The sequence below is a fragment of the Haliotis asinina genome, chromosome 11 (genome assembly GCF_037392515.1).
Source record: "Haliotis asinina isolate JCU_RB_2024 chromosome 11, JCU_Hal_asi_v2, whole genome shotgun sequence".
NCBI classification, from domain to species: Eukaryota; Metazoa; Mollusca; class Gastropoda; order Lepetellida; family Haliotidae; genus Haliotis; species Haliotis asinina.
Window position 1 is genome coordinate 43,296,774 of NC_090290.1, and position 60,948 is coordinate 43,357,721.

Here is a 60,948-nt window from a genome sequence, read left to right on the forward strand (position 1 = left end):
CAAACACAGGTATTCAAAGAGACAATCAAATGCTTCAAACACAAGACTTTCCTACTGCCCCAGATCCAAATGAAGAACAGCAGCAGATAGATGATGAGATAATTCCACTTTTTCCTCTAGGCCTGATACATTGCAAAGATTTACACTTAGACGATATTGAGGACTTGCACAACCTTTTCAGCAGCAATATGTTTAAGCCTGGGTCTAGATTTTCGAAGTTCTCTTAGCGCTAATTTAGCTGTCAGTTACTGTTAATGTATGGCACTTACAACAATCTTAGCACTAGGAGAGCTTTGAAAATCTAGGCCCAAGTCCTTTTTAAATAATAATGGTAGCCAGGCGTAGATACATTAAACATGGTCATTACTGAGAAATCTGTGTTGTGTATTGTCGGGTGACGATTTGTATGACGTAACACTACATCATCTGTGACATTCTGTGTTGTGTAGAGTGATGATTTGTATGACGTAACACTACATCATCTGTGACATTCTGTGTTGTGTAGAGTGACGATTTGTATGACGTAACACTACATCATCTGTGACATTCTGTGTTGTGTAGAGTGATGATTTGTATGACGTAACACTACATCATCTGTGACATTCTGTGTTGTGTAGAGTGACGATTTGTATGACGTAACACTACATCATCTGTGACATTCTGTGTTGTGTAGAGTGATGATTTGTATGATGTAATACTCTGTCATCCGTCACAGAGACAGGAAACAGAATCATGTTGACAAAAATGGATCATGGATCAAAATTGAAAATGAAATCATTCTAGACAGCTGATATCTGTTTGGGGAATATCCCAATGCATCCTGTAGTGCAACTGGACTGATTTGACTTACCCAGATATGACCTCCAAAGGATCACATCTTGAACATGCTGATAGAGGGATGTGTCAAATGTCAGTGAGTGAGATGGGTTTAACACTATTTCTGTATTAATGAGTGAGTCAGTTTAGTTTTATGCCCCTTTCAGCAATATCTTACAGCAGGTGACGCATGAAGTGGGCTTCAAGCATTAGGGAATACAACTATAATCACATGACATTTGGCAACACCTGCTGCTAGTGTACCAGTCACGTCCAGTACATCCCTGCTTTAACCACAAGACAACAACTTCTCACCTATTTCAGCACAATTAAGCATTAAGCTGAAAGTGCAATGAAAACCAACAGCTGAGCAGGTCTCAGAGGTTTACATGCAAGCACATACTGCTGTCAAACACAGAAACATGATCAGTAAAACTTAGCATGGAGCCTACATTCATAGGTACCTGGAGTGCCTAAGGGAGGTAAATAAATATGATTGTAATGAGATTGCATTAAGATGTTTTGACATGAATCACTCTTATAAAAAAACATAGATCATCCAGGGTTGACAACTGGATGAGACAATAATTGTTCAGGGATTCATCCGCTCAACATGAACAGCATACAAACCAACAGGCATGCCCAAGGGAATAACTGTGCTGACTAGCAAGTCTTATATACAGTTTCTTTTCCCATATGACTATTGTACATATTCACCACATGAATGTTATTCATAATCAAGTTTTGCATATATATTCCCCAAATAAACACTGTACATATTCCCACAGGAATATTATATATAATCTGCATGTGAATATTGTAATAACATCCTTAACCAATGCTGTACATATTCCCACATGAATATCGTATATATTCCACATGTGAATATTGTAATAACTTTCCTATCAATGCTGTACATATTCCCACATGAATATTATGTATATTCTGCATGTGAATATTGTAATAACATCCTTGACCAATGTTGTACATATTACCACACATGAAAACAGAGAAGACATTACACCAGTTCTAGAGCTATAAATGCTAGTGGACAATAGTGCAGACATTTCCAAATAAACTTTTTCATATTCATAATAATAATAAGAGTTTAAAAATTACTTACAATATCAGGCAGGTCAGGATGACTTGTTTCACATACTGGCCATGTACATCTAACTGACTTTAGTAATGTAATAAACAAAATCGTAACTAATGGATTATCTACTATTCTTCTACTATAATTACTCATTGTACATTATACACTTTGTGTAAATTGTACTCCTAAAGCACTATCACATTTTGTGCACATAGAAAAAATTCATATAATCACATATACAAAATAATCACAGAAACATATTGGAAGCAATGTTGGTAATACTTGAAACACACTCGGCCGTCTTCAGAGATTTTTCGGCTCAGATCCGTAATTTGTCGGTCGCGAACACATTCAACAAGAGTGGTCAAAGATGGATAAGAATAAAAATGTAATGGTAGGAACTAAAAACAAAACTCACCGAGACATTCCGATGTGGCTGATGTGTTTCAGTTATTACCGCTAAATTGCCGATATGGCTGCAATTGTTTCGCGAGTGGGCTGTGTTTGTTTACATTTGAGATGCAATTCCTTCAAATTTGCTGTAATTCCTTCAATTACTTAGGGGGGCCTGTAAAGTATGCCACACTTCTCCACTCATCTCCAAGCATGGTTCACATTGTGAACTTTAAGGTCTGCTTGATTCACATAACTCCTTAATACTCTGCATGATTCAAAATACATCCTAAGGATCTGCTTGATTAATGCTTCTTAATGCTCTGTATGATTCATGTGGCACCTTAATGCTCTGCATGATTCACATGGCATCTAAAGCTCTGCCTGATTCACATGGCATCTTAACGCTCTGCACGATTCACATAGCATCTTAACGCTCTGCATGACTCACATAGTAGCATAAAGATATGCACAAGTCACACAGCTTCTTATGCTCTGCATGATTCACGCTGCAACTTAATGCCCTGCATGACTCACACAGCAGCATAAAGATATGCCAAATTCACATAGCTTATGCTCTGCATGATTCACATAGATTCTCATGCTCTGCATGATCCACATAGTTGGCTCAAACAACTTAAACAACATCCAAAATTTTCACCTGACTACACTTAATCTGTCATGACACTTTTTCAGCAGCGTAAGTTAACATTTATGGCGTTGGCATAACTACCTGTTTCTAGGCGAATATTTCTTATGGTAAGTAACATATTGTTATTTATACAAAATGAATGTTGGTGATCTGTCTTGAACAGTGTGATCTTTAGCGTCTTCAGCAGCATGGTTGACTACTTCCTTTGTATCTGTAGACGCTTCACACAGAGAATCTTGATGACAAAAATAACAGATTGTAGGCCATGAAGCCCACACTGTCAGCAGTTTCACAACACTCCATCCAGCGGTCTGGTTCTGTCATGGTGGAGGCCTGGAGCACACCTACTGTATTCAGTACAACTCACAATAAGTTAATGAAAATGGTGAAGGATTGCAGTCCCATGTTGATTACTATTCAAGGTAATGTTCAAATGTCCATTTTTGAGAATCGTCTCCATTACAAGTGTTGACAATGACAGCATCGTTATTTTTAAGTTTGGCCTTGTCAAGACACATTCCTGACTTCACATGGATGATTGTCCCGTCCTTCTGAAAAAAAACAGATTGTGTGAGTGAGTAACTGGCTTTATGGAACAGTCAACAATATTTGAGTTACACAGTGGTGAATGTGACCAGAATACTAATAACCAGTATTCCAGTTGTACCATGGTGAATATGACTTGAATATCAATAACAAGCATTCAGATTGTACCATGGTTAATGCAACCAGAATATTACTTACAAGTATTCCAGTTATACCATGGTGAATGTGACTGGAATATTAATTACAGGTATTCCAGTTGAACCATTGTTAATATGAACGGAATATTATTTACAAGTATTCCAGTTACACCATGGTGAATATGACTGGAATATTAATCATGTTAATAACCAGTATTCCAGTTATATCATGGTGAATACTTCCAGAATATTAATAACAAGTATTCCAGTTATCTCATGGTGGCCTGCTATGTAGCTGAAGTATTGCAGAGTGTGTCATTTAACAACAAACATGGTGGATCTGAAAAACACTTCTCAGTGGTTGACATCTTGAGCATAGGCCAACTCAAAAGGGATAGAATGACATGCATCAAACAAAGTCTTTGTTCCAGACCACTTGATATGAAAAAATACTCCACCTTGCAACAAGCAATTTGCTGGAAACCAATATTCTCACCCAGAATACCTACAGGTTCAGTATATGTCGTGTCTGTACTCCAACATTAATTACCCTTATTACTTAGCTCCAAAGCTATTTAAGAAAAGGAGTCCCCATGTAAACTTGATCTGCCAGTCTAAGTAAACTTTGGCTCAGTGCCATTCACTACACTGCTATACTGAGTCTAACAAACCCAAGTAGAAAGTTATGTAGACAGCTTGATCTGCGTAAGTACTCCCCTCTTGTGACAAGCGTAGGCTGCTGGAGACCAACATTCTCACCCAGAATATTAGTCAGGTCTAAGACATGAAAGTAAAGAGTGAGTTTAGTTTTATGCCACACTCAACAATATTCCAGTTATATGGTGGTGGTCTTTAAAAAATTGAGTCTGGACCAGACAATCAAGTGATCAACAGCATGAGCATCAATCTGTGCAAGTGAGAACCGATGACATATGTCAACCAAGTCAGTGAACCTGACAACCCGATCCTGTTAGTTGCCTCTTATGGCAAGCTTAGTCACCTTTTATGGCAAGCATTGGTTGATGAAGGCCTATTCTAGCACAAACCTTTACGCATCCATTAAAGTAAGGCACGTCAAAGCGGGAGTGAGTTTGATTGATGCCTTGTTGAACAATATTTAAGTTGCTCTATAAACAAGGAGATATTAAAACAAAACATAGGTCTAAAGGAGGGCCAAAAAGCACAACTGCTGACAATTGTCAGGCCTGAGAGGAATGAACCACCTGTGCTGGTGATACAGGGATGTAACTCCTGAGGGGTCTTTTTAGTCACCGCAATAATGGAGTTACTTCCCTTCCACTACTGGTTTACTTTGTCACCTTATCACTAAACAAACCCTGTGCAATGGCTTCAAGGAAATAATGAACTTATAAAATAGTTACTAATTGGTGTTCCATATAGGCACTGTATTAGGCTGATGGATACAAAAAATGACAAATATTGAAAAAGGAGGAGATGAGGAAAAGATCACAGATGATAATGTCTTATGAGAAAGAACAAGCTGCTGTGTATACAGATTTCCTCAAAAGAGACACGAGAATCTAGATGGTATAACGTAATAATAGCACAAACAGTGTTTTAGTTTGGGAGTATTATTCAAAACCTTTTAAATCCTACACCACAGACAAGAATCATCCTGCTTGAGGACATGATCTATTAAAAACCAAGTCTGACATCTCGTAACATTTCTTGTAGCATTTGTACTTGGTACACTGTAACATAGGAGGTGCATATGCTACAAGAAATGTTAAAAGATCTTTGGCTTACGACGAGACGAACAAACGCTTTAACCTCTAGGCTACCCTACAACGCATTTTGTAACACAGAGTGCGACTCCAAATAGTCATGCTTGTCGTAAGAGATGACTAACAATATCAGGTGGTAAGACTAGCTGACTTGGTTGACGTCTTGTCTCCCAACTGCCTCGAGCAATGGTCTTGCTGTTGATGTCTAGTCCAGACTCAATTATTTACAGAGTGCTGCCATATAGCTGAAACAGTGCAAACCAAACGGTTATGTATGTATTTACCTTATTATGTTTCCATTTCAAGGTTTCCACGTTCCCTGCGCATCCTGTGAGTCTCACAGCCTGCCCTGCCACACCGCTGGATGACAAACAGCCCTCTTCTCTGCGGAGCTCATCAGTCATACTGAGGGAAAGGATCTGAAGCATTTGTTTGGAGGGGGAAATAGAGACTTATTTTTCTTTCAAGCGGTGGCTAATGATTTCTGAATATGACAATATTTCCTCTATGATGGAGCACCATTTTACTTCTTGTTTGCTGATTTTCAATCAGAATTTGACATTTAATCAGGGATTGTTCAGTCAATTAGTAAGCGATGAGTGACAAATGCTTATGGATGACTCTTTTTTTTTTGTAGAATACGTAGCATACATCAGGGATAGACCAACATGTATTTGTCAGTTTATTCGTGAGTTTATTCATGAGTTCATTCGTGAGTGAGTGAGTGAGAGAGTGAGTGACAGATGCTGCAGCTGTCTAAACAGAATGCAGGATGTCAGGGATTGAAAGAATGTTATGAACTTGGATAAAGATCACTGACCCATAAACACACAGAAAGCTTGCTGACCACATGATCAAAGAAAGGGAGCTCACACTTTGTCAAAAAGTTGGAAAATAGTGGACAATGGGTTGTAATGAAATTATTACACTGGCAAGTGTGTATATAGTCGTATATCATATGTACTTGATATAATGGAAAATAATATACACTGGGTGATCAAGATGACAGTATGCTTCAGGATTGACACAAGTAATCCACCTAATAAATGGCATGCACAGTAGGGGTGATTATTGAGGAGGAAACTGCAACATACTATTGCAATAGTGAGTCTACTGCAACCAACTGTTGCAACAGTATGTATTTATCCTTAAATTGTCTCTCTTGAAGCCATTTCCCAAATGAAGGTAGAGTTCATATGAAATGAAAATAAAATATAGCAGTTTCAGTCTCTTTCAATAATAAATATCAAGTAATAGTAAAAACATAAACTTATTGCTATTCACAACTTCAAACTGTGATTGCCACATGTTTGTTTAAGAGATAACAGGGATGGATAACTCTAAGGTACTTGTATCTGTATCTGTACCTGTATCTTGTGCTGCACATTTATCAACATAAATCAATTATTAACCAATCGACAGTCACATATACTACCGCTGCATCGATAGTTTTTCACGTCTACCATGGATTAATTGGATTCATTGTTTTAGGACACTCAACAACTACACTCCATTGATAGTTCGATGCATCGTTTGTGCACCATTGCACAGTTTCACCAGAATATTCACATTTACACAATGGGAAATGGTTTATTTAAAAACGTGAAAAACTCACTTGATTGGCACTGACACCATTCTGACAGGAGTATAATCCCATGTCGAAAGAGGATTTCTCATCTTTCTGTAGTGTGTCAAGGCAGATATTGCTGGACGGATTCCTCACCTGCAACAGGAAGTGAGTGTACTATAGTTTATACAATCCATGCATTACTTCACAATCCACCCGGAGATTCAAGATCAGGAGATTCAAGATCAGGAGATTCAGACACAGTGTTCAGACAAAACATGGAGTACTTAATGAACTGTGATTAGTGAATGCTATCTGGTCTTTCTCACAATGAGTCAGTGAGTGAGTGAGGAGGTAGGGACGATGTGAGCACAGTGGGGTACACCAGAAATGGGCTTCACACATTGTAACCAAGTTGGGTATCGAACACTGGCCTTTGGTGTGATGAGTAAACACTTTAACCACTAGGCTATCCTACCACACCAATGACGCAAGACCAGGATGGGTATACTGGTTTGTCACAGCATGTACATTAATGTGGGGAGAAATATCACGGCAAGTCTTAGAACATACAGGTACCCTGGTAGCAGAACTTGCTTTATAAATGTCAGAAAAATGAGAAGTCCATGGCAACAGTGAAATCTGTCATGACTGGACTATAGCTGAGCCACCTCAACCACAGTTACAGATTTGATTATCATAACGTCTTGATAACTGTAACTTGCTCTCAGTCAAACTCATCTGAAACCTAGGGTATAAAGGAGCTGAGAGGTAGCCTGGTGGTTAAAACTTCACCCATCACTCAAGGGCCAGGTCTGCTTCGATTCACATATGGCTACATTGTGTGAAGCCCATTTCTGGTTGATAATGCTAAAAAGTGGCATAAAACCAAATTCACTCACTCACTCACTCAGTCATCTATGGACGGTCCTGGAGAGGAATACTGACCTTACCCACAGAAGATTTACCAATTTACAAATTTCTGAGAATTAACAGTTACAATCGATACACACATCAAACTGTAAACCTACCATTCCCCAAGCCTTCACATTTTCATCAGGAATGAACTTTTCAGGGTAGACATTGTCCAGATACCACTTAAAACTTTTACACTTCAGCTTCTCCCTCAAAGCTTTTCTTTCTGAGATGTCGCCATGGTCCTTGCCCTGGGAGGAAAGACATAGTGCATTACAATGGTGAGCCACTGAGTGGATTCAATGAGTGTTTGCAACACTTTTACTTGCCAGTTGGCCATATGGGCCTGCTGCTTTCAGGCTATAAAATCTACAGACCCTGAATAACATATGCAGGCCCATTTTGTTAAAGCCAAACCAATAACAACAAAATAGACTACACTGTTCAGAGTTTCTATGAAATCAGTTAATGAATCCTATGATTCCACAGAGATGTTGTTATTCGTTAAAGACTGGTGTGAACATTCCTATGAGCATAGTGCTGAAATACCAGGAAGTGAAACTATTAATTATCACAACATAAAGAATCATAGATGATTCCCAAACATTAATAAAGATAAAAATATGGAAATGATTCCATTTGAAAGAAAAAAGACAGCATAATCTAATGAAAGCCCCATGGTCTGCAAATATTTGAAACTGCCCGCTCGATACAATAACAACCGGTGCTGGACCTCAGGGCCGGCATTTAATTTGAACACTGATTCATTCAGTCATTAAGTTCTGTATATAAGAATGACTTGTTAATGTTTAAACAGCATTTGAACAGAATTTCAGTTCTGTCAAACTAAAAGTGGGATATGTCCCCAGCTGGCATGTGGGCAAGACTGACATGTTTTCCACTGAAATGTATGTTTCATGATGAGTCAAAATCATGATCTGTTCGAATCTGGAACTCAAATTAATGGCATATAATGCTTTTAACATACAAATGTACCTTCTAATGGTCAAGACACAGCATGGGAAAGTCTCTACACTTGAATAGCATGTTCAATCCAACAAGGGGCTACAAAAGCAGATCTATGGCAATCAACAACGGAGATAGCGAGCTGCCCGTTTGACAACCACTATTAACAGAATGAAAATTGAACAAGACAAAAGTATGTCTAGGGACATGGATGCCCCCACTGCTTTAGGAAGCGTTCCCTATGCTGTGGTGATTAATTTCTACTAAACAAGTTCCATAAACATCCATGCAACTATGAGATGCAACCTTTCGAGTACTCCACTGAGCAGAAGAGGATAAAGTACACCCCCTTTTGTCTGGGAAGAACAGGATGAATAGAACCAACTTCAACTTAGTTCAAACATCTGTAGAAGTGACAAAATTAAAAAATTGGATGAACACTGTATGAGATGCACACCTTTAGCGTCCCAGTGAAACACATGTAAGAGCTCAATCAATTCTGTTGAGCAGTTTTTGTGGAGAAGTGGATAGACGTCATCCCCTAAAATGCTATATTCCATATCATCACACCGTTTGGCAAAACAGTTCAACACAACTGACCAGCAGCTCTCTCCTGTGTGTATAGTAGAGACGCTTGTATCCATCCATCCATACCTCGGCAAGTCTCATGGAGTTGATGCCATGCGTGTCCTTGTTCCCTGTAACAATGAAAGAGAAAGAGTTTGGGTTGTTGTTGCTAAACAACGCACTCAGCAATATTCCAGTTATATGATGGTGATCTCTAAATAATTGAGTCTATACCAGACAATTCAGTGATGAACAGCGTGAGTACTGATCTACACAAATGGGATACGTGGGAACACCAGAGAATGAGTTTCACACATTGTACCATCTGGGGAATCGAACCCGGGTCTACAGCATGGTGAGCGAACGCTTTAACCACTAGGCTTCCCCACTGCCCTCTTTATATCATGGCTGAAGGCCATGGAGATTGTAAGCTAATGAAGTGACTTATGTCAGGTGATGAGCATCCTCATAGCAATTGATTTTTGCAGACCCAGACCCTCCTCACGTTTATGAAACTCACAATGGCCTTTTGCAGACCCAGACCCTCCTCACGTTTATGAAACCCACAATGGCCTTTTGCAGACCCAGACCCTCCTCATGTTTATGAAACCCACAATGGAGTATTGCTGACCCAGACCCTCCTCACGTTTATGAAACTCACAATGGCCTTTTGCAGATCCAGACCCTCCTCACGTTTATGAAACCCACAATGGAGTGTTGCTGACCCAGACCCTCCTCATGTTTATGAAACCCACAATGGAGTGTTGCAGACCCAGACCCTCCTCACATTTACGAAACCCACAATGGAGTATTGCTGACCCAGACCCTCCTCACCTTTATGAAACTCACAATGGCCTTTTGCAGATCCAGACCCTCCTCACGTTAATGAAACCCACAATGGAGTGTTGCTGACCTAGACCCTCCTCATGTTTATGAAACCCACAATGGAGTGTTGCAGACCCAGACCCTCCTCACATTTATGAAACCCACAATGGAGTGTTGCTGACCCAGACCCTCCTCATGTTTATGAAACCCACAATGGAGTGTTGCAGACCCAGACCCTCCTCATGTCTTGAAGTATAATCTGCTTGTGTTTGGATTCAAACCATGACATGGGGTCTAGATTTTTTATGTTCTCTTTGCGTTAAGACAGTCATAAATGCCAAACAATAACATTAACTAACTATTTCAGAGCTAAGAGGACTTGGAAAATCTAGGACCAGGTTTCTGGAATGCTTAAGAACTGATGTACGGGACGCAAATACCTGCATCCTATATAAATTATAATTGACAATGGCCACAACGAAATTGATTAGCATGTCCACTCCAAATACTTTCTGTGAAACTTTTGATCAAGAAACAATAACAAATTCTCATTAATGCTAATTTTTTAGCCTAAAATCCAACACGATGTTGCTCTCTGTCATTACATTACTACCATGACAGAATTGTACTATCAAAGCTGCTACTAAGCACTAAGCACGACCACTACCTATTTTAAACAGCTGGGTGGACTGCGTGCAATGTGGATGAAGTGCCTTGCCCAAAGACATAACACAGTATGAGACTCAGGTCACATATTTTGGTGTCTCCACCTGGATTCGAACCCAGGCCTTTGACATGAGAGGCCAGCATGCTAACCACTATACCACTGTGTTCCACAAGGAAGGAAAATCTGTATATATCTTTAGATTCTTAGCATTACAGTTTTTGTTATCTAGTTGCTATTCCATGAAATCGTTTCATTTTGATTTGGATTTCTTTTTGCCTTTTGGGTACCTGTAATAGTAGTCAGTGTTATTTAACATGAAGCATTACAATGTAATTGTTTATTTGGTTCTTTTCAGACTGTAATAAATCTGTGTATCATTACATACCTGTGTTTCATTTTTTTCAAGTTATCACTGAGTTTCCTACAAGCTGGGTTATGGTATCAATTTAATTACTTTAACAATATGATGATCATGATTACAACATAGTATTAAGAATATTTAGGTATCTGGGACCCCCATTTTGAGTCCAGGACCATTGTAAATTAAGAGTATGAGACCCAGGGATCCTCAAGTATAGGACTCAAAGTAAATCCCTGCTAAAGAGATGCAACTCTACATCTAAATGTTCAGACCATGACACTCCACCAACACTGGTCTGAATATTGCTAAAAGCGGTAAAAAATTAAACTCACTCCCTCATTTAGACCATGACAACCAAGTTGTGAGTTATATGTTAATAATGGTGTGTACATGATTTTATAAGCTGAATGTTATATCATTTATAACACTGAAATTCATTCCACACAATTCAATTTCATCCTGCCTATGCCAAATAAAGGTTTGGTAACAGTCATTTGAAAGACATTTAGATCTACATTGTGAGAGCTGTCAATATCAGCACACATTCTGATATCATGATATCAGGACAGACTCATTGGCCACTGGCCAATAAGATAGCTAGATTCTTTGATGAGTTGGTACCTGGGAATGTGTAAGGATGGCTGGAGCGGAATATATGTCCTACACGAGAACAGGGAATAAACTCTAGTTTTCCTCCACACATCCAGATCTGAAAATATAAATGGACATATCTGAATCTCTAGTCACGATCAGTTGTTTTGGCATGATGAAACATGGAATATACACTGAAACAGATTTTTAACACAGCCAAGTAAATGGTATAATGTAAAATTCATGACAGCATTGTAGATAACATTTGGGTAATAAACATTTGGCAACTGGAATATTAGTGACCAAATATATTCATAAAGAAGCAGCTGCAAATCGACATCTTCAAATTACAATGACATCTATTTTGTTATTTCAGAATTATGCTAATCAAATACCACCAGTCTCTGAAGACTATCATTGGATTATTTTCACTTTTCCACACCACAAATTGGTATTCTTGACCTATTGGACTGTGTGAATTCTGAAGGCTCATACTTAAATATCAAATGAGAATATATCATTTCAAAATTCATGATCATAACCACTAGATACCCCCAAAGACCAGCATATTTCTATATATCATCCTATATCATATCATTCTACATCACCCTCATCAATCCAGAGTAATAATGCCTCCATGCTATTACATTATATACCCAGGGACACCACCCCCTCTGCCAATATACAGCTTGGCAAAGAATTTCTTTTGCTTATGAGAGCAATTCGATTGGAAGGCTAAAATTCAGCATTGTGCCTCTTGAATGGGGCTAAAAAAATCCTGGTAAGTGAAAATGTCTCGATTATTAATCACATACAATTGGAGATAAAGTAAACTGAGGAGACATAATGTGCACTTCGATCAAAGTCTGGAAAATTAAGGATACTTTCATAAGCAACTACTAAACATTCCATCAAACAATCAAACACTCACTCTAAATGATATTTCCAAATTTTCTCCTCCCCAAACCTCCATTCCAGGATCATACGATCCTATTTCAAAAAAATATTTTCTGTCTGCAGCAAACAATCCTCCCGCCATTGTTGGAGACCTGCAGGGGAGAAAATCCAAAAGTCACTTGTTGTATTCGAAAATACAGCTGAAAGGTCATTGTCAGGACAGGTACTTCCTATACATAGTCCCGTCAAAATCTGAATGTGTACAGAAATGAATTCAGGATCATACCCTAGCATGGGTCCATTCTCCATTAGGCCATTTTCCTGATTGGAACTGTCATACTGTTGTACTAAATATTATATAAGAAATGGGCACAAAAGAGCACAATACCACTCGCAGTCAGTTGAACAGTAACAACTACATGCAGTTTTAGGTTGTGGAAAATGGACTTGTCTGCCCTTTAGGGTAGGAGGTATGTTTCGGTAGTTTGATTTTGTTTAGGGTATCTTTCTGAGTATAGTAAAGTACATGGGGCATACATCAGTAGTATCTGTGCTGACAATGACCCCTTCAGCCTTAATTATATAATCCACAGAACTCATTAGCATGATGACAAATAATGAATGTATCTGGCACCCCGAAGAAGAGTGACATGATGAAGAAAACATGTCTTGAGAGAAAAAGGCGGGATAACATGACCAAAAATGAAAAGTAAAATATTACCGTACTTTCAAAAGATAATTCCTGTTGTACTTTGAGAAGATACAGGCAAATTGACAACACACAGATGAGCCATACATTAAACTAACGACTTGGTCTGGTATGATTCACTCATACATAAGGTTTATCAAACACTGCTTTCAGCAATATTCCAGCAATATTCCAGCAAAATTACGACAGGGGACACCAGAAATGGGCTTCACTGATTGTACTCGTGGGGAATTGAACCTGGGTCTTCAGTATGAAAAGTGAACACTTGAACCACTTGGCTACCTGACCACCACCATAAACATTTACAAAATTATGTTAAGAAAATATGGGACTGACATTGCCAATATGTTCAAAAACACGCCAAAGAAAATATCTTGTGATTGTTTCAATAAATACAATGAATGATACTTCAGCTGATAACGTGTTACTATATTCATTACCTCATATCTTATTTGATTCCAAATATTCATAATGATATTAAACTCTGCGAGATTGCAAGATTGCAGCTCTACTAATCGCAGATATTGAAAATCTGCTACTTCATGATAGCTATCAGTAACACAAAGATGTTAAAATAGTACAGAACAGAACACTTTCAACAGCATATAAGATACAATCAATAAGCATGACACTGATACAGATACATTAGACAAGATTATCATAAGTTTTCTGTTCACTATAACTACAATAACAGCTGGGTTGGCGGGAGATATTGATCCATACACACCTCACAGGTTTCTATTGGTCTGTCACACGTTTCTATTGATTTTCCAATTTAATGGCAATATAGCATGTTATACACCAGCTGTTACATAGATCAGTGCATTTAGATTACATACAGAAGTGATAAAATAAATCATGACACAAATGAAGGTGTTAAGTGCTTGACACTTTAGTCTATGAAAACAACACTTTTGAGCAAATTTGCTCAAACTCAAACTTGTTTCAATTAATAATAATATCAGAGAATACACTGACAAATTGTTAAAAATTGATCATAGACTTCTCCTTCACAATTTTTCTTTCAGCTTTTTCTTTTAAAACAACTTAGTAAAAAAAATATATATTTGAAATCAGAATTAGACAAACACATTAAAAAAATGAACTACCAGCCAAATGTTTTACCCCAAATCCATAATATATGAAACGAGAATGTTTGGACTGTAAGTCAGGATATTTATTCACAGCATAAGGTATACTTTTACCAAGCCAAAGAACAGATTACCTTGCACAGTAGGTTAATCATGATGTTCTGAATTTGAAAAGGAATGTTACCTAGAGTACAAGCAGACAAACAGAAACAAAATCATATTGTGTCTTTTTTTCTTTAAAATGCAAACCTCAGTAATTGAGAAATTAATTCCAAATTTTACAAACAAAAGAGAGCCTGTAATTGGGCTCTCTTTTATCTCAGACTGTGATGTCATAACGAACAATGTGTGCATGAAGGGTTGCACTTCTTGCTTGTGTGACCACAAAAATGTCTGCTAACAAAGTAGTCAACTTAACATTTTTGTACAATTAGGTATATTTGTTCTGCATAACAATATAATTGAAGGAGCAAAGAATGATGGTTTTATTAAAGCTTACATGACAATGACAATAACAATACTTCATTGTCCCAAAGGGACTTCTTTTTACATATGAAAGTGGTCACATATTTAAATATTCAAACTGGACCTTCACGGGTTGAATTTGTTTATATCTTCTCTAAAAAATACCACTCTATATCCACATATACACTCATATCTCCCATGTCAGTGACTACTTAAGCCTTGTGTACATGTACAGGTGTGAGTGAGCTAGTTTAATTTTACACCATTTCTGGCACAATATTCCAGCAACATCATTATGTGGGACACCAGAAACAGGCTTCATATGTTGTACCCATTTAGGGAATTGAACCCCTGACTTCAACATGATGACGAAACACAATGGCTACTGTACTGTGCAAGTGTCTGTGTGTGAATGAGAAAAATGTACTGAAACACCAGGTGTCAAGTATTTCAACTGTCAATTTCATTCCAAGGAGCTTCAGCCCTTTCTGGGCAGAACATTCAATCCTGACTCCAGAAATAATATTCTTACAAAATCTTCTACCTGATTGGATCAATCATAGACTTCCTGCGTTCCCGCTCCCTCTGTGGGATGGGTCTCCAGGAGAAGTGCAGACTCCACCAGAATCCTCCCACCGAGAAGCTTCCTGTACTCCCATACTGGAGAGTATCCTTATCAATACTGTCAATCTCTGGGCACAACACTGCTGTACGGTCCTCTTTGATACGGGCCAACAATGGCTCCAGCCTGAATAAGAAAAGTAAGGGAGTCAGTCAGCTATCATTGTCGTGGCTGACACTGAATACTTTGATCGCGAATAATCATTTCAGATGATGCAGCAATAAAAAGAAAGGGTGTGTCTGAAAGCCTTGCGCTCACAGCCTAGATTTTCAAAGCTCTCTTAGCACTAAGATAGTCGTTAGTGCCACCAACATTAACTTGTGACTATCTTAGTATTAAGAGACCTTTGAAAATCTAGGCCCTGAAGCATGAGTGAGTGATTTTAGTTTTATGCTACTTTCAGCAATAATCCAGCAATATCATGGTGGGGATATTAGAAATTGGCTTCACACAAAGTATCCATCAGTGTGACGACCCAACGCTTTAACCACAAGGCTACCCCATTACTGACAAGAATCCACCTACCATGTTTACTTTCATACTAAATAATGAACACAAAAATGTACTCACCATCCAGGGCTGGCCTCACAATGAGAATCAAGGAAAATGAGCACGTCACCAGTGGCAGCCTTAGCCCCAGCAATTCTTGCACGGATCAGTCCACTTCGCTCCTTGGTGCGGACAATACGAACAATGCTGTCAGGCCACGTCTTGGATACAAAGTCCACCAGTTCCTGGCCCAGACCGGCTGGAACAAAGCAGGAGAGGTGTCTTATATAAATAATCCAGGATCTTGTTCCACAAACTGTTCTTACGAAAAAACAATAGCCATGTTAGAGCATAAATTATGATCATCTCAGCACTGAGTAATCTTACAACAAACAGCCATATTAAATCATGTAGTTACAATCATCTTAGCACTGAGGAAAGTGATCTTACGACAAACATTAGCCATGTTACAGCATGGAGCTACGATCATCTCAGAACTGAGCAAAGCACAACAAACATTCACCTTAGCCATAATAAGCATTTGATTTACGATTACCTCAGCACTGAGCATTAAGATTTAATGACAACCATTAGCCACAATGAAGTAGGTGAGGTATGATCATTTTAGCACTGAGCAGAGTGATCTCAGCACTGAGCAAAGCCTACCATATATACAAACGGTGAACAAATCATCAAAACTGTACTCATATACACCAAAACAGAAGAAAAATCACCAGAAACTGCCACAATATCCTCTAAAACCGAAACAAACTCCCTGTAACGGAAAACTAATTGTTTGAAATGGAAACAAAACTTGTCGCCAAGCGCACAAAACGTCTGTCACAGCATCCAAACATGGCAACCATAGCATCCTGAAACAGCATAAATATCATCAAAGATGAACAGGCTGTAGTCCATAATGGTTTTCGTCACCATGAGTCTAATCATGAATATTTGACATCGGGATGTAGTGCATCAACCCCCTATTGTATTAAGCTTCAAACCTATGTTCATACTTTTCAGTGTCAGGCTTGCGATTCTGCACGATTTGGTCCCCTATTCGACCGAATAGGGTTTGTTCCGAAAATGTCAACGTCTGAGTGTATTCAGTGTAAAAAGAAGTTAAAACTCGGACATTGCATTACCATCAGAGAAGGAAACATAAACTTGCTAATAATTTCAACTGTGAAGTGTGTATCAGGATGGTTTATCATTCTGCAATGTTATCATCTCTATGTTCTTCAAAATTTTCCATACACCCAAATATTTTTACATCATTTAACAAAAAATACAATAAAATAACGCTTAAATTGTCATACAAACATTCGTTCAACTTAGTTCTTGTAAGTCTCAAAATGTTGCCTTTTGTGGATTTGAAACAGAAGTGAGCAGGATCTTAGCAGTGAGCAAAGTGATCTTACAATGAACAGTAGCCATGATAAAGCATGGGAGTTTATCATAGCGCTAAGGTTGGTCTGTGGCACCAAGACCTTTATGAGCTCAAACAGCAGGCTAGCTATTCTCAAAACGTTTGTAGCCCTACCAACTTCTGAAGACCATTCTTAAGGCTATGAACATTTCGAGAATAAGGGCCCAGGTGAGGGATAAGTCTGTAATGTAGGGGAAACAGCCAGTAACCTTCATATTAAATAAAATACACTTTGTGGAAGGGCACCTAGGCTGCAGATGTTCACATGTCAATAAAGCTACAAGAACATACTATTAGATATACACTGCAGTTAAATATATTGCACCACTGCATCCATGTATCTTTGTAAACATACCCAAATACACTGAATAAAAAAAAATATGGAACTACAAAAATTCCAATTTTGGAAACACATCAATTGGCAGTAAGTTTACAATCCTAGATAAATCTCCCACATTCATACACTTCAATACCCACTCTTGTGTCAGGCCCGTGAAGGTCAGAGATAGAATAGGCCTTCAGCAGCCCATGCTTGCCATAAAAGGCGACTATGCTTGTCATAAGAGGCAACTAACAGAATTGGGTGGTCTGACTCGCTGACTTGGTTGATACATGTCATCAGTTCCCAACTGTGCAGGTTGATGCTCACGCTGTTGATCACTGGACTGTTGGGTCCAGATTCGATTATTTATAGAACGCCACCAAATAGCTGGAATATTGCTGAGTGCGGCGCAAAACTAAACTCACGCACTCATTCTTGTGTCAGGGAAGGGGACAGGAAAATTGGTTTCCAGCTGAAAACTTACTACTGTCCTCAAATGGGGGTTCAGACAATTCACAAAGATGAACAGTTTGAAATAAAATCGGCATCCCTTTTGAGTACTCAATGTTGTGTAATCACTCAGATGTATTCACACACTCACCCACTAAAAATACTAAGAGTGAGAAAGAATTAATTGTAACTAAATTTAGATTCCTTGAAAAATATCTCCCTTGCTCAATCTCACATACACTAGTGTTGGTATTGGCATACAACCTGCGATATGATATATTGTGATACTGAAATTCTATATTGAATCCCATTATAAGGGTGGAGATGCGTAACGTAACACGATAATAAAATCTTTAATTCTAACAACAACTATAAACACATTAAAATCAAAACAAAACCAATTTTTAAATATTTCACCAAATTCCTCCAACGTTGATCAATGTTCACTTGGAAACGAGACAATTAAATTTATACACAGACATTGTGAATGTTGATAACATGCAAGTGCTATGTCTGACACAGTTCTTGACGCAAGGATTTCCGAGAAAACGTTTACTTATGAAGGGAACAAATATATTATTTTAATGCTAAGTAAGCATATATTTTTATCCTCAAACAAAAGTAAGTCTTTTATCTTGACGGATATCGTAACTCAACAATATTCAAAGATAAACATTGATGTATCGTGACTCTTTCGAAGTATTGCATCGGGATATACAACAACGTAAAACTTTGTTATGTCTCACTGTATTGGCAACCTGTGGATCCATACATCGATGCGTATTGACGAATCATTACACCACTCTCTCACCCATAATCTCACTCGCTTGCTCACTCACTCACCTCTGTCGCTGAAGTCATCAAGGAGAATGACTTCATGGAGGTACTCCGGCGGCGATCTGTTCACTACACTGTGGACAGTGCGTATCAGTGGTGACCAAGCTTCATTGTGGAATATGATCACAACACTGGCAGTGGGTAGTACCTTCGGATGTGTTACTGTCTTACATCTGTCAAAAGTGGAGGGAAAAAAATCAAGAAAATGCACACATCATATATCTGTGCCATGTTTCGTGTAATTCAAAAGTATCAATCTATGTACCCCAAACATGTTAACTTATCTTGGGAATGAAAGGTATTATTCTTTGTAAACTGAACACTGCATTTCATTGAAAGATGACACATGCATAAGACAGTATGTTGGAGATAAAAGTGTTGCAATAAAATCTGGTGGCAGCAAATATATGATCATGATGGTATTCTGTGGGAATTCTGCAACATAAACATGATGATCAACATAAATACCATGTAGCAGATCAAGGAGTTTGTTCAATAGTCACTCGGCCAAGGGTGCAGCTAATAAGTTGACACGATCAAAATAACACACTAAAGTACATAAGCACCAGTCATAATTATAAACTCTCTCAAAGATCACAATAACACATGACTTGCATTAACTAGGACACAATATTCCCCAGGAGATAAATCTTCTTATCACGTATATGAACAGACAATTATTGTTGATTACGGATTTTTTTAACATATGAGTCGGTTTAATATTTACTGACCACACTTGAATATATAAGGTATTATATACCATGCATGTTGACAACACTATATTGCATTGCTCGTGGATCTTATGCATACTCATAGTCGGTAATCTTGTAAATATATTTATTGTTTACCTCCATAACCACACAAAGTGAAATAATTATAATTTACATTTACTATTCAACAATAATATTTTCATTTTTTCAATATACTTCACTAACGTCCAGTTTCATTAAATAAATGAGATAATATTTACACCACATTTGCATTATTTCTGTTACATTGTATTAAGAAATATCAATTTGAGGGTAAGAAAAGAGCAAATTTTAACTGAATGCTCCCAGTCTTTTACAACCTTGTCAGAGATGAAATGCGGATCCTGTTTGAACAAGGCAGTTACAGCCGGTCACCAGTGCATAAACTTCACATGCAGTTGTATGTAAACAACAAATGCATTGGGGATAACATGCCCGACAAAAACATAAAACAATAAGTCTGGTGAGTTATTTAACCATATTAAAAGTCAAGTTATGAATGACATAAACTACGGTGAATACGGTAAGTTGAGTTTTACGGAACACAGTATACTTACTCGGGTTCTCTAACATCCTTTAGTCCCCTGTCGAGGGCTATCTTATCGCTTGCAATTATATTAAACGCTTCTTTAACCATGAGCTTTTCTGCTTTTGCTTTTTCTTCCCCTTCCAAATGAACTCCTTCTCCTAATTCACCCGGTCCAGTCCGCTTAAGTTCACTTTTCTGATAATCCATATATCGCTTTTTCCGAAGAGAGAGCAATTCGTCCGGCGTCTCCCAACTCGTGAAGGCATACCAGTTGCTATAGATGTAATATACTGCAATCGCCGCTACTGCAAATAAAGCGACAGTCCTCAGTTTAATCCTCTTGTAACGTGAAAATAATCTCATTTTTGCAGTTACTGAAATATTATAAGTTTGTTTTGGACACCTGTCACAAAGTTTCAGAAGTTCGCCATGCTCAATGACGTCACGCCAAGGGTCCATAACTCTAAAACAGTCCTAGCAGACGACAGGCGCTTCGAAATTGCCACGTGTAATATCGTTTAATGATCAATAATACTGATAACAACCTATTTAGACTGTTGCGATTCAGCAGTACTGTACGACCATTCATCCATGTCAATAGCTGTCACAAATAATATAAACAATGTCGTAAACTACTTTTACCATATTACTGGGAGCTGAAACCATAATATAATATTTCATAGGCAGATCCAGAGGTAGCTTGAACGGGGTTAGGTCTACAACGGGCTAACAGTGAAAATTAGGGCTTGGGTTACGTGGGTATCTATTTCTCTAGGGTAAAGTCGTTTCTGGTTCTTTTTGTCGGGATGGGTGATGTTTCAGGTGTTTTGGGTTTTTCGGGGTTTTTTTTTTGTTTTTTGGGGGTGTGGGGGTGTGGTTCGGTTCAACATGATCGTTGTTTGACCGTAAGTTTGCTTTATATTAATGGAAATTTATTTGACGGTCCTAGAATAGATCTAGTTGAGATTCAGGATTTGGAAAAATGGAGGGGTGGGGGTCGGGGGTATATACGCAGGTAATGACATTGACAAGAAGTAACGTTGACAGAAGCAACTCTTAATATCTGGGAGAGGTGGGGCAGTGGGGAGTACATGGAGTCGTCGTACATCACTGAACTCTTTGCCTCTTTTGCCTCTGCTGATTACCATGTACCTAAGCACAGCGCGCTGATTACATATATGGGCAGATGGCCCTTGGCTAAACGTGGAGTTAGTATGAAATAATTCGCCAACGCGTTGGTCTGGAAAGCTAAAGTGACGTTCACACGTATATATTTTAAGTGTAAACGATGCACAGAACAACATGGCGTGGACAAGCGTTAGGAATCTGAGACTTAGAATAGAGTTTGCATATACAGTCAGGACATGTAAGCAAAACCGTAGGCCTCATATGTTTATACATATAATCAGTGCCCCATACGCCCAATAGTGTTAGACACGCAGACACTAGTCAGTTACTAGACAAAGGAATTAAAAGCTAGTTCCCCATAAAAGGAAACGGAGCCATAAAATCGATCGAACAGCTTATATACACTTGCTCTGTTTACTTGGGCGAGTCAGAACAATCGAGTGTGCTTGAAAGTGTTTATTTTGAAACAAATTGACGCGATACGAGCTTACGGTCTATAATGAAGATTCGTCACGAGTGTCTACTTGGTGTAAATGAGGGGTCGTCTCAAACTTTGGTCAAACTGATTTGTATTATATGAAAACACAGTTGCATGAATGTTCCACTTTTGGTACACATTATAGGTAGTCTAGACGATCAGTCATCAGATTTCAACATTTGTAACTCCCTGAGTAACGGTTCAAATTCCGGGTGGGACTTAACCGAAAAAGGTACTTGAATTTGTACTTGACTGTGAAAAATATAATACTGATTATAATCATTTACAATATTGTTTAGTATGGGGACATCATCGAAAATCCACAGACAGCTATCTGTGAAAGATGCAAAGGAGACGCGAAAGGAGACATCCACTTCACCTTTTAATTCGGGTGGTGGGATAGCATAGTAGCTAAAGCGTTAGCTCGTTACGCCGAAAAACCGGGTTCGATTCCCCACATGAGTACAATGTGTGAAGCCCATTTCTGGTGGCCCCCGACGTGATATTGCTGGCATATGGCCAAAAGCGACGTAGAATCTAGCTCACTCACTCACCCTTATAAGGTAAGACGGGGAGGCCTAGTTGTTAAAGCGTCCGCTCGTCAAGTCGAAAGAAAGGGTTCGATACTCCACATGGTATTCTCTTCCCACAGAGGTTACTTTAAGAAGATATGACAAGTAACCACTGTGGGAAGAGAATGTCCACATGGATGCAACGACAGAATCCCATTTCCATCGTCAAACGCCGCGACATTGCTGGAATATTGTCCATAGCGACGTAAACTAAACTCACTCACTCATTTAAAAATGGCGGTTGGGTAGGCTATTGGTTAAAGCGTTCACTCGTCACACCGAAGACCCAGGTTCGATTCTTCACATTAGTACAGTATTGTGATGGCCAGTTCTGGTGTCCTCGCCGTGGTATTGCTGAAATATTGTTAAAACCGACGTAAAACTAACCTCACGCACTCATGCAAACCTTAAAATTGAATTTAATATCATTCCATGGAGATGATACATATAATTAAGTGAGTGAGTGAGTTTAGTTTTACGCCGCCTTTAGCAATATTCCAGATATATCACGGCAGGGGACACCAGAAAATGGGCTTCACACGTTGTACCCATGTGGGGAATCGAACGCGGTCTTCGGCGTGACGAGCGAACGCTTTAACAACTGGGCTACCCTACCGCCCCTGATACACATACGTCATATACAATACCGATGAGTATTAATTCAAGCTCAGTATCTGTTGGCATATTCGCCTTGTGTGTTTTGAGATGTTTCTGAACACCGTGTCACTGGGAACTGTTATATTGTGTTATAATCTCCTTTATCCCCAGATGAAACAGAACATCCTGATATGGAAAGGGTGTGTCAAGATACAGTTTGCCGTAGGACAAATAGGGTCTTCACACGTGAATTGACTGAGTAGGCCTGCTGGTTGGTGGAGATTTGGCCATAAATCCAAAATGATATTGTGATATATCTTGAGAGAGGCGGTTATTGTTAGCCGTTTTCCTGTTTATCCTTTATCTGTCTTTTTATGGCGACAGTCGGTAGATAATGGAGTTTGGGCCAGACAGTTCAGTGATTGATGTTTTTAGTAACGTCTACGTAATGAGAGATGTCACGTACCAAGATTTCCCGTATTTAAGCCCTGGGCGTAACGGAAAATGACCGCTCTTGTTAACAAATATAAACCCCTCAATTAAGCCCAGGGCTTTAAATTCGGGAAATGTTTGTAACTGAAGAAAATGATTCTAATAGATAGTAAAACGGAACAAACTTTAATATAAACGGAATAATGCAGAACACATGAAAAATGAACAGTCATTAAAGAACGCAAGGTTAAAAGCTTCTGAAACTTTCAGTTGTTAAAAACAGTCTGTACATGTGAAAACCTGTAACTAATCTACAAACGTCACAAATGCTGAAGTGCTGAAGTGCATGTGCTTTTGCAGAGGGACGTCACTGTAAACAATAAAACTTGAAACATTAATTTAGGTCCATGGGCTTAATAACGGGAGAAAATATCCCGTTTTAAGCCCAAGGGTGAAATTTCGAGTGGGTTTACATCCAGGAAATCTCAGCAATCAGAGACGTGACGTCATCAACCAATTCACCGAACCCGACCCTACGGTCCAGTTAGTCGCCTCAGCCTAGCCGTTACACTGCTGGGGAGCTATTCGTATCGATAGGAACATTCGGAAACGGTTTACAATATTTACCTCGCAATACCGTCAGAGTAGTATATGTTTTCAGCACGTTTGAAAATCAGGGCAAATATGAATATACATTGGGAAACCGGGTATGACCAAACAAAATAAATATCAAAACGTTACTGAAAAATGTCTGAATTGCAATATGGCCTGTAATACCAGAAGTGGGTGTTTCCAGGGTCGATCTCATGTACACGTTGTGCACATTTGTTCTGCCCTTAAACCCACAATGCTCTTAAGTATAGGAAATTCATGTACTGGCCGAACTTAAGTGTCCAACACACGTGTACCCCGTGCTACACGACGATGTATTGCCAGGGATGCATTAAGGCTTGGCCCGCAGCTGTATCGCTAGTGAGTCATTCCAGCCTTGGGCCTTCCTCTTTCTGCCATGATCTAATTCTTTAGCCAGGTGCACGTGTATTTATTCTAAATACAAAATGTGAAACATGCAAATGTATTCATATACGCTCATATATATAATTTCTCGTACAGTGTTATTAACGCCCATATACAAATAGAGCAAATAACTATTATTAAATATGTGGCAGGCTGTAAAAATGGAACTTGCAGCTATTGAAATAATGTTCCAATTCCAACTGCAACCTTCGGTCCTCGGAAGAAATAACGAGAACGAGAGGGTTGTGTTTGATGAGGTTCTTTGCGCAGGCCCTCGTGTCATTGCTAGGAACAAAGATTTTTTTTAAATATAAAATTTTGAGATGACCCAAGTGTTGAAACGCTTCACAGTACAACAATGTGTCTAGATGTATTGTACTGTGAAGCGCTTCAAGTTGGGAAGTCATCTCAACATTTTTATATTTAAAAAAAAAATCCTTTAAATCTTTAATCCTCGCAATGAGAGGGTACTTTACAGATATTGATTAGGTGCAGCTCGACAAAGTGAAAATCTATGACCTATAACTCCTACACCCCCACCCCTTTTCTTTCACTGATTGTCCCTTCCCCCAACCCCCACCACCCCATCCCTCTCTCTTTAGCTCTCTCCCGCCCCCCCTCCTCTCTCTCATACACACACACACACACACGCGCGCGCGAACACACAATACAATAAACAATTAACCAAAATAGACAAAACAAAAATCACACTCAAAACAACAACAAAACACTGCTTAAAGATAATTTTCTAAATAGGAGTGTACCCAACTCACACAAGCACCAACTCATAATCGACATGATACCAGTTATTTCACCTGAAAAGACTAATGTCCTTTGTATATTCATCTCGTCTGTAGACAAGCAAGTAACAAAAGCCCTCGTTACAAGCCGTGCATTCCACTTCAGACTGACGCGGCTTAAACCAGGAAGTATCGATTCCCTGTCACTAGCCAGGTCACACGAATGTGTATGTCCCGCTCCTTCTGGAGTTGAAGAAAAATAAAATAAAATAAAATAGTTTTTGTATGACCTTACAAACTTTGCTTTTTATGTTTCGGTTATTTAGACCGATAATTGTCAATATCAGTGTCATACGGATGCGAGCACCCCGCATCTTCTGGAGTTGAAGAAGAACAACGTTTCCATAAAAATGTTTTGGTTATCTAGACTGAAAATTGCGAGCAATAAGAAATATTACTTGTTTTCGTTCAGATTAAAGGACGTGTCTTCGTTATTTCTTTTTGATTTAAATAAATGGCGTTCGACAAGGGACTTCACTTCACTGAATATGACTACAAAAGACACCTTATCGCTGGTAATGGAAAAAATAATGGAAAAAGTGTCCCCGTACAACAGACACGGGGCTTGGTAGAAACCTAAATACAGTCCATCGATGCACAGCGTAACAAACACACACGAGAAGTGCAATAACGTTGTTATTATGTAAATTACAATCTTTATATTACACAAACATAATAAGTTAACAAGAGGCCAGCGTTCAATCCCAGAACCGATTATCTATCTGTGTACATTCTATGTAATTCATGTATAGCCAATCTACCCGTGTACATCGATTATCAGCTTGAATTACACATAATTGTAAACGGATCAATAAAGGGAGATAACTCTAATGAAAGTATCCTGTGACGTATGAATCATGCTTGGCTGGCTTCCAACATGACATTTCATGCCGTTGTGCAATACCCAGTGAATGTAAATATTCGCAGTGTTAACTAAAAGAATGTATGAAACAACAAAACAATTTCTGTCATATATTTTAAAGATTTCACCGTTGAATAAACAGAGGAAGTAATTATTTCTGTACTGTATACAACTAAACATGATTTCTGTGTTGTACACAACTAAATCGATCGATAACAAGATCACAATACAAGTAAGGAATGAGTTCGGAATATGTTCGGATGTAGATGCTGGTTTGATATTATACAAACGTGACATGATATACCTTCAAACTTCAATCAGTTCAATGAAAAACGATTTCATATTGATCAGGCCTACTTTTTGAGCATCGCTGTGTTTCACAGTTGACGCTGGGGTGGTTCCGTCTCGTTTAAAGCAATCCCGGTCGGTTTAAACGGATTCGGACAGACATGAACCGGTTCTCCTCTATATAACGGGCGGGACGTACTGCGTATTTTCACAGTGCTGATTTTGTTCAAGAACGAACGTCAAACCCGTGTCGGACGCTTGAAGAAAATTGCCCGAAATGGATGAGTCAATTCCGACGTTTAAGCTGGTTCTAATAGGAGACGGATCAGTCGGCAAAACGACTTTTTGCAAGGTAAAGAAATAATTATTTTATCATTGTTAAGGAGTTAACTCGTCAACAGAAAACGACGTTACTAACACTGATACACCAATGTGCCTTCTTTGCTAGTTCGTGATATACATGAAGAATATTTAGAATGTGAAAAACGTATATCGATCGTAGTTATGTCCACTCTAAAGTTATATTTTTATTATATAAAATCTTAAAATATTGAAAACTGAAATGACATTTACTGTTTTCTTTTATATAAGTAAGGAATCTCAATCCGCATTTTCATTCAAGTCACTTTAGTACACGCATATGTTTATTGTTTGACTGAAAATTCCCATTACACATAGTACTGACACTCTCAGACTTGCTTGCATGCAGAATCACCCACACAGGAAAAACCCACTCCAAACACAACGTGAATCAATAGTTAATGAGCAAGTAAACATAACGTGAATATCTGTCCATGGTATTTCCCAATAGTCTCATTTGCATATTTATTGGATGGGTTTATGACAACATAGCCATTGACTTTAAAAATGATATGTTTCTCGATTAATTTCGAACAGAAGTGGGGAAAGTTCTGTTTGAATGATGCAAAGCGTATCAATAGTTTGAGGAAACACTAAACTCACTCAGTCTAAAAATCAGAGTTCCCTGCCGCAAGGCGATATTGTCAGTCTTAATGTAATAGAGGTACCATGGTAATTGGGATAAGGACAGTATTGAAGTAAATACAAGTATCTGACTGAAATGTGTCTAGTATTGAATACTGATAATACGAATACACATTCAAGAAGTGAGTGAGTGAGTCAACATTTTACGCGGCATCGGCATTATTTCCACCATTTTGTGAGTGAGTGAGTGAGTGAAGAAATACAGTTCGTTCTACCACCATGTATAGTGTAATAAGCACGCTTTCGCCCTGAACTGTTATAGTTAAAGCACGAGGACGCTTGCGTACGAGTGCTTTAACGATATAATAGGTCAGGGCGAAACTGTGCTTTATTACACCAGGGATACTCTATGGCTCCCTGATTACACTATACATAGTGGTAGAGCGAACTGTATTTCTTTTCTAAGATGGCGTATTTAATAAGCCTAATTTCGATTAACCTATGGCAGAAAACAAACGGCGGTGTCTGTGACCTAAATTAAGAATCCTCGCACAGGGCTAACTCGATTACGAGGGGGAAGACAGGAATGGCGCAGTGGCGTCAACGCATTGTGACGTAATGCAAAAACTGCACATGATCGTCTGATAAAGTAGTGTCGGCGCCTTTGATCTTTCACCGAAGCATCTTAGAATTCAGTTTTACTCCGCACTCAGCAATATTCCAACTACATGTAAATAATCAAGTCTGGACCAGACAATCCAGTGATAAACAACATGAGCATCGATCTGCGCAAATGGGAACCGATGAAATGTGTCAACCAAGTCAGCGAGCCTGACCACCCGATCCCGTTAGTCGTCTCTAACGACAAGCATAGTCGCCTTTTATGGCAAGCATAACCATTTTGTGCCGATATATTGATATATTAAGATAATACTGAGGATAAATTTACTTAGACTTGGGTCGATGAAACCCGTGATCAGGAGTATGTATACTCCGAAACGAAAGTAGGGAAACTTAATTTCTTAATGTCCGATTGGAGCTATGACGGAGTCAATGTTGATATGAAAATAAAGAACGATTTGAGAGTGCATCCCCACTTGCACTTCCTCATCACCATAGTTGTTTGAACAGTAAACACTCTTGATTGGTGTATGGCGTGGAATTTGCATGAAATTTGGGGCTAATGCGTTGTGCACGTGACCCTATGTGTTGTTTTGGCATGGTAACAATGAGAAATGACGACACGTTCATAAGATGTCTGTCTTTGAAAAATATTTTTACGCTTCTACTTCTTATCCATATTGAAAGTTCGGGATCCCTGCTTAAAAAAAGACGAAATAGACACACCTATGCGCCCTCTGGGGTGGTCATGCACACATCTTTATAGAAACTACAAAAATACTTCTTGGATCGGTTTACTTGGACTTGCCTGTTATAAAGATCTACGATAGGTTTATCTATTACAACCTTGCCAGAGAGGTAGTCTGAGTTCGAATCTGGTCCCCAGTAACCCGACCTATGTCTAGTCCTGTTACATGACTGCTGGCCCAAGTGCAGATATGCTTCTTGTCGACATTACTTTGATTTCATAATTATCATGTTTGTTGGCAGCGCCATCTGACGGGTGAGTTCGAGAGGAAGTACATTGCTACAGTGGGAGCTGAGGTCCACTCGCTCCTTTTCCACACCAACCGTGGTCCTGTGAGGTTCAACCTGTGGGATACTGCTGGACAGGAGAACTTTGGAGTGCTCCGTGACGGATACTACATTGGGGTAAGACTGTACGTCAGAGTCAGTCGGTGGGTGGGTGAGTGGGTGTATTAGTTGATGAGTGAGTGCCTGAGTGAGTGAATGTGTAGTGTAACAAAGTGGTAAAACAAATGTACTCGGTCTCCTTTCACAAAGCAATATTTACTAAGGTTAACCTTAACTCCCTTTCTTTAAAACTGCACTAAGGTTACCTTAGTGACTTACGACCACCTTACTGCTTTGTACAAATAGGCCGCCGCACAGTTATCGTGGTATTTACAATATTAGTTTGCCGTTCATTAAAATAATTAAACGGAATTGATTATGATACTTCATGTGTCCAGCCCGTACACTGCCGCCCATCGTGTGTTTACATAGCGCGGCGGGAGGGATTCATAGCAGGGTAAATATAGCTGTTTTCTCACAACTGACTATAACAATTATCGCCATTTCAGAATTTCTCTTGCCATTTGTGAAATAATATATAATTTAACATCAATTGATGATTAAAGCCTTTGGGGGTTTTTGACTGAGATTTTCATGTAGTGGGTAGCACTCAAAGCTTGTCCAGGAAGGTTGGTTGGTTTGTTTAACGCGGCTCTCAGCGATATTCCAGCAAACTTGCTGCAAATACATGTAATCGAAACAATCGAGTGATCAACAGCATGAGCATCGATCTAAGTAACTGGGATACGATGAAATGTGTCAACCACGCCAGGGAGGTTTACCACCCGATCTCGTTAGTCGCCTCTTATAACTAGCATGGGGTGCTGACAATCAGTTTTTGCGCAGATCTTCACAGGTTGGAAAGGAAAGTAACCTGGTGGTTACAATAGAGACCGACTAGTCCAATCTCGCATGGTGACTAGTCCAATCTCGCATGATGACTAGTTCAATCTCCTACGACTCGAATTGTAGTTCATGCTCTCAGCCATGGCCAGATTCGATCGATGATGTTGAAATCTTTGACCTAATTCCCATTTCCTTCATGTCTTCCACAGGCTCAGTGCAGCATCATCATGTTCGATGTGACTGCCATGACAACCTACAAACACGTTCCTAATTGGTGGAGAGATCTTGACAGGGTGTGTGGCAAAATACCCATAATGCTATGCGGCAACAAGGTCGACGCCCCAGACCGGAAAGTACGATCAAGAATCATCAAATTCCATCGCAAGAAGAATTTGATGTACTGTGACATCAGTGCAAAGAGCAACTACAACATTGAGAAGCCGTTCCTCAGTATCTTGAGGAAGTTAGTGGGGGACCCCAAGCTGGAATTTGTGTCCGGGCCATGTCATCCCCCACCAGAGATCAGCATCGACAAGGATACTCTAGCCAGGATGGAAAAGGAACTTGAAGATGCAACGAACATGGCTCTTCCCGAAGACGATGACGACCTGTAGTGTTGCAGTCTGCATGTGATCAATGCTCTGGAAGTCTTACACCAAGGCATTCGACACATGGGTCTTGGTTAAAGGGGCTGCATGGGTAGAAAATGACACAGATACTGGGTTGCCCAATGAGTAAAGCGTCCGTCCGTCATGCTGAAGCTCTGGGTTCATCTCTACATGAGTACAGTGCGTCCATTCTTGATACACCAATATAGCTGGAAAATAGCTCAAAGGGGTGTAAACCAATACTCGTTCAACTGTGAGAACGAAACAGGGACAAGTCATTTCGTCAAGTGTCAGGCCTGATGCAAACGAAAAGATGAATTCTATGATCAGGATCAAGTCTACTTTGGTTCTGGTTTTATATGAAGACAATAAAGTGGTGTCCTATATCCATGACAGACTGAGTAGTCTTCCCTCTTGACTGATGGTTGTGGTGGATCAGTCATGTTAATCATGGGTCTTTTGTTCCCTACCTCATCAGGAAAGACTCTTACCTTTCTTGTACACCTTGCAAATTGACTATTTTAACAAGCACCTGCAGTCACACAGAAACCTTTGACCTTTCTGGGAACACCTAGCTAACAGACAATTTTAACGAGCATCTACAGTCATATGGAATCACCCCCTTAACTGAAAACAACACCCGGACAGCAGACTACATCAAGCACTGTTCTGTGGAAACAATCCTTTATGTTTAAAGAACACTTCAACAAACAAACTGTTGCATCTGCAAAACCCAGGAGAGACGTTTTTACCTTCAAACATCACCTGGCTGACATTTTCCAAAGCTTTCAGTTCTAAGGAAGCATTCACTACAAACACCTGACTACTGGACTATTTCAACAAGCACCTGCTGCCCTGAGGAAGTATCAGAAACACTAACGTCCTCTGAATGTATATTTAGTGCTCAATGTGATCTGTCCACAATAGTTTCAAATGATGAATATCTTCTAAGGAAACTACCATGAACAGTAAACTGTGCCACAGAAACAGTTCATTCCAAAATAAAATTATTCCTATTGATTTCCAAAATATTACCGATTCAATATTGTTTCCCCTATTCAATATTGTTTCCCCTAAGTAGTTGTTGTGACTGAAAGAGTCTTTGTTCTCGCTTGGGTATTCCCTTTGCTGCCTTGTGCTGGGCTGATTATGTAATACCTGAATGAACCTGAAAGGCTTGCGTTATTTTTGAAAACATTACTTACTGCATTGATATACATACCCGTGACGGTACAGGGTTGAATAGGCCTTCAGCAACCCATACTTGCCATAAAAGGCGACTACGCTTGTTGAAAGAGGTGACTAACGGGATTGGGTCATCTGTTGTCACGTGCCATTGGCTTCCAACCGTCCAGATTGATGTTCATGCTGTTGATCACTGGATAGTCTGGACCAGACTCGATTATTTACAGACAGCCGCCATGATATTGCCGAGTGCGGCGTAAAACTAAACACGCACGCACGCACACAGGCATGCATGCATGCACACACACATTTGTAGAAATGAACAAGGGATCACATGTCAGTGCAAGCGTTCTTTTATTCTTTTCCATTTAAATTCTGGAAATGGAAAAAGGGGACATTTGTACTTTCATGTGTTGCCTTATTCATCTTCATGAGTAAACATTCCAATTTTCTAGAGCATGCAATTTTGCCTGAGTCTAATCCATATTTAAACAATGTTGTGGATTAGTTGATCTGAACAGTCGAATCCATCAAAAGCATAAACAGGATGATCCTGGACTTGAACATCATATCATAAGTTCCTGATGTGCTTTTGGGATGTACCCAGCATTACACATTGCTTGGCCTAAGAATCAGGTAGTACATCCAGTTTAAGACAGCTTCTAGCAATATTCCAGCAATATGACAGCAGTTACAGCGGAAATGGGCTCCACACATTGTATCATTGCCGGAATTAGTTTTTGGTCTGACGAGTGAATGCTTTAACCACTAGGCTACCCCATCGACCTGCTGGATCCAAAGCAAACTCAGATTTGACAACACTTTGTTGAAAATATAAAAGTTGTCAAACTCGCATTATCACGTGTCAAACTCATATTGTCAAACTTTCCTGTCATGAGAGCATTATGTCTCTATCAGTGCAGTCTCATGACAATTTTGCTGACTGAATACTAGTTTGACAACACTTTACACATCAAACTCAAGTTTGATAACACGGCAGGTTTGAGAGAAAAGTTGCTGAGAATGGAGACTGATACTATTTCTCAACAACAGTTTTAGAACTCTGAAATGTCGGCGGTGAGTAGTTGAAATGTTCATACTCTCAAACTCAAGTTTGTCAACATGTGTCGTCAAACTTCAGTTTGCTGTGCGAAGGCTACTTAAGACAACTGGACAACTTGTCGCACTGACTGATTTGATTTTACACTGCTTTGAACAGTATTCCCATATCAGAACAGGCCAGCATGATGCCAGAAGACAGGCTGGAGTGAAGGTCTTTCACCCTTGACAGGTTGAACCCACATTACATAAACACAATAATCCAGACAACTGAAAATTAAAATTTGATACTTATGCTGAGTCATGCTTACGTGGGTGCCTTTTGGTGGGAAGAAAGGGAGGTAACTTGGGGTGAGTGATTGTACATTCACTTCAAGGGAATTGAAGGGATTCAAGTTTCCGCTATCGGAAGAGAGGAATGAGAAAGCAAATAAGCATGAATAAGAAACAGACAGGGAGTTTAGTTATTATATAGCCCCTATTATTCCAGAAATATCTGTACATCAGAAATGGGCTTCACACACTGTACCCAATGTGGGGAATCGAACCTGGGTCTTTGGTATGATAAGCAAACAGTTTAACCACAAGGCTACTCCAACACTCCAGTCATATAATGACCAGTAGTACATGTGAGAGTAATTAAGGTCCTGCATTATAAAGACAAAACAAAATATTTCCAGTACTTTTTATATATTAATAAATATACCATGATACACAATATATTCAAATTAATAAATGATATCCATAAAACAATTTGAACAAGATTTTGACATCTACAACTTCCAACCTTTATCATGTTACCGGTAAGATTGAATAAAATTTCATTCTTTCTCCCAACTGACAGAAACTGCCATAACATTTAGAGGAACATTTACAGGATAGACAACATCTTCTTTGCAACAGATTCAAGGTTTGAGAGTAGGTGCTAAAACGGTTATCAAGTGTTAAGTTAGCATCTACACCTAAACATCTCATCTACTGCAAAAAAAAAGTTGTCTCTGTAAAAATTGGTCATCTTTATCATACAGCTTCTAAATGCCACTTAAAGAAGTTAAAGACAAACGCACTTGAAAAAAACTAAAAAAAACGGGACTTATCACATGGACCCAGTTAGACCATTCACAGGAATGTACTGTAATTTTGTATATCACACACAACACACCATCATGACTTACTGACTTGTATACATTATGTACTCCATACTTGCATATCTAAAGGGCAGCTTAATGCATTTCTACCAACAGCCATGTCATGGTCTAATTCTCAGAAGATTGCAGAGACATGTTATAAAGGCAAGGTTTACAAAAGGCAACAGTTCATCACTTAGCTTGAACACAACGGAAAGGTTAACAAAACCGCCACTCAAATCAAAGGGAAGCAACTCTGGAGTTGTTGATACAGCAGCTCATCCACATTGAGACTGGATTGTGATTGAGTGATTGAGGTTAGTTTTACGCCACACTCAGCAATATTCCAGCTATACTGCGGCGGTCTGTAAATAATTGAGTCTGGACCAGACAATCCAGTGATCAACAACATGAGCATCAATCTGCGCACTTGGGCATTGAGACTGGAAATTAAACTGTTTTGGAATTTCGATTTCTGACTAATGATTTCTGTTGCTTATTGTAATAGGAGTGTAACAATATATTAAACCATTAATGTTTACCAACTGGTTTACAAGGATTTACGATCACCAGTACTTGTATGCATGTGCAATTTGAATTTTGGAATACTGTACAATCACTGGGCAAGCAACTGCAATACAATGATTGTTTCAGTGAGCTTAGATTTATGCTGCTTTAGGCAATATTCCAACAACGCCATGACAGGGGACACCAGAAAAGGGCTTCACACATTGTAACTATGTAGGGAATTGAACCCGGGTCCTTAGTGTGACGAGTCACTAGGCCTGGCTTCCCACTGCCGATGACAGTTTGATATATCATTACACTCCTGCAGCACTGCAATGCCTTATTCAGATACACAGGTAATGGCAGACTTAGTGTATACAGATTTGGGATATCAGTGATTATGGCAATATTTATCCTCTGTCATCCTTGATAATCGACTGGATATATGTTCCGATAAATCTCCACATTACCCTGGATGCATCTATGCCTCGGTCTGATGAATTTACTACCTACATTAGCTGGCTTTTTATCCAGTCAGGTGTCTACGCTGGGAAGCTGAGTGTACCAGTCACAACTCATTTTTTGCTTTTTTAATTATTTAACTGATGTAACTTGGCAACACAAATGATGCAGAGGTACTCTGAAAGAGGTAGCAGAAGCCCTTGCATATTTTGCAAAAGTATTGGATCTGTCAGTTTGTCTGCATGATATCCCTAAAATCTGAGTCACACTGCCAACAAACCTTTGCAGCTGCAGCCTCTATCTTTGTTTACACTCGCAAGCTAGGCATTAATGGAGGCTGAGCTGATTGGTTACTGTGAGAATGCAGAGCCAGCAAAGGAGGTAATAAAATTATCAGGCTGAGTAGCAGATGCATCCAGGATATACTGGAGATTTATGGGAATGTATACCCTAGAGATATCGAGGATCATCTTCAGTAGCAACATCTCAGACTGCATTGGTTACATCACCAGCTACTACATCCTGGTCACATGCGGTGTATGGTGGCGTGGTCATTGTATTGGTCAACGTTGTTGAGATGCTCCCACCAGTCAAACAGGAACTTGTTTGCGACAAGACGGAACCAGGGAGTTAGAAGGATACCCTCAGCATCTGCTTTCGCTGAAAGTTCAAACAGTCAGTGAGTGAGCATGGATCTATCCCTTGTTTAGCAACATTCTAGCAACATCATTGCAGATATGAGCTTCACATATTGGACCATTTTTGAACACAACCTGGGCTTTGGAGTTTTAAGTGAATGCTTTAACCAGTATGATACCCTTAGAATCAATAAAACTTTCCATCACTCAAGTTTGGTTGAATCAGAAAAATAACAAAGTACAGCATAATTGGACAAGATAATACGGTTAAACTGCCTCATAAAATTATCATTTAGACAGAGTGAGTGAGTGACTGAGTTTTAGATCATGATGTCTGCCACCGGTGTTTATCATACTGATTGGTTTTATGTATGTAATATCCAAATCAGAAACTGGCTGTGAACACTGCACCCATGTGTGTTATTTTACAGTCTTTGGCATGATAAATGTACTGTCTGACCACTCTGCCAAACCACTATCTCTTAGTTGTATATATGTTCCCCTAAATTCTATTGATTTACTGACGTTAAGATTCTTGTGACAATTTTGATAAACTATTTTGATAAATTAAAATGACCCTAAAAGTCATCAAGGACCATCTATAACTCACACAGCAAATAGTGAGTGAGTAAGTTTACTTTTACCCCACTTTTAGCAATATTCCAGCAATATCATGGTGGGGGGAACACCAGAAATGGGCTTCACACATTGTACCCACTGTTCGATATAAAACTCGGGCCAATGGCATGATAAGTGATCATTTGTTTAACGATTAGGCAAATATTTCAAATGGAATTAAAAAACAAGATGGCAACAAACCTATCAACTCTTTCAAATCCTTTTTACTGACAAACTTGTAATCCTTTACTTCATTCTCATTAGGAACTATATCTACATCTCTCTGTGACAACAGGATGTAGTCGATCTCGTGCTCCCCCCATGTCTTGTCATCAGGCACGTTGTTGGAACGGTAGTGAATTCTAGTAAGGTAGTGGAACCCATCAACAGGCACCTGCAGGGTAAGACAAACTCCTTTATAAATGTCAGCAAAATCATAAGACCATGATTCTTTCCCCGTAAAGAAATATTCCATTTCATTTTCAAAAGCAGAGGAAGAATGTATTCAACTTGCATGGTTGCAGCATATTATGTGTGAGTTGATCCCCATTTTCACAAAACAAAGCATGCAAGAAGTCATCTTACTTGTTTGGTAGGCCAAATGGTTGGTGATAAAATGCAAGATCTGATTGTATTGAGATTTAAATGTCACCTGTTCTGGTTCAATGCCGAGTTCATGTTTGAGTTTCCTCTGAGCGGCTCTGCGAACTCCGACAGCTGCTGCCTCCTCCAACTCCCCTGTCACATTCAGAGGGTGGCTGCAGCATGTATTTGTCCAGTGACCTGGCACGGGGATGGAAGTGGTACTCAGCACTGCTTTTATGGATATTTCTTTGTTCTAAAATCTAGTGACTTCAGTTTTATGCTGCACTCAGCAATAGTCAAGCTATATGGTGATTTTCTGTAAATAACTGGATCTGGACCAGACGATCAAGTGATCTACAACATAAGCATCGACTTACACAGTTGGGATAAGATGACAAGTGTAAACCCAGTGACCAAGCCATGATCCCTGGATCCCACTGGTCGCCTCTTATGACAACCATGGGATTAATGAAGATCAATTCTACCCAGGACCTTTACAGGTCAGTCTAAAATCTAACTTGCAAACCAAGCAAAATAAGTGTACATAATAAATATGTCACCGTTGCTACTATCTGCCTTAATGTTCATCCACAACCCATATGATTCCACACACCAAAAACTCTTTTTTTTTAGGTACAAACTATTTTCTGCTGCTACTTGTTGCTAAGCCATTGGTGACACTGTATGTTGACTGGATGCTGACCATCTGTTTTGCCCCTACCCTGGTTATCTCCCCACTTCAGTCATGTGATTTACACCAGATCACACGATCTCAAGCTAAACATTACTTCTGAACCTTTTTATCAATAGAAATTAAACTGCACAAAGAAATTGACCTGAATGTCTTTCAATACTAAATATATCAACATAAATCAGTAAAGAAAGTACTAGAATGTGTACTTTAAATACAAAGTGTAATACAAAATACAATGTGTTACATTCAGTGCTTGCCATACTTTAACTTGCCAGATGGCCATCAGGGCCTGCTGCCACCTACAGCCTATAAAATCTACAGGCTCTGAATGAAATCTGCCAGCCCACTTGTTTAAGGTCAAACAAATAAAAACAAATTAGAATACAGTGTACACAGTTTCACACTGTTTCTACAAAATTAGCGAAGCCTAGGGCAAACACAGAAGGTTTTATCTGTTAAAGACCGGTGTTGGCATTCCCATGCGCAAAATGCTGATATACCAGGAGATCAAACTGTAAGTTATTGTAACATGATGGATCATGGATTCCTGAACGTTAATAAAAAAAAAACAAAAAAAATATGGGAAAGATTCAAGTTGAATAAGAACCTTGACAGATAATTTACTGAAGGGCAAAAGGGCCTGCATATAATTGAAACAGCCGACCAGATACAATAGGCCTCCAGACAGGTGGTTATCTAGAAATCTGGTTACTTTTCACCACTTCGTAAGATGCATTGTGTATTGATAGGCGCAGACATGGGACTACCAGTTGTAAGACTTCCATTTTGGGGAAGACATGGTAGCTGAGGTGGTTTGATTGCTGACTTTATATGCTGGAGACTTGGTGCTTTACTTTGGGAGTGCAGGTTCAAAATGGTATTAAACTCTGTACTGTACTGAGAAAGTGTAAGCCTAAATACAACATCTGTAACACTTGAACCTTTTCTACAGGCACTGTGAATGCACAAACATTTTAATGCAAACTGATGATAGGATCACCATGCTTCCCCAACTGATACACAAAGATGCCAACCTGGAAATGTAATCTTTGCATCCGACCTCTGCTGGATGAGAAGTTCTCCTTGCTTGTTGAAGAGAAACACGCTGAATGCTCGGTGAAGCATTCCTGGAACAATAGGATTATCTACTCACATCCTCATTAAACCAATCTTTTGCAGACACCACACATCCTGGCGCAGACACCACACATCTTGCAACAGACACCACACATCTGGATGCAGACACCACATATCTTGATGCAGACCTCATGTCTTCACAGACACCTCACATCTTGACGCAGACAGGTATCAGACTTGAGTAAAAGACTTGATTTTCAATATGACTATTTACTTACTATTTTCCCCAAAGCAGTGGTACAGCATTAAACCATTCAGCCATGTTTACATGTCAGAACATTCTCTTGCCACCAGGATTATTTTTACGGTATTCTCAGTACCATGTAAGCCAAATCTTTTCAAAACACATAGATAGAACACTAAATGTTTGCCATAACAATCACAGGGCACCCATATGGACATTTAGGATTCAAACCAGTTTGTAAGCAAACCAACCACACAGCTACCCTTCCATCCAGGACAAACGCATCCGCTAGTCAGTTAGTCTGAGAAAAATAATGACATAAACGATAAACAATATTTGTTTTGTTCTCATATCTAATTAATAATCTTTCCAAACATCGTCTAAAATTAGCAATGGTCCAGATTGATATTACCTCCTCTGACCCATACTTGTACACCCAACAAGTTGAGGCTCACACACCTAACACCCACCACCTTAACCACTCACCTTCATCAATATTCTTCAGCAGATGACATGTTTTCTTGGAGGCTGATCCAATATTTTTATCATTCCTATCTACAAGGATGCATTCTTCTTGTAACAGGTTCAGCTGTGTGTCATCAAGCTCACGATCGGTCATTGTTGCAATGTCCGCAAAATATCTGCAGCAGAAATTTGAAGCAAATTCATGTTTTGAATTTCTTGTTAGCAAATTCAACATTTGAAACAGATTAACAATTTGGTTTTCCACAGAACAAGCTTATAAACTGATTATAAAACTGAATCAAATAATAAAAGCAATCAGTATAGTTCCAACTTACAATTACTTTGCTCTATGAATTGACCAGAAACCTCAAACAAATTCTTAATAAAATGCAATCATAAACAGGAGATTGTTGTAAATAAGCAACTATATGCTTTATTGCGTAAAACATTCATTCTATAAGTATAACAAACTCCACCAAGGACCCACCTACCAGTACCGCCATAGTTTACTGCAAAATGACATCAACAGCTTCATCACTCCAGTCTCCAACATTACATAATTTTTAATGGGAGTCTAATTTAGAATTGAGCAATTTGAAAGCCCAGGTTATTTATTAAAAAGGAAAACCTCATATGCAATAGCCATATTTTTTAGATACTAAACAAATCTGGATTCTGTACAACAAACTTGTACTAACCTGCATATTATTTGGATGTACAGTGGTAAACAATAAACAGAAAACCTACTTGTGACAACTTGTGTCACTGAATGCAAACTGAAGCATGCCAGTATTGTCCTGTTCGCATAAAAATTGACAGTGGATGCAACAAAATTGATTAGTACATCCACAGGATGCAGAAAAAGTCTAAATACTTTTTGTAAAAATCTCAATCAAATAACAAAAAGTTATCACTGAGTTTGCTACTAGCCGCATTACAGTATTACTTCGATTTGATCACTAAACATGTGATGATCATGATAAACATTACAAATACAACAACAGTAACTGAATTACAACAATATTACAACATAGTATTAATGATTAAGTGTCTGAGACCCCCATTTTGCCGTCCAGGACCCCTGAAAGTGAAAATTAAGAGTATGAGTCCTCAAATACAGGACTCAAGGTAAATCCTTGAAATGTGCTTATGACTGGGAGACTGACAGACTACTACAACATACAAGGCTATCAGCTGCTATATGTCCCTGGATGACAGAATTTGAGGAAATGAGAAGGGAATAAACATAATAAAAACAGCTCAAGTCTCCCTTTTTTATCTTTGACCTGAATACAAAATGTTTTAACAAATAGTACCGGTTGGAAGGAAATTATTTTAAAAGCTGGAGTGAGTCTAGTTTTGTGTCACCCTCAGCAATGTTCCAGCCTTATGGTGGTGATATGAATATGATCTTGTCTGGACAAGACAATCCTGTGATGAATAGCACGAGCATTGATCTAAGCAACTGTTATGACAAAATACGTCAACCAGGTCAGTGAGCCTAACCACCATATCCCGTTAGTAGCATTGGTTACCGAAGATCAATTCTGACCAGGATCTTCACGTGTTCACTCTACTGAAAATTATTTTGCATAGATCAACCATATGGTCTATCAATATAAAAACAGTGTATGCCATTGCCGGGGATAGGGGAAAATGCAGTCTAACGTCTCCCAACCCAATTCATGTCGTAAGGTTCCACGCAGATTAGAAAGGTACATCATGTACATTTCTGATCTAGATTAATGAGCTTACCGGAGTCTGCTGAATGAAATGTCTAATGCTTTCTGATTAAACGCTGCCCTTGACCTCTTAGCCTCTGGTCTCACCAGAACTTTCAAAACCGAATAAACACTCTTCGTTCTTATCAAGTTTCGCATGATCACGGTTTATTCATCGGGTGACAAGGTGGGTTGGAGCCTACGAGATGTCTGCTTGGTTAAATTTTGTGGACTGATGCTGCGGTTATTTCTAAAACAAGCATTTGACGAATCCCGAATAGCTTATTCACAAAATACAAAGATTCGATTTTGAACAATATCTTAAAATTCTACCTGTATGTGCCAATGTATTTCTCCTACATGAAACATTTATCAAAATTGTCCCTGCAAACACAACATAAATAATTACATATTTACTATTTTCGTATATGAGTTACATTTTATATGTACTCATTGCTTGCAATAATTTTGGTTGTCGCTAAAGCACGTGTTCCTAAACTGAATGAAAATACTCACAATAAACGCTGCCAGACAGATATGAGAAAATCCATAATTAACCCAAAGTGAACTGTAACTCTTATGAGTTGAGATATTTACTTATCAATTTTACAGCATATCGTATGTCGGATTGTTAATATGGCCGCGCCCATGAAATAAGTGTTGCACAACTTAACCCAATATTTTTTCTGGTGCAATCATCTAAAGAGGGGATATATAACAGAAGAATCATCCACCAGTCAATAGAGAGGTAGGTTGATTAAACTCTGTGTTTCGAAAGTGTATACGAGAGCCACATTGAGAAGATTTCACAATTCGTACGACAGTGACATGGAGCACTAGCCAGCTAGCTGTTCCACCATCAGGCCCAAGCAGACTGTGATGACATTTTGACAGTTTGAGAAAACCAGATATACCCGTGTTTCCTTCATGGCATCTGCAGAAATTATCCCGTTCAGTCTGAAGAGTTTCAGACGCAGAAAACCCAAAGCGGTAAGACATTTAATACAAACGTACGTCACTCGGTTCTCTCAGTCAAATCAGCAGGGTTTGTACACAGTATTTGGTCACGAGAATCTTGTCTAGATGCTTTGCAAACATCCCCAATGACTGTATTTGCCGTAGTGCTCAGGATATATCATAGAATGATTATTAGAATGATGTGACTACCAATGTTTTGACTTTTCATTTGTTAAAAAATTTGAAGATGACCTTCTACTAGTGTTTGTTAAACTCAGTACAGCAACCTAAGTTTACTGAGCGTAACTTGACTTAGACTGAAAAAAATGGGTAATGATCCCTTTTAAAATATTCTTGTGATATCCATAACTGTATCAACATGATCCAAGTGGGCATCTAACATGTAGGACATATGTTTAAGGCCAAAGAAGAAAATATCTCTTTTCTGTTTTTGTAATATAAGCACTTCTCAAAATATAGGGTTGGTAGGATTTATAGGAATAATATTAGCGAGTTAGTGAAACACGTAATTTCATAATACTGGTGTGTGACTGCCAGGTTTTAACCCTGGGAAAATACGAAAAAGGATTCAGAGTTGTCTATGGGTTTCAGATAGTTATCAGTTGGGAAACACAGGTAGTTTGGAGAACAAAGTGATATGGAAATGTGCTTTAGAGCTAAGAATATCTCTGAGTTAAGACAATAAACTTAAACAAAGTTATGCAGTATGATTCATTATGTTATGTTGTAACATGATTTCTGATTCATTAGACCCATCATTTGCCCATGAAGGACTGGGGTAGAATAGGCCTTCAGCAACCCATGCTTGCCATAAAAGCGGAAAGAGGCAATAATCGGGTGGTCAGGCCCGCTGACTTGTTGACACATGTCATCGGTTCCCCATTCCATAGATTGATGCTGATGCTGTTGATCACTGGATTGTCTGATCTAGACTCGATTGTTTACAGACTGCTGCCATAGAGCTGGAATGTTGCTGAGTGCTGCTATACTCACTCACTCACTCTGATCATGCTGATTCATAACACAGCTAAGCAATCAGATCTTTTTTTTATGTATATTGAATTTATCCTGTATATATGCAACTCACCGTCAAGTAAATTTAGAACTTTTCTTTTGTTTTGACAACACCATGATGCCATAAACATGGTAATATTTTCAACAGATCAAGGATATGATTATATTGGTAAGGTCACCCACAAGATAATTTATCTTACCTCACACAAAAATGTTGTTTTCTGATTGCCTGATCCAATCAATGTACCCGAGCCAATCAATGCACCTTGTCTGTGTTACTGGAAATACTGAACTGTGGGAATTTGTTTGGTACTTTGTGTTTGTAGTGTTACGGAAGTATGCCAGTACTCCTTGTCATGGTCCAGTGCCTATCCTTCAAACAGTCCAAAATATACATTGAGACAAACACATTGTTTACTGGTCTCTTAGGGGCAATGATGTAACAGGGAGCATAAACAAGCATAGAATGTACATCAACCTATGGCCCCCTTCTGATCCAAGAACAACCTATCATGTTTCATATTGCAATAATTAAATTTGTATTGTGTTAGGCAATCTGATTGGTTAACTGGGAACATTTCTTTTGATTTCATTTCCCAATGAATCTAAAAGTAAAAAGCTAAGCCACACCCACCGAACCGCACTATTTTCAGACCTGAGGTTGTGCTTGTTGGGCTATGTCTATTTTAGGATGAATGGTTTGTCAGAGGACAGGTCAGATCAATGAACCTTTATGAGCTGCTGTGAAAAGAGCATTTTGATATCAAACCCAAATGTTTTCCTGAAAGACAAAAGTTTACATCAACATTCATTTTGGAAAATCAAAAAGACCAGAAACAATTGTTTTTCGTTTGACCTATCAGTATAATCAGGTATGTATGTTTCAACTGCAAGTAATTCCAGCTCTGTTTTCAATGATGACAGAAAATGGAAGGGGGCACCAAAAGTCCCAGGAAGCTGCCAAAGAAGAAAAGTCAGCACTACTCATCCTGTATGTTACACCATGTAAGACTGGCCCAGGAGAAGCTGACCGGGATCACCATAGCAACATGTAATCCCAGTGTTGAAGATGATGACAGGATTGTAGATAACACTGATTCAGACAAAGGTAAGACATAGCACCGTGCAGTTTCTCATATTTGTGTTGTCTTCAGCCTTTGAAAATCCTGCTTGTCCACTGACTTCAGAACTGTGCTAAGGAGAAGTAAATATCCAATGTTATCCTATGTTTGTGACTAAATGAATGTACGGAAGTCCCGATGCTTTTAACCGGAACACCACTGTAATTTTCACATGGAGTGCAAGAAATACCTTGGTGCCCATAACATATTAAAGGGAGATAATGATCCAAGGTCTGCAGGAAATTTAGATTTGAGATATTTTATGTTGTGCCTTTTTTAACATGTTTAAACTGAAAGTGTCTGTGTAAGTTGCATACTCATAAGCTGTTTCAGCTAACAAACAATGTGTGTTTAAGGGTCTTCAGTCAAGTTTGTTGTGACTGACATTTGACTGATGTAATTTTGAGAAGCACATCTCTCCCTTTTCTGATGTGAAAAATACAGAAAAACTGTGCATTTGATATTTTTTTCATGTTGGGTTTCTTTTTAAAACCTGGTTGTATCAATTTTGGTTCTGAATCCAAATGAATGATGGGATCTCCCTCATGACTTGTTTCCATGATTTTCCATGACTTTTTCATTATTTCAAGAACATTTTCTTTACATGATATGAAAGGGGAGAAAAATATTCATTTCATAATCTTTCTTATTTCCCAGATGTGGTTACTCTTTAAAACTCGGGGACATGCTTGTATCAGTTTTGCTTCTGAAGCCAATCCACATCCCTCTTCTGGTTTCCCCTCACTGTGATATTGCTGAAATATTGATGAAAGCAGCGTAAAACCATACTCACTCACTCACTCTAAAGCCATGTGTGAATGACAAGATATCTGTTGACTTGTTTCCAGAAGTGTCAAGTCATCATCACCACAGGAGGCAGCATGTGGTGTCCGACAGGATGTCCTGCAACTTCTGCAGTGTTGAATTTGCCGCCCGCTGGGCACAGGTACTTGTCATATTTACATTTGATCTTTTGTCAGTGTTGTGTTGCGAAAATTTTATGTCAGATGGATTTACAGAATTTAAAAATAACTTACAAGCAAATTTTGTGTTTGACTTTGTCTTTAGCTTGTTGTCATTATGGTTACGCATATTTGTCTGTAACCCAGTGAAGATCCGGGATAGAGTAGGTCTTCAGCAAGCCATGCTTGCCTCAAAAGGCAACTATGCTTGTGGTAAGAGGCCATTCGTAACTACTCGTGTCATTCCGGCAAGCCAGGTGACGTCTTGTACCCTCTCGTGGCCATGTTTATGACTTGGTCCTGTCTAAGCGCAAACAGGCATGGAGATGAGAACAGTCTAGTAAGGGTATCAAGGAAAGGTAACTCTGAATTTCCAAATATGGCTTTAAGAATATCCTACATGCTGTGGGTAAATGGCAATGTACGATCATTCCCTTTGCAAATATGTTTCAGTGTTGAAAGTTGTTCATCCTTTAGCTCAAAGTTTATTTTTAAATTGTGCTTGGAATAGTGTAGTGAAGTTTCAACGGTTCCAGTGGTCCATTTTCATGTTTTGAAATGCAGTTTACTACGTGTGATTTGATTGGTTTGCCTCGATTCTTGGCAATAATGGGGTATGAGAGGGGTATGAGTCTTCTTGTAGGTCATGGAAAGAGACAAATAGTTACGAATGGTAAGAGGCAAGAAACAGGATTGGGTGGTCAGACTCACTGTATTTCATTGTATTCTAATTGTGTAAATTGATGTTCATGCTGGTGGAATATTGCTGAGTACAATGTGAAACTAAACTCACTCACTCACCCCAGCTTCACTCTGATTTGTCTTTTGAGTTTGTCACCTATTACAGTGTTCGTTTGACTAAAGTTGTTGATATCTCCTACATCACTATACACTCAGTGACATAATGGTTTTGGAAGTGACATGAAACCAGAGTCTCTATTTAGTCTCCTAAGTAACAGCCAGTTCACTTAGTTTTAGTGTAAAACTGACAACAGCTGTCTCCAAACATTAGTTATCACGATTGTTTAATAATATTATGTAAATTTGTCAGATGTTATCAAATCTCTTGAAAAAGGGAGCTATTCATATCTGATGTGCTCATCAAAATTTTGCCATCATGTGCTTCATGTTGCATTGGTTTTAAAAAATTATGCAAATGAATTGCCTCTTCGTGGAAGTAATGAAAGTTTTCATCTGATTTAATAACACTATCAAACTTTATGCTGAAACAGATGTATTTTCATGTCCATGGATACATTACTGTCACAGGTTTTGAACTATTTCTGTTTAACTCTCAAATATTATTCTGTTAAGATTTCAAGTAACTATGGTGAATGTTGTATGATGAATTGGTGAATGATGTTTATTATCATATTAACAGTTTTTGACTTAGTCACAACAGTCATTTCCTAACTGCTGCATCACATATATGTGTTTAATCAAAGCCTCTTCTTGAACTGTATATATTGCTGTCTTGCTGCCTTGGTTGACACATGCCATCATGTTCCAGTTGCATAGATCCATGCTCACTGGATTGTCTGGTCCAGTCTCGATTATTTACAGACTCCCGTCATGTAGCTGGAATATTTCGGAGTGCAGCATTATACAACAAACAACCAACCCTACCTTACAGTCACCAACTGTGATGAAATGTGACCCATGAAGGTCCGGGGTAGAATAGGCGTTCAGCAACCCATGCTTGCCATAAAAGGTGACTATGCTTCACGTAAAAGCCGACTAACGGGATCGGGTGGTCAGACTCGCTGACTTGGTTGACAATTGCGATGCTCATGCTGTTGATCACTTGACTGTCTGGTCCACACTTGATTAGTTACAGACCGCAGCCATATGGCTGGAATATTGCTGTGTGCGGCGTAAAACTAAACTTTCTCATTCACTCACTGTGATGAAATGTTTTTCTTTTCAGAGAGAGCATTATAAATCAGACTGGCACAGATACAACTTGAAACTTCGACTCAAAGGATCCAACTTTGTCTGTGAAGATGAGTTTGAAAAAATCGCAGGTACTTAAAGCGACATATATACATGTAAACAGTGTGTGACACTGTGTGGATTCAGGTTTAGAAATCATCGTATCCCCCCATGCCGGTTGTAAGGTACAACTCAATGGACACTGCTATTGTTATCCGATTGGACCCATGAGGATACAGATTAGGAAACAAATGCTTGTAGTAAGAGGCGACTAACAGGATCAGGTGGTCAGACTCTGTCACTTGGTTGACACATGTCATCATGTCACAATTGTGTAGATTGAGGCTTGTGATGTCAGACTCCGTTAGCTACAGACTGCTGCCATAGTAGTAGAAAATTGAAGAGTGCATTGTTAACAAACAAACATACCAACATTATCAATTTTGATGAGACTTTCCAGAGAGATGCCATTTTTGTCTCAAAACTTTAAGAACTCACATTGAGAGAGAATGTTTCAGACAATTATACATAGCTTTGTATTCTACAGCGTCAAGAGACATTATGCTTTTCAGATTAGGTTTAAATACAATTCATGGCCACTGAACACACAATAACAACTGCAAATCTGAAAGCCCATGGTTATCTTCAAATAGTTCTGCCCATCTAATATGGAAGCCCTGTGGATATAAGCAAGGGCAAGGTCATTTCCTTACATAAAAATGATAAAGCACTGGGTGATTCCAGGTGATGTCTCCAGCATATCCGGGTCAGAGGATGAGTCAGAACTGTCTGACACAGACACTGATACTGGTGGTGGAAGAGGGAAGAGCAAACCTATGGCGATACCCCAGCATATGAGGGGAGCTTCAGCACACAGTGGTACAGACAGTGAATCGGAGGGAGGCATGACAATAGAAGGAACAGCCAGAAAATACCCAAAAGTCTATTTTAAGAACAAAGATGGGGAGCTAATTTCTGTGTTCCGATGCCTTCTGTATCATAAAAAGGTAAAGGCAATCACAGGAAATGTTTTTTAAAAGTAAGTGAATAATTCAGTTCAGTTCATAATCATTCAAACCAACCTGAAGGACTTTTTTGCAAGGCATTTGCTTCCATCACTTGTTTGATAATGGTATCAGAACCTATTGGCTAGAGACCAGTAAAGTCAAGCTATCTGCTCAAACACTACAAGGAAATGTCGCTCTCACTGTAATAAATCCATAGTCTGTTTCCTTGTTTCTTTTCAGAAACCTCCTACCACCCAGACAGACCTGATAGCCACAGCTACCGATCTGCCTCGGAAAACCAAGTGGGCGATCTGTATGACAGCAGGCGGCCATTTTGCTGCTGCAGTGTTTGAAGGGTAAGTGAAAGTGTAAACAAGAAAGTTATTGTTGTCGGTGTATTCGGGCAGGATGAGGATAAGGGACTGAACAGATTTGTGTGACATTTTCAGGGAGACTTTGGTAGTCCACAAGACCTTTCATCGGTATGTGGTCCGGGCAAAACGTGGAACGGCACAGGGCAGTCGAGACAGCCAGGGGAACGCCCCCAAGTCAGCAGGTGCCAGCATCAGGCGCCATAACGAGGCAGCACTCATGCAGGTAAAAACATCTGGATTTATGTGGAGGAATTGCCGTTATTGACAATTTTACCCGTATGAATGGCTACTGCAGTCAAACGACTTCCTGTGTGAGTGTGATGTGTTGAACATGCATTTGTCTGAAAGTATGAACTTTGTCCTTGTTTATCCTTTCCTTAGTCGTCATTTAACATGAAAACCTCAAAGTATCACATATATGGTTTTTTGGATGACACTTTCTGAGTAAAATACAGATTCTACTACTTTCATTAGGTTGAATCCATCCAGGATTTGAACCCACACCCTCAGGGTCTGCACATAATTGTCAGTACACAAAGTCAGATGTCTTACCCACTCGCCCACCATGGAAGCCGCAGAATCCATACTTTACTGAGATAGTGTACTCCCAAATATAACATATGTTACATCTGACCACTTTCTAAAATTGCATTGTTTATTCATATTTGTATACTGAATGGCAAAAGAAACACATTTTTTTGAAAAATGAAATCTCATGATTGTAAGCATTCATGTTTATGTCTTCTATTTCAAAACATGACTAATAAACAGAGTTGTGTTTCTTTTGCTGTTCAGTACATTTACCTTCAGCTTTTACACAATGCTGCTTCAGTGTTGTTTTGCTCAGGATTACATGAGCATGTGTGATTGGTATAGGCACTGCTAATCTTACCCAGTAACACCCTTCCATGTTGTGTGTCCAGGAAGTTCAAGATCTCCTGGCCACGTGGTCTGACCACCTGAAGAAATGTGACCTCATTTTCCTCCGAGCACCAAGCTTCAACAGACTGATGTTTTATGCTGGCAAGAACCCACCATTTAAGAAGGATGATTTTCGCATCCGAACAGTTCCTTTCCCAACACGTCGACCAACTCTGAATGAAGTTAAACGAGTTCACCAAATGTTGGCATCAGTTGAGTGTTATGGTAAGAAAGAAGTCCAAATTACCTGTTGCCAAGGTGACAAGTGCAATGATATCTGAGTAACTAAAAATCTGCTCAACTTTAATAATAAGGCCACATATATAGCTCTGAAAATACACAGGCACATACAGTGTGATGGATATTATTACCCTGGATGACCTAAGATGTGTAGCACTAGAACATTAATAGTCATCCCTTTTATCCCACCAGGTACCCATTTTCTGCTAGATGATGAAGAGCAACAAACTCACTTGCCATAGGTGTGCTTCATTATGGAGCAGGACTGAAGTCCTAGAAACTTTCAGGAGTCGAGCTGCAAAAAATGGTCACCCATCCAAGCACTCTCCTTGCCCAACATTGCTCAACCAACTAGTTTGCACATTGTAATATTGGGTTGCTCTTAGTAGTGAAACACTAGATCATGCCCTGCCTTAGCACTAGGGTCGTTTTGTGCAACAGTGCCTTGGCCCTCTCAGTGTTCTCTGAAGATATGAAGGACCAGATGTGATTTTTATGATTTTAGGTTTAGGCAGAAAGTATTTGTACTCAAGACAGTTCATAAATATTTTTCACACACCTTTGTCAACTGCTGTTTTCAGGTGAGGAGGTGAATGTAAAGGATTTTCTGCCAGTGTCACCTCTGCGACACTTCAGTCCTGAGACAGGACGACTGGAGATTGTGTCAGACGATTTGCTTCGCCGATCGCCACGGAAACTGAAAGACAAAGATTTAAGTGTGTCCCCACTAGCTGCCTCCCCTAAATTTGTTAGTGGCAGTCCCAGCAACAAACAGACGGGCAAGTTCATTCTTCCGGGTATGTAGAAACAGTCTATGACACCACATGACATGTGTTAAGGCCGGTGATGTCTGTCATAATGGAACAAGGGCTTGGGTACCCCAGCTGTCCAAGGTGTTCAGTTTACCTTGCAGAGTCTTTTCAAACTGGCATATTACCAAACTTGATTTCTTGACCTTTGCATAGTGCCCTTATAGTTACAGACAGCTATATAACCCACTCAGCCACCACAAGGGTAGCTGAGTGGGGTAGACGGCTGACTTTGTGTGCTGGTGATTAGGTGCCTGACTCTCACCAGGGTGTGGGTTCGAACCCCAGTTGGGACTCAACCTACCAAAAGTACAAGAATCAGTACTTTACTGGGAAAAGGTAATTCCGAATATAACATGTGTTACATTTGACCGCTTTCTAAATGACATTGTGTATTCATAGTAAGTTTTGTCAAAAGGTAACGTGATGATCAGAAAATGATAATAGTATTCTTACATCCCTAATCCACCCCTATTGAATACTCAGTGTTCGCTTGATTTTCATTCTCAGCTTCCTGAGGAGTATAGGGGTATATCACATGTGAAGAATCAGGTTACTACTGGTCTTCAGCAACCCATACTTCTTGTTAAAGGCAATCAGGTGGTCGGGCTCGCTGAATGATACTCATGGTTATTATCACTGGATTTTCTGGTCCAGACTGGAATGTTTACAAGCTGCCACCATGTTAATGGAATATTGCAGTGCTGTTTTAAGCAACAAACCAGCCATTCTAGTATAGGAGTATACAAAGAAAGCTGACTGATGGGCATTTGGCACATTACGTGCACATTACCATTCAAATTTGAGATAGCTGATGGAAGGTTACTGTGACCAGTAATCTTTACTCAACCCGTCAATCACTAGTTACTTTCATTCACAGGTTGGAATGAAAAAAGTATTCCCGCACTCACACATTGTTTTTATGTCCCTGTCTTTATTACTTAAGATATATTGTGAAACTTACCGGATGTTACATGACTGTCACATGACCATCACATGACTATCACATGACTATCACTTAAGATCCCTTTCTCACTGCTGTTCGTTCTGTCTGGATCAGATCACTTGCTTTGTGAGGACAATCAGCCATCATCGTCAGCAACATCAACCGCCAGTGAGGCAGACCTTGTGGAAATGGAGGAAGCCATTAGTACACTTGATCTGCAGCCATTTGAGCATACTGGGAAAGGGCCACGCAGGAAGAAGAACAAACGGAAGCGACGGCCATCTTTGAAACATCAAGTGGAACCAGAAGGTGACATGTTTGGTGAGTAAGTCTGTCATGTCCTTCAGTTACATTTTGAGTTAAACAGTCTCAAGAAAAAATGCAAAATGTTGATATGTGTGAAAAAGTAGGCCTTACTTCCAAGTCAAATTGAATGGTACATGGGTCAGGGTTTTCTCTACTCACTAAACCTTATAGGGTGTACTAGTTGTCGAGCTGTCTTATAATGACCAGATTTATGGTTCTTTACACATACCAAATATGTGTTTGAGAGGCATTCTGTAAGTTGTGAGCAATAGAAATCTTATTTTACCATACATTGTCTTTGTTAACCCTCATGTAACCTATATTTATCCTACTGTACTCCTTCACCACCTCATGCTTGAAAACGGTATAAGTAACTATATTGTAAATTCGCTATTGTACAATAAAGAAGTTAATCACCAATAAAGACTTGTAATTCCTTACCATACCAATGCTCGTAGGTTTCACTCTAGTGCTATGTTCTCTAGGACATTAGGAACTAGAGTGGCTAGAAAGATCAATAGCTGAAAATGTTCCTCCTACAATCTGCTCAAGTATTGCTGTAGTGATCAAATAGTTTTCTGAATTAGCAGAAGTTGTAAATTTATGAAGACAGACAGCATCATTTGTACTGTTGCATTTGGTAGACAGCAACTTTGCAGTATGTTTTTCAGCTTAAGAAAAACGATTCATTTCAAGTCTTTGAAGCCATATTCAGTTAATTTTTCGTGCAATGTAGAACATTTACACTTGAGGTCTATGTTAACCTTGGCATGCTTTTTGCATTTCAGCTGAGGAAAGATACCACCTGCGTAACGCCTTGTACACTGCCTGCAAAGTTGGAGACAAGAATGCACTCCGTAGTTTGTTGGCCATCTTCAACCATCCAGCAGCTTGTATAGACAGTCCCCAGACAGACGACACAACACCACAGGGGGAGGAGGGGGCACCTGTTGTGTCAGGAGAGACACAGGTCCTGTCTGTAGGGGGAGATGACAGGGAGGACATATCAAGAGAAGATCATGCAACAACGTCAGAAGGGAAAAAGGACATTCTGGATTCTGGTTTTGAGACTGAAAATTTCAAGGAGGAGAGTTTCCATTTAGGAGAGGGAGATTATGAAATCAAAGTGACAGGCTGTGGAGACATTGTGCCAGAGAGTGCCACTAAGAGTTTTCAGGATGATGTGGAACTTGTAGATTCCTTGAAAGATGAAATTGTGGATTCTGATAGACATAAAAATGGCGAGTCTTTGGAGAAAGAATTGCAAGAGAAAATACAGACCACAAAACCTGCAGCTTTGCCTGGTTTGACATTAGGTCTAGTCCAACCAACCTGTGAGTTATCTCCCCTTATCACTGCTGAAGTGTTGAATGAACCTTTTGGTGACAACAGTACGACGTTGCTCCATGTGGCCTCGAAAGGTGGCTATCCATCCCTGATTCGACTGTTGATGAAGGCAGGGGCTGATCCCACAATGAAGTAAGTGTCCCAGTCTCTTTTTACTGATGTCAGCAGATAGAATCATACCTGGACAATCTGTTTTCATACCATGGGAGCTGGGTATTGGCTGGCTAGACAGGGGAATCAGATCTGCTGTAAATACAGTGCCGTAAATATTTTTCCAAGGATATTCTCTTCCCACTTTTGTTTGACTTTCATGAATTTTGTAAGTTGTGTTATCTCAATTTGAGTTCTTATTATTCAGAGACAAGTTTGGCAAGGTGCCTTACTCTGTTACCACAAGCAAGGAGACAAGGAATGAATTCCGGAGATTTATGGGAGAGTTTCCCGAGAAGTTTGATTACAGCAAGGCTCAGGTAGGTTACAGCTGACATCATAGCTCACCTGGTCCAGGTAGATGATGTCTGGCATCATATCTCACCTGATTGTGTAGATGACAGCTGACATTATATGTCACCAGGTCCTGGTAGGTTAAAGTTTACACCATAACTTACCTTGTCCAGGTAAATGACAGCTGATACCATAGCTCACCTGGTCCAGGTAGATGACAGCTGATACCACAGCTCACCTGGTCCCGATAGATGACATCTGACACCATAGCTCACCTGGTCCAGAGTCAAGAATTGCCTGTCCTACCCAAAATCTACTGAGGTGCACAAAACTCCTCTCTACATCAGTGTATTACATTTTTAGCCTTTGTATCTGGCTATCAGAGAATGTATAGACTGATGAGTTATGTTTCTCTGCCAGCCTAACTGGTTCAATGATTACTTCAACTGGCCCGCACACTCGCTCAATCCTGATCTAGATAACATCTAGTTTGATGATGACAGATTTGTTATGTGAGATCCTGTTTACCTAGATCCCATGTGCACTGACACCTGAGATGGAAGCACAGAAGCGTCTTAAGGATGCTGAGAAAAAGAAGCAACAGAAGAAAGCCAAGCAGGAACGTCTAAAGGTAGACAATCTCAGACTGTTGTCATGGTTCATAGAGAAGAAGCATGGTCAGTCCCTTGCTACTTCTGTAGTGGTAGTAGCAGCCAGAAATGCTGAAAATGTCCAAATACTTTTTTTTAAAATGTTGATCAAGTAACAATATGTTATGAGTCTGCTACTAGCCGAGTTATGATATCTTTTGCAATTAAATTACTTTTATGATCATGATACACAATACAATAACAGTAACTTGATTGCAACATTATTGTAATATAGTATTGATGATAATATTTAAGTGACTAGGACCCCCATTATGTAGTCCAGGACCCCTGAAGATTAAGAGTATGAGTCCCGGGGACTCAGGATATATCCCAGATTAGCAGCAACAACAGTATTGTTGTTGTTGTGGTTGTTGCTGCTGCTGCTGTTGTTGTTGTTGTTGCTGCTGCTATTGTTGTTGTTGCAGCAGCATCAGTAGTAGTAGTGGTGGTGGTGGTGGTAGTGGTGGTAGTAGTAGTAGTAGTAGTAGTAGTAGTAGTAGTCTTACAAACTGTTATATTATTTTGTTATCTGTGGCCCACGTTAAAGCGTAAGGGTTGTAGACAACTGCTTTGTTCTTTACAGGCTTCTCAGTGTGTGTTACTGTTGCACACTGCTATGTTTTGGTGCAGCTTATTGTGGAACTACTGTTGCACTTTGTGCTGGCATGTCTTTGTGTGGCCGAAGGTGTTGTAACTAACTAGATCACTCCTGCTCAGCACAGCTCAACTTATCTTACCATAACCAACCCAGCTTACTGTAACCCAACAGCAAGTCAGACCAGTTCACAACCAGGCCAGCTCATAACTGCTCATCATAACCAGTGCAGCTCAAAACTGTTCACCACAGCCAAACCAGTTCACAGTAGCCAAACTAACTCACAGTGGCTCAACACTGCTCAACACAGCTAAATCAGCTACAACCAAAACCAGCTCACCACAACCAGCTCCCCACAACCAAACCAGTTCACAGTAGCCAAACTAACTCACAATGGCTCAACACTGCTCAACACAGCTAAATCAGCTACAACCAAACCAGCTCACCACAGCCAAACCAGTTCACCATAGCCAAATCATATAGTAGAGTGAGTCTCTGATTGGTTATTATAGTTGCATGTTAAAAGAGGTGGGAATAATAGAAAATGCTATCCAATCAGAGACTTGCTCTGCTATTTGGTGCTAGTCTGTAGCCTAAGATTTGTTTACTTCCGGGCATATCCTGACTTCATTGGAGAAAGGACGGTAAAATTCATGAAAGCTTTAAATTGACATAAAATCAGCAGGTTAGTGATGTGCAAGGTACTTCACAGAAGTGAATGGAGTATAAATTGTGCAGTTTTTTAAACGATCAAAGCGACAGAAGTGTTTGTCAGACCAAAAACGAACCGAGGTGAGTTGGGGCGCCATTTTACTGTCACACCTTTCTATATGTTATATATTTAGGCCAACCCACCCCTACACCCTCCCACCCACACCCACCCATTCAGCCTCCCCTCCCCAATCCACAATCATCTACATCAATTATCCAAAGTCCATACTGTTATTTAAGGCTGTCATGATACAGCTTGTACATTGCTGACTGCAAACTAACAACAAGCCTTTAATACTTGCCTCTGAAAGTCTGCCTCTAAATTCACTTATAAAACAAGACTGACTTATCATGTTTTTTTTTCTGGCTCTGAAGAGGTGGTGTGGTAGCCAAGTGGTGAAGGCACCTACTCAAGACCTGGGTTTCATTCCCGCATGGGTCTGTGTGTCTGGTCCATTTATGATGCACCCAGCACCTTCATATCACTAAAAGCAGCATAAGAGCTAACTCAGTCTCAAATCTCTCCCATATTCAATTACTTTCAAATCATATTCAGTGCAGACTGCATGGGGATATAATGACCTGTTTTTGTCTTCCTTGTAGGAGAAGAAGGTGGAGATGGCTAAGGCAAGAGCAGAGGAGGAAGAGAGGAAGAGATTCTTGTTACTCTCTGATCGTGAGAAGGTAATATCCCATATACATCAACACACAGAAGATCTGGTCTTTGTTTCTTATTGTTTAATGCCACACTGAGCAATATTCAAGCTATATAGCAGTGACCAGACAATCCAGTGATCAACAGCATGAGCATCGATCTATGCAATTGGGATGTGATGACGTTGATCAACCAAGTCAGTGAGACTGAATTCCCAATCCCACCCACCTCTTACTACAAGCATGGGTTGCTGAGGACCTTTTGGATGCTTCTGACTGATATTGTTCTGGCTCCCTGACTTGACTGATGCATGACCTATTGTCTGCTTTGTCAACAACAAATACAAAACAAAACATGTCTGTTTGTGAAGGTTTGCTATTGGCAATCTGACATCTGATTGGCTCAAGATTCTATGCATCCTTCATTTAGATTAAAGTTAAAGTTTGCTCTCATTTCCATGGACATGTTTTTGTATCTTGATTCAGAAGTGTCATCCCTGAGTAAAAGATCTGATTGTAACAAGATTGGTCCTCAGCTTTCATCTTACAAACATGCTAATGCTGAACCCTTTTGAAAGATCTGATTGTAATGAGATTGGTCCTCAATTGTCATCTGAGTACTTTGTGTATACTTTACAAACATGCTAATGCTGAATCATGTTGATGATAGAAAAAATTGTCCTTTCTTTAGCGAGCACTAGCAGCTGAACGTAGGATCTTGCAGCAACAGGAAGTCCAGGGAGCAGCACCATCTGTACTAAGGTAACCATGGTAACACTTGTATATCTTTACACTTGTGTTGAGTGAAAACAATGGCCAGACAAGAATGTAGGGAATACATATCAAGTATTGCCATATAAGGAGGATTGGACCTGAAAATCTAACAAAATAACAGGTATACAGTCAAAAGTTTGGCTCAGCTGTGCAGTCAAACAGTCGGCACAGATGCACAGCCAAACATTTGACACAGCTGTATTGACAAACACTGGGCACAGGTGTGTAGCCAAACATTTGGATCAGCTGTGTAACTGAACACTGGACCAAGGTGCCCAGCCAAACACACTATATGGCCAAATACTAAACAATCCAGTGCCTGACATCATTGAGCATCAATTAATATATAATGAAACACAATGAACCAAGCTAGTTAGTCTGACAATCCAGTATGGTGTCTTGCCTCATACGAAGAGCAATGCATTACTCAAGACATATATCTTCGCAAAGTCCACCAGCTGTGAAGTAAAAGTTTGATTCTCCGTTAGAGTTCCCTTGAATCTCTGACAAATGCATATTTCGAAAGAACCATGAACTCACCTCTCTATTTTCTGTTTCAGTCGCTGCTATCAGTGTGGGGTGGACATAACAGGAAAGGTTCCCTTCGAGTATAAAGACTACAAATTTTGTACTCCTAAATGTTTACAACTACATCGTAAAAGTTGTGCAAAATCATAACACAAAGTGTTTCTAGGTTTTGATGTAATGTTGTGAGTTTCATTTAGGATGCATCAGACAGATCAGTCCTATTTTTTCGACCTGTATGAAATTATAGGCCTAAAGGTTTGCAGGACAACCAATAAAGTTGAAAAGCATAATGTGGATGTCACAGAAAATCATTCCGGTGTCGGTATATCACTGATGGTTTGGGTTATCAAACTCTCAAATTTACATGATGTAATTACATGAGGTGATGGGAATATGGACGATGAGGTAGCCTAGTGGCTAAATAGTTTACTTGTCATGCTGAAGACTTGGGTTTGATTCCCCACATGGGAACAATGTGTGAAATCCATTTTTGGTGTCCCTGATGTGATATTGCCGGAATATTGCGAAAAGCCGAAAACCAAGTTCACTCACTCACTAACAGATATAAACTGTAGAGATTTCTTCATCTTCTATTTTGATATTAAAATCAAATGTGATGATACTGATCATACTCAATGTTTTCATGTGTTCTCCGTCTGTGGAGGCACAGGCGAATTCTAACGCAAATGGGGTTGCACAGCATAGAGAATGTGAGAACGTGACCAGTCTTCTTATATGCAGGGAAGTGAGCAAAGGTTGGCAATGTACTTCGGCGCTTTGGTTTGATAAAAAATTTTCATGTCAAAATAAAATACCTACACTATCAAAGGTATACACCCTTTTCTTCACTGGGGGGTGGTGGGGTAGCCTAGTGGTTAAAGCGTTCGCTTGTCACACCGAAGACCCGCTTTCGATTCCTCACATGGGTACAATGTGTGAAGCCCATTTTCTGGTGTCCCCCGTGTGATATTGTTGGAATATTGCTAAAAGTGGCGTAAAACTAAAATCACTCACTCATTTTCTTCACTGGGTTGTGCTGTCGGGTTTTCAACCCCTTGTTGAATAATTACTTGTGTGAAATATATGTTATTCAACATTGTTCACTTCACTTTGTTGAACCGTAAGCTGGAAGGGGTAATGGAGGCAAAGAATGATCTGAATACCACAAGTAGCGCTTAAAATGTTGAATAAAATATATTTCATTTGAGGGATCATTAAATATGGGGTTGAAAATCTGAGAGCACATCATGTGAGGGAATGGGAGTGTACCTTTGATAAAATATTTTTCGAACTTAAGCAAAGGAAGTTTGTTGCCAACCTTTGATTGTTTTGCTCACATACGAGTATAAGAAGACTGGCCATATTCTCTATGCTGCACAATCCCATTTGCGCTAGAGTTTGCCAGTGGTTATTGTTAAATCCTAAATGTCCTCATTTTAAGATAATTTCAAGTTAATATTGATATTTATGCCACAATATCATTCACACTAAGGGTTTAGATTTTTGCAAAAACCTGCTATGTAATACATTGTTTGAAGTCATTCCAGTTTAGTGATTTTATTGCTAGTTAACTCGATGTAGTACAAATGTATATGCCATTTAATGTCAGACCAGTGTGCTAAATACTCTGTCTTCTGGTGTGGTAGGCCTGCTGGCTATAGAAGATGGAAAGTAGTATCAAATTTCACCAGGTCAGAAAAACCACAATGTCTGTTCCCAGAAATGTTGTTTTACAAAAGGTATCAAAACCGTAACCAAAATTGCATGTCCAGTGTATAAAGGGTAAATATTGATTGCAGCCTGCAATCTGGATATTTTGTTAACTTTTCATGGTCATATTCATCTACAGAAAAAAGGAGCACCATGTATATCAATTAAACTCAGAGGCATGCTTAAATTATTCTTTCAAAATGTTTAGCTTGGCTGAGATTTAGTCATCCATGGCCATGCCAGGTGTCATCTATGTCAAACACTGTGTCAGGCCAGTGTACTAGCATTGGTTTACATGTGTATATACCAGAGCTATTTATGTAGAGGTAATACAATAGATAGCAGTGCCAAAGAGTCAGCCTTGTAATGTTTGAGTGCAATAATGTGTGTGCTTCCAAAGTCAGAAGGCTTCCCTGTACACATATCAACACATTTACTATGGTTATTTCAATTTGAGTGAGTGAGTGAGTGAGTGAGTTTAATTGAGCATGGGAGAGTGGAGGATATTTTACAGGGCCCCCTTTCACAAAGCACTAAAGTGATTGTAAGTCAGTAACATAACCTTAGTGCAGTGTTAAAGACTGGAGGTTAATGTTAACGTTATACCCCTGTCACACTTGAGGGGGAAAGAGCAAGAATGCTGCCAGAATGAAAATTTCTGGAGATTCCTGGAAACTGGAACTGAATTCTAAAACTTCTTACTTCATTCCAACTATTTGGGTCAATATTTGTAAGATGCCCAAATGTTTTGAATGTTCAAAACATTCGAGGTATACTCAAGTTGGAAAAATATGGAATGGCATTGGAGGTGCATTTGAACTGCCTTGTAAGTATTCTTACTGCATTCTAACTGCATTAAAAGTATTCATAACTTATTCGAAGGAGATTAGGAAAGACAGGGAGAATGTGTATATGGTTGGGTTTATAAGCCAAACTAATTTCTTTATTGAAGGTGTTCGATAATAAAACAACAGGTTATTATTTGAGGTGTTGTTTCTTGAATATCAGCTTGAAAAATCAAACCAATCAAAATGTTTTTTCTAAAATATTTCCTTTCGAAAAGACATTTGCTACCCCTGGATATACTTGCCAGTTAAACACAACATTTATAAATATATTGAGTCAAAAAAGAAACTTCACATTCTTTCTTCAGGGTACTAGAACAAGAGATGATAAGATGGTTAAATTGTTATTATTTCATTGCTGAGATCTGTGTGATGTACTCGATACACTGACAGTGTCACAATCAGTTCCATTAGGCTACACCACGGTTCCAAAACATGGATATACAGAATGTCAAGGCACAAGAATAAAAATTCAAAATTTCTCAGGTCAATATTGTGTGTGGCAGCCCCGCGCATTCACCACTGCCAAACACCGTCTCCTCATCGACTGCCTGACTCTTGTGAACACGTGGTTAGGGATTCTGCGCCATTGCTCTTGAAAGGCAGCGCCAAATTCCTGCAAATCCTGAGATTTGTTCCTAAGACCACGAAGCCTTCTCCCAAGTGCATCCCAAATGTGTTCTATTGGATTAAGGTCAGGGCACCCTCGATGGCCAGTCCGTGATTTTGAAGGAAGCGTTTTGAAGGAAATTTCATGTCAACATCCTGGTATGCTGCCGAGCATTATCATGTACTAACTGTAGACCTGGGCCATGAGGGGCCATGAAAGGAATAGGGTCAGGGATGAGCACCTGGTCGCAATGAGCAACAGCACCCCACACCATTTAACTTCCACGCCCCTATCTGTTGACTTCCTGTACACAACACAGGGCTAGCTGGGTATCCAGGGTAAGCCTGGATTCATCGCTAAAGACGACTTGATTCCAGTCTCTCTGGG

At 39.4% G+C, this 60,948-nt stretch overlaps 4 protein-coding genes across 4 annotated transcripts; 2 read left to right on the forward strand and 2 right to left on the reverse strand.

The window, feature by feature from the left end:
- Positions 1-2,628: 2,628 nt before the first annotated feature.
- Positions 2,629-20,871, reverse strand: LOC137256281 (probable N-acetylgalactosaminyltransferase 9). Its single transcript, XM_067794022.1, has 11 exons — positions 20,462-20,871; positions 19,162-19,328; positions 16,199-16,376; positions 15,551-15,754; positions 12,776-12,893; positions 11,875-11,962; positions 9,434-9,531; positions 7,984-8,118; positions 7,001-7,108; positions 5,670-5,804; positions 2,629-3,508 (listed from the first exon to the last, which is right to left on the reverse strand). The coding sequence occupies exons 1-11, from the start codon at positions 20,794-20,796 to the stop codon at positions 3,371-3,373; spliced, it is 1,704 nt and encodes a 567-aa protein (XP_067650123.1). The 5' UTR covers positions 20,797-20,871; the 3' UTR covers positions 2,629-3,370.
- A 5,646-nt stretch (positions 20,872-26,517) lies between these two features.
- On the forward strand, positions 26,518-31,865 carry LOC137256289 (GTP-binding nuclear protein ran-1-like). Its single transcript, XM_067794034.1, has 3 exons — positions 26,518-26,959; positions 29,164-29,325; positions 30,303-31,865. The coding sequence occupies exons 1-3, from the start codon at positions 26,885-26,887 to the stop codon at positions 30,705-30,707; spliced, it is 642 nt and encodes a 213-aa protein (XP_067650135.1). The 5' UTR covers positions 26,518-26,884; the 3' UTR covers positions 30,708-31,865.
- A 1,751-nt stretch (positions 31,866-33,616) lies between these two features.
- Positions 33,617-41,361, reverse strand: LOC137256287 (isopentenyl-diphosphate Delta-isomerase 1-like). The gene is made up of 6 exons (XM_067794033.1): positions 41,118-41,361; positions 39,384-39,538; positions 38,611-38,703; positions 36,950-37,080; positions 36,499-36,691; positions 33,617-35,701 (listed from the first exon to the last, which is right to left on the reverse strand). The coding sequence occupies exons 1-6, from the start codon at positions 41,240-41,242 to the stop codon at positions 35,568-35,570; spliced, it is 831 nt and encodes a 276-aa protein (XP_067650134.1). The 5' UTR covers positions 41,243-41,361; the 3' UTR covers positions 33,617-35,567.
- Positions 41,362-41,710: 349 nt separating this feature from the next.
- LOC137256277 (tRNA endonuclease ANKZF1-like) lies at positions 41,711-58,016 on the forward strand. Its single transcript, XM_067794017.1, has 16 exons — positions 41,711-41,831; positions 44,000-44,183; positions 45,045-45,142; positions 47,086-47,182; positions 47,835-48,097; positions 48,338-48,453; positions 48,547-48,694; positions 49,395-49,617; positions 50,214-50,429; positions 51,502-51,708; positions 52,482-53,172; positions 53,399-53,510; positions 54,017-54,115; positions 56,044-56,124; positions 56,786-56,856; positions 57,429-58,016. Exons 2-16 carry the CDS (start codon positions 44,003-44,005, stop codon positions 57,544-57,546), a joined length of 2,721 nt encoding a protein of 906 aa, XP_067650118.1. The 5' UTR covers positions 41,711-41,831; positions 44,000-44,002; the 3' UTR covers positions 57,547-58,016.
- Positions 58,017-60,948: the final 2,932 nt, after the last annotated feature.

Coding starts and splice junctions, on each gene's coding strand:
- LOC137256281 (XM_067794022.1), bottom strand. CDS start 20,796: ATGAGATTATTTTCACGTTACAAGAGGATTAAACTGAGGACTGTCGCT. Junction 12,894..15,550: donor TCTATGATTGATCCAATCAG/GTAGAAGATTTT, acceptor TCTCCCCTGCAG/GTCTCCAACAATGGCGGGAG. Junction 9,532..11,874: donor CCATCCTTACACATTCCCAG/GTACCAACTCAT, acceptor TCATTGTTACAG/GGAACAAGGACACGCATGGC.
- LOC137256289 (XM_067794034.1), top strand. CDS start 26,885: ATGGATGAGTCAATTCCGACGTTTAAGCTGGTTCTAATAGGAGACGGA. Junction 26,960..29,163: donor GCAAAACGACTTTTTGCAAG/GTAAAGAAATAA, acceptor GTTTGTTGGCAG/CGCCATCTGACGGGTGAGTT. Junction 29,326..30,302: donor GTGACGGATACTACATTGGG/GTAAGACTGTAC, acceptor TGTCTTCCACAG/GCTCAGTGCAGCATCATCAT.
- LOC137256287 (XM_067794033.1), bottom strand. CDS start 41,242: ATGCGAAACTTGATAAGAACGAAGAGTGTTTATTCGGTTTTGAAAGTT. Junction 39,539..41,117: donor ATTTCATTCAGCAGACTCCG/GTAAGCTCATTA, acceptor TTTCTGCTGCAG/ATATTTTGCGGACATTGCAA. Junction 35,702..36,498: donor GGATTTGAAAGAGTTGATAG/GTTTGTTGCCAT, acceptor TTGAACTTTCAG/CGAAAGCAGATGCTGAGGGT.
- LOC137256277 (XM_067794017.1), top strand. CDS start 44,003: ATGGAAGGGGGCACCAAAAGTCCCAGGAAGCTGCCAAAGAAGAAAAGT. Junction 48,454..48,546: donor GCTGCTGCAGTGTTTGAAGG/GTAAGTGAAAGT, acceptor TGACATTTTCAG/GGAGACTTTGGTAGTCCACA. Junction 53,173..53,398: donor GGGGCTGATCCCACAATGAA/GTAAGTGTCCCA, acceptor CTTATTATTCAG/AGACAAGTTTGGCAAGGTGC.